A 72089-nucleotide genomic window follows, 5' to 3' on the forward strand; every position below is an offset into this window, starting at 1 on the left:
GCACCTCACCATCCTTCCATCCATCTGGCTGTAGTGTTTAGAGCAAATCCAATGTGCTGGTCTTCAAATACAACTGCACTGCATCCTGCACTGAATTTGCAGTGTAGTCTGTAAATATTTGGATTTGAAATATACTCACTATCCCACAAGTGTTAATTTTCCAGTGGAATTGTTATTCATGAATTTGACAGGGACGATACATATAGGAACTGTTAGATTTAAATAAAATCCAGCCGATGAAGTGTACACAGGACTTCTTGTCGTAGCTTATTTGCAGTGCTTGTCTCTGGTTAGGCTGTCTTAGAACAACAAGACAAAATGTATGCGTGCCGTATAAACCCATGCATCTCAGTGTTCACAGATTTTGCTTTAGAATCAATTAATGTTTTGATCTCTGATGGCGGGCTATTCCAAATATGTGGACCTTTAACTGGAAAAGATGATGGACTGAACGTTGCTCTGCGTTTTGCCTGTTTGCCATTTCCACTGCTCTCAATTAGTGTCTCCTATGGCTACTGCGTGTCATCATAATAATATCAATTACATCTGCTTTAAGTATAAAACTGATGTCAGGAGGTGGTTATCCAGAGACTGAAAGCAAGGAGTAAGACTTTAAAAAAATGTATCCATCAACACTTCTGAAGATCACTGATTAGCATAGTTTTTCTCAGTTGTCCAATCTGTTCACAGGCAGAAATCGACGGACAACATTTAGTGTTTTCAGGAGGAGTTGTGTGCTGCGTAGCTATTTCTTGCCAAACAAATCTTCTGTGCAACATCTTTCTTGGTTGTCTGCAATCTCATAGAGACGACAAGACTCCAGGAAGTTACCATGTCCGGCTGTTGCATGTTTAGAAGTGACTTCAGCAAGTTCCCCTGCCTCCAGTCTTTATGCTAAGCTATGCTAATCGCCTCCCAGCTCTCACTCTGTACTAAAGGTGCAGACGTGAAAGTGGTACTGATTTTATCATTTAATCCTTGGCAAGAAAGCAAATACATGTTGAACTACTTCTTTAAAGGAACTCTGCCATCTCAATCCAGCATCTGAACATGCTCATCTCCTCAGCCTGATCAGAAGACCACGTTTGTCCATTTTCAATTCATTCTTAACCAGTGTGAACACCAGAGAAGAAGAAAAGCCCGGAAAAGACAATAATCCTCAAATGGAATTGTATCAACTTGAGTTAGATTTGCTGTGACATGTCCACAGTGACAAAATGTCTAACCTGGAGGGACAGCCAGTCTCTAACTTTCACATTACTTGTGAGTCCTTGTGACTTTCTCTTTGCAGGCCCTCGGTCATTTGTAACTGAGCAGCTTTTGATGGCGCAAATGTTTCTACACTAGTTTGCAGCCGAGAAAAACAAACTGAAAGTGTGAGTGTACAAAGTGGGCTGGTGTCCAGTGGACCGAGATGAGTCACTGAAAACATTTCAGTACAATAAAATCACGATTTTTCATTGTAGGTGTAACGTTTGTTGTCATCTTTTTATAGCGTTGTGTTTACCTCAGTGACTGCGAGGTTGGTTTGTCAATCTACACGACTGTGTTATGTTCTGATGGATTTTATATTTGTGACCATTTTGGTTGGACTATAAAATCCAGTCAATCAAATGAAGAAGCTGACAGACTGACAGGTGATGTAACCTCAAGGCTATTTTGACAGGAAACTCGATTAGAAGGACGTTACTCCTGAAAGATAAAAGGAAGTTTTTCTTTTCTCCATGCAAATGTGTCTATTCGTAGCAAATTCTTATTTTTGACGCTTGCCAGTCTAAAAATGCCTTGATTCTCTTTCTGCCCAATAAGCAATGCTAAGCTTTTCCTGCGTATGTGTGGGCATACATGCGTGAGTAAAACTAAGGCAGAGAAAGACGAAGAGAGGGCGCAGTTGAACGAACGAAGGATCAAATGGGGGAAATATTTACAGAGAGATGTGAGAGACAAAGGGTGTCACAGAAAGGGAGAAGGGGAACAGAAAAGCAAAATGTGTTGTGGGAACCAATTATACTTGGTGTGCTCCTACCTGCTCCGCCAACCCTTAAATTGGTTGTGCTCGTGTCTTTGAGCAACTTTTGCAAAAAAAAAAAGATCTTCCTCTAATCTCCCTGTTTAAAATGAGCAAGTAAAACACTTGGCGCACATATTTTTAATGACCCAACATCCCTTCTGGCCCTCTAGCCGGAAAGTGACACCATTTTTTTAGCTTTGTAATTTCGTTCTCAGCTAATGACACACCATTGCAACATGCATGTTTTGATTTATTCATCAGCCTAGCACAGCTGTGTTGTGACATATCATTCTGCCTTGTACGCAGGGTTATTCCAGTCATCACAGCGCCGGTGTCAGGAAACACTTGACACAAAAACCAATTTAATATGAATACACCAGAAAAATGAAAGGATGGAAACCTCAGGTGGAATGACAAGGCAGTCTAGCTCCCTCTGACATCTGTTCCTGGGAAAGGAAAGCAGGGACGCCACTAACAGTTTACCCCAGATACCGCGGTCCCCTCTGGCAGCAGCATCTGTCTAATGAGGGTGCACAGGGGCTCCTGTGAAGCCAGACTTAACGCAGCTTTGATATCATGAGGTTTCCAAGTCTTCCAAGAAGCCACTACATGAGTATGATGAAGATGAAAAGCCTCAAAAGCTGAAATGTATGTCAGAAAATGTCGGTGGCAGTTGTAAAGGAAAGCGTAAAGTTGTTTCATAGAGGCGATGTCTGAAAATCTAAAAAATTCTGCCAATCCTCATCCAGATGCTTCAGCTCTTATTGCATCTCGAACATCTTGACTGCATGCCTCTAGTCAATATTTTTTGTCTAGTTTCCTCAGTACAAGCCAAACAGTGAGCATATAATGAACTGGATATAATTAAACTTTAATGTAGTGAGTTTACTTGCTGCCAGTTAGGGGCTCCAGCCTGTCAATAACTCGAGTGAGTGTGACTAACAGCTAAATGATCTCACTCCATTAAAGACAATCAATATTGCAACACCTCTGAATAGGGTACAGCTCATTGAAAACCTTTTCCATCGTTCTAGTGACTATAGCCTTGATATGACCAGGGGCAGGTGGAGGGAGGGGAGGGGGTGGTCGGGGGGGGGGTGATGTGTCAGAAGAGGGCTATATTTGTAAAACTGTAAAAACTATAAATGTGTCAAGACTCAAGTTTAAAGCCCTGGTTCATGGCAATAATAAACTGTGCATCATTAAAATAATATCAATAAATAGCTGCTATTTTTAACTTCAGATCTACAGCCACAGACAGACTATGAAACAACCAGCCCCCGGAAACAGACAGAGGAAAGCTTTTTTGTGTCTTTGTATCTGTTTTGTATGTCTTTGTGGTCATTTTCCATCTCTTTGTGTGTGTTTTCCATCTCTTTGTGTTTGTTTTGCATCTCTTTGTGTTTGTTTTGCTTCTCTTTGTGTTTGTTTTGCATCTCTTTGTGTTTGTTTTGCTTCTCTTTGTGTTTGTTTTGCCTCTTTTTGTGTTTGTTTTGCCTTGTGTTGTGTTTGTTTTGCCTCTCTTTGTGGTCATTTGATGTCTCTTTGTAGTGATTTTGCTTCTCTTCCTAGTCATTAATTGTCTCTTTGATTGACTTTCCAAAGAGATGTTAGAAGGTTTTTTTTTTCACAGCCGCTAACTCACATTTGTCACTCATTATATAATGATCATAAATAAACCTTAAATCACTAACAACCTGTAGCATTATGTACTATTATTGTCTGTGAAGTATCTTTATTTATTCAGTTTAACCCAAGATTCTATGGCAAGAAAAAGAAAAGCACTTCTTCATTTCATTGATTGTGCTACTGTGTAGTACACTGCATGTAACAGAAATGTTTTGGAAATGCTGCAGTGTGCTTCAACAGGCTTTATTTGTTCACCATGTCCGCATAGAGTATTTCAGTGGACATGCACAAAATGAAGCAGTACCAGTTATGCAATACCCCATACAGTTAGACGTAAAGCAATCTTCATTACATAGGACCCTTCACTGCGCTCCACAACTCGTTACTGCTCCTCCCGTCAGGCTGCTGTTATCAAATCCCTGTGGCCAGGACAAATATATTCAAAAAATCACTAACATGATAAACAAGGGAAGCAGGAATCTCACACACGTACTTGCAGTTTACAGCCAAACTGCTCTTAAATTTATGTATAAATGCATATGGAGATATTTTTCTTTTATTGATCTTTTAACACTATATATCCTGTATTTCTGCTGCATGGAAGTTTTCAATCTATGTGTATCTGCAAAGAGCCGCATCAAATTTCCCTGGCTTTGCAATAGCCAATAGAATTTTTGTGATTCTGAAAGAGAAGTTTTGGTCCAAGGTCCATGAGCCTGTTGGTCCATTCAGTAATCCATCCATGACACTAAGGCCACTAAAAAGAAGGCTACTAATAGCCAATGATAAGAAGCCAATATTCCTGAAAAATATGCACAACCCAAACCATTATCTTTTCCTAATCCTAACCTAGAGCAACAAAATACGAAAGTAATGAACCATCAAGCTGCTGCAGCAAATAATCAGTAGAATGATCCAGAAACTAACATGCTAAGTATCTAGCTGGCTAGCTAGGCAGAGCAATAACATGTCACATTTTGAATCTAAAAGATGTTCCTTAGAAAAAGACAAAACTCAGTGAGGAGTGTCTCGAGCTAACAGAAGCTAACTAACACTGGTTTTTCTATTTGATGCTGACTAGTAACTTAATGCCCACAACCCTGCCGAACTAGTTACCCAGCTAGCATGAGCAGTGTTGTTAAGCTACGGCTGAAAAGCCAAAGAAGTTTAGTTGCTGTGTCCGTCTGTTGTCAGCCTGTAGCTGCTTGATTCAGAATTCTTCTGGCGTTGTTGAGCTAAGGGCTAGCAGCTGTTGAGCTTGCTTGCTTGCTTAAGAGGTTTAGGGTTAGGGTTAGAAAAAAAAAAAATGGGATTTTGAAATAAAAATCTCTATAATGAAGTACAAACGATATCCAGGAAAATTCTGTTATAAGTTTAGTTTAGTTTTCATTATTTCTTCACTTGTTTCACAAGTTGTTAAATATTTCTAGAATTGAATCCTGAATGTATTATTATGACTTTTTAATTTATCTAATGTTGAACACCCTGCTGCTCACACTGGAACAGAGAAAAGATCAATGTCCATGATGCTGAATTATTCCAGATAAAGGGTCAAATACATTTCTGGCCTACAAATTATTGCTGTTTTGGAAATGTACAGACATTGTTGCCATATAGCTCTTCATCTTTTCAGATGAAGGCCAATAGACTCCATGATTGACAGCATGAAAGCAGCTCTGTAAAGCCCTCACTCTTATGCAATAAATTGTGGATGAGCGATTTCTGGGGCTTTGCACCAAAATCCATCACTCAGAACCAGGGAAGGTCACCTTGCAACTGATTGAAAACTCATTCTTAAATAGATGAATTGTTTAAACGTAACTATTGTAGTTGTTGAAACGTTGCATAATGCATGGCCATGCTAATATCCCAGCAAGCTGTCGTGTCACTGTGGTCAAATGTTAAATGGCTGGAAAATGGAGACACTCTGCAATGCTTGAGTGGCAATTGAAACACTCTCACTGCCAGAGATTTACTACCACACTTGGGAAAATATTAATGTCTTCATCAGATCTACATAAACAGTAGCTTGTAACTCACTGAATATGAATAATGTATCACACACTTGACCCCTTGATAGCTCAATAGATCACTGGACAAATGCATGAAAGCTTTGGTTTGAGGATGTACCCTTACTCTGGTCTCCTCTGGTGACCCAGCCATAAGTGATGGAACTTGAAGAACACACCCCACATAAATCATGCATAAAACATGCACACAGCCACATAACCCTGGGAGAAATGGTTCGGTGAAAGCAGCGGCAGATGAATGAGGGCTCAGGTGGACGTGGTGAAATTCCCCAAATGGATTCAAATGTGACAGGGAAAGATATGAGGAAGAGATTCATCACAAGGGGGCCCATTGTTGGAGGAAAAGGTTGAGAGCTGCATGGCCTTCAAGTTAGCAGTCTCATCTTCTCACCTGTCCCTTGCCCTCACATGCATAAAAAAAATTACAGGGGGAGGGTCGCCTGTTGGAATTTCAAGGATCTTCAGAAGATAGGTGGCAGGTGGCAGTCCAACCTGCACAGTGTGGAAAAACACTGCATGGACAGCAGAGAATAGGTATTTGATTTGTTAAGCAGCAAGATTTCAATAGTCACATATTCATTAATGAAAGGACTCCATCCATGCTTTATTTTCTCACAACACACAGTGTGTTTGACTATTTTCTCACCTGCACTTTTAGCTTCCTACAGTAAAATTATGTGGTAATTATCTGAAGGCGCTGGTTCTTTGGTCTGTGATCTCTTACAACAAAGCAATCACTGTCTGCTAGCTGTGAACATGTAGCCAAAGAGGTAAGCCCTGTTTCCTGGAAACTGTGTTTATATACAACTAATTAGAGACAGCAAATATGTTCTGAAGTAAATGTAATGCTGACCAAATTACGCTCTCTGTTAACATAATGAGGAAATGTTGTTAATTAAAGTATCAGGCGAGTCAGCAAAATGTTCTGTTTCCTGACAATGTATTTCATTTGTTTTCCACCAAAATAAGAAACTCTGCAATGCACTATCCACTCATCATTGAACTTCGTCATGTTCATGGTTAGGTATGCTGATAGCTCTTGGTTAATGTTAATGTTAATAAGCAAAGTGCTTTTGTTGCCTGACCACAGTACAGTACATAAATATAGTGTTTCTTTCACCCAAAGAAAGGACTCTGAACAAAATCCAGGCTTTTATTGATTATGCAAATTAGTTGTGTATAAATGTCATTTCTAGGAGACAGGGAGTCTTAAGAGACAGTCGGCTAATACCTGTGTTAAATGTGCATATTTCATTGCAGTATTAAATTACAATTTCATTTTTTTTGTTTATTAGAACTCAAAACAGAGACAGATGATACTGGCTGACAGACAGGGAGACATCTAGCAAAAGTGCTGTCCCAAATTCAAACTAAAGATGTCACATTTGCACAGTGTGAGGTGCCAGGTCACACCACTGTGACCTTTAGATTTTGGAGCATCCCCCTGGCAACCTTAAGTGTAAATGAGTGAAAAAATGTATGAATGCAGTTGCTAAAATGTCAGTTCTTCAGATCGTCACACTCCTCAAATTCTGAGATTTTGTAAATTCCATTTTCTTTGAAAACAAGCTTGCACTTGATTTTACTTTTTTCTTATTTTCATTCATTGAACTTGACCTGTGAAATGCCCCCAGAGAATCTCTCTCTCACCTTGATTTACTGTATATGTTGTGTATATGTTGGGTATAAAGGTCCATTCTGCTAATGCTTTCATGATCCCCATGGGGACTCCTCCTTTATGTGCCCCTTTCATGGTAAGGTCGGAGGTCAGGGTCGCCTAGACAGCAGCCTCCCTGGAGGTGGGAGCTAATACAACCATGTGTGGAACGCAATCACTGTCCTGCTCAAGCATGCATCAGCTGAATGGCTGTTTGCCAACAGAGGGGCTTTAACTCTCTCCCGCTTGAATGGCAGTCTCTCTATAACCGTTCTGGCACTCTCTTGCCCTACCATGCAGCGACTGAACTCCGACAGTTATGGCACACATGTGAGCTAAGATCGGATCAGCTGCTGCCTGACTGACCGCCTCTCACTCCCCTTGGGGAGTTTTGGATGGAAGTGTTTCAGGTACACCCACGCAAAATCAAAGAGGTAAGGCCTAGTGAAGGTTGTCGAGTTCCATCCATCAGGGACGAACACCTTGGCACAAACTCCTCCATCCTGACTTGTAACCCCTGAGTCTTCTTTCCTGCATTTTTAGAGCAACCCATTTTCTCTCTGTGAAGCTGATTAGAAAGTATAATAGCTTTAAGTGCTGCTGCCAAGCGTTAAATGTGCACTGACAGGATTATTGTCACTTGATTTCTTCAAAGTACCAAAATAGAGATGGAATGATAACACAGTGCATGTGTTGTGTGTCTATATAGATTCCATTATTCCACTATGATCTCTTTGATTTAAAAGATGTCAATGGCTGACAAATATTCACTAAATGCCACTTGAGGCAAATCTTTGTCTCATGCGAATGAGGGGATAAAAGACAAAAACTCCTTAGCTGTGGCGTAAAATATCGTTTTTTCCCCCCATCATACTGAAATGTATGGGGTAGCGCGCAGCAGACATCATCATGACATATATTTTGGGCATTCATCTTGGGCAGCTTTGGAGAAATCAGCTGCGAGTCCATGGCGTGCGTCATTGCGCAGCAGCGCGTCCAGCCCATAGTGGTTAATGGGAATCCGCTGACGGAGCACAACCAGTTGTTTGTGCGGGCATATGTACTGTATGCGCGGATCAGCAGGTGCTGTCTTTAACTGGATGGAAGTCACGGTTACAATCACACCGATCTGAAGGAAAACTCTTACCGTTACGGACTCTTATTTCCAGGATGCGCTGACATATGACGGCGATCGGCAGTTACAGGTAAAGTTCGGGTTTTAACTTCATTACCCTGGATCGTTTGTGTTCAAAACGATGGTGGCACCTGTTCATCTTTGCTGCGCCTGAAATTTTGGGGACGTTTGTTGTTGTTTTTTTCGTGCGCCTTTTCTCACCAGCGCGCCTTTGAATAAAGCGTCTCATGCCGTCTGGATACGAAAGTCCCCTGACGATTTAAACTTTGAAGTGTGGAGTGATCTGTTTTTTAAGTCTGAAAATATCCAAAAATCTGTAAAAATGCTCATGCGTAGTCACCAACTGCAGGCTTATCTCAGTGTTAACAGCCAAATGCCTGTGTGTATGTGTGTGCCTATACGGGGGCGCTTCAGTGCATGTGCGCGTGTCCCTCTTAAATTGTGCTTCTTTCAGTTAATTCTGCCTGTGCAAGACGCTGGTGCACCCGTGCGTAGATGATGCTCTTTGTTGATGTGAAGGAGGGTTAGGAGGTTAACAAGTTTTTGCTTAACCACACAAGCCACATAATCGTTGAGTGTTTTCCCCAGGGCCATTTTTTTTTTGGAGATTGTGCTCAGTTTATGATAGAAGGAATATTCAAATATTCCAACGCTAGTCAAGCTCATAAAGCAAACTGCAACCTTTAATTGGGCACAGGGGTGATTTAAGGGTGGCAAGTATCAAATTGACTTGAAGGAGGTCAGAGATTCCTTTGATAGAGACCATCAGGGTAATGTACAACTTGCTTTATAGCTGTGTGTTTATAGGAAGTGGGCGTTACTGCAGAATTTATCAGGACAGCTTGTGGACATTTACAAACCAATCTAACCTTGTGTATTAAATGATTCTTATCAGCCGTGATGCCTACTTTGGCCTGTCTTTACCCAGCAGCTTTGCATCAGATAAAAACAGTTAAGCTGTCAAGTCAACAGACAAATGCTCCCAGCAATGCGATGATTCTGCTGCGATAAAAACTAATTAAAATCACCCTAATGCTCCATGAAGCCTTATGGTGAGTTTCCCCGAGTCCTCCTCTAATTTCTCAAACTATATTTACCACAATCATAATGCCCGTAATCAGCAGAGTAAGCACAGATTGTAAGGCACACTTAATTGGTGCAGATTTGTGTTCACTCATTGGGTATGAACTGCCAGCTGCCTTTCAGATATAGCCCTCACAGTGCAGGCCAGCAGTCACAAGAAGGCAGAGGAAGGGAGAGGAATGAGATTTACATAAGTGGAGTTGTGTAGAGATAATGGGAAGGCTCTCTGTTATCATCAAACCCCGGAGCTGGGAGTGAGGTTTCTTTCCCCCCTCAGATGGACAGCATGGGAGAATTAAAAACTGTAGTCTTGAACAACAAATTGAAGTACTGCAGTGACTTCGCCTTATTGGACATGTGACAGCATTGTCTTGGTTTTCATTTTTTCTCTGTATTGATTTTTTCCCTCTTCTGTTTGCTTCTTTTACCTGCGTATTGACTGCTCTCAGTGGCCTCAAGAGCTAAAAGGGAGCACTGCCCCGTGTCCCTGGAATGGGCGGCTGGTGATTCATTTGGATCATCTCCTAAATCAGGTGCGGACTTATGATCCAACTTTTTGGTAGTTTTTGTGTTTTGGTGCTGAATCCAAAGGAACGTTTTGGACTCTGCAGGTTTGTGTGCAGTGCAGGTGCATCGTAGGAACACTTGGGTCACTTTCTGGTTAGTGTCTCTCTATGATCTTGCCTTGGCTCAGTGACATGGTGTCATGTTTCACCGGTAATATTATCTGATGGCGTAACTGCTTCTGGTATTGTCCATACTCAAGCTGTCACAGTGTCCAGATGTGTGTTCAGATCAACTGGTGTCCCTCAGGCTTTTCTTTTCAAGGATTACATGTGATTACATGTGACATGAGGCCAGAGCCCAGAGGTGTGGTCTTGATGGACCAGAAGCTCTCGAGCACTTACATGATGTTTATTCTAGTGGACTGTGAGTGGGTCCTGTGGAGTTGCTGTTATTTCTTGGAGGAATATTTAGATGTTCTGGTAAACATGCTCCTTCATTTTCTTGCAGAGAGTTGGATGAGAGGGTTGATACCACACTCATTTCTGTATGCTAAGCATGAAGCTACAGCCAGCAGCTGGTTAGCTGACGTTAGCACAATGACTGGAAACAGGGGGGAAACTGGTTCTGTTCAAAGGTAACAGAATCCTGGAGTTTTGACATCACCAAAGGCTTATTTGTTGCGCCAAACATCACAGGGGTCGTCAGGTTACCAATGGAGATTTTGTGATGTTACTGAACCAGGCCAAGAACTTGTTCCACATACAACCCTCATTAAACCACAAAGTGCCATTTTCACATTCCAGTTCCTGCACAGAAAAAAATGAGTAGTCTGGTTTTCCCCTTTTCCCATTTGAAATTGTCATTTAAATGACGTCCTCAGTGTAACCTAACACAGAATTCTCCTGATGAATATAACCGCCCTGTAGGTTTATGTCAGAGCTATCAGTTTTAATTATTTCAGCTTTCTCTCTGAGACGTTATGTTTGGTCTGTCAATTCGGCGTGGTGGAAATACTACAATACCCATGAGCCTAAGTCGCTGTTGCTGCCTGTATCTCTACTCCTCATATAACTTCCATTTTCTCCTCTGATTCCTCCTTCTCATCATCCTCACCACTATCATTCCTGCTGTAAATACAAGCCTGCAGATTCCCTCCCCATACAGTGTGTTTGAGTGGTAACCTAACTCATCCAAATAATACTGCGGAGCAACGGACACTATAGACCTGTCAGGGATGATAAGAAGCACCAGTCACTCAGAGTCTGAATGCAAGCATCTGAAGCCACAGATGAAACAGGGGAGGAGAGGCCTCCGCCTCGATGAAGTCCATAGGGTCCCTTACTGTTTCTGAGAGACATTGCCTGTTTGAAAGAGCAAAAGAGACAAAGCAGAGTGAGAGAGTCTCTGATGGAAGGTGAGCTGAGGAGTACATCGAGTCAAGTCCCTTTTATGTTCGAGAAATGTTGGTTAGACGGTGGCAAGAACCTGAAGGACCCTATATTAACAACAACAAGATCCTTTGATAACAGAGATGACACTCTTCTACCACACATTGAAATGCTCCAATCCTCTATTCTATCACCGTCACATCAGTCATTTTCAAGAGCCATTTGTTCTCCAATGAACTGTGGAATCTGTAAACAAGTGTGAGAAAGAATGCATTCATGTTTTGTACAAAGGCTGAAACATCAGACAGATACACATTGCATTTCTATGATGATAATAATAACAATAAACTGTAAAGCACCTTTCATGCTGGAGTTGCAGCTCAACATGCTTTACAAGAAAGAAATCGCATGCACCAGGTGGGTGCTTTACATAAAAAAGACAGAATGGACATAAAAACATCTAAGACATTCTACTTATATTTCTTATATTATGGATGGATTGCGACAGAGCGCCGGGGATGTATCAAGTCTGTTTCTTGCTGGCACAGTTTTTCACCACATCTTATTCACCTTTGTTTCATAGTTTTTCTACCTGACTGGAGAAGACGATTATATGTGGAGAATCATTCATCTGACAACACATCATACAGTCTGGTGAGAAACTCTTGGATGAAAATCAAACTAGAGAAGTGAAAGCTGTTAGGCCAGAGATGGTCTGATGTGGTTAGGGGTCATAAATTAAATCACTGATGCTGGGAGAAGAGGTAATAATGTGCACAAAATCTATCCAAAGCAATCACTTTCCGAAGTATTGTCAGAACTGCCCCTTAGTGAGAACAGACCATAGACTGGTGAAATTTGCATCTTAAAGTGAGCAGTATAATTGGTGATTACTTGTTAAGGTGCCCTAACAGTTGGAAACCGCAAGCAAAGACCACGTTAAACCAAGTCCTTTATCAACTGGTTCAGCTGTATTGTTTAAATGAAAGAGGTTTGTCGTCATCGCTGCAGCCATTGTGTCATGATGGGCTGGTTTTCACAGCTATCTCTGTGTTACCTCAGTGAGGTACACAGATTTCAATGTAGGAAAAAGAGAGCATTGCCATCAGATCGGTTGGCTGATACCCTGAGTTGAGGTATTAAAATCAGTATCGGAAGCGATAAAGTAGGATTTGTGCATCCCTAGATTTGTGAAACCTTAGGCAGTGCCAAAAAGAAAAGGGCAATGGAACACATGTAGCCAGGAACCTGGTCCAACATGATTTCCTAATTAGTGCCGATATTTACTCTCTGCCATGTTATTAGATACCTGAATTCCTCGTGGAAAATGCATACACTATAGTCCATATCATGTTCACTACTTTTTCCAAAAAAGCCCCACTGCAATGTTTTGCTTTGGGATATGTGGAGGCTAAATAGGCCTTTTTCACAGCCAAAAATCTGATTTGTCACAGCAAGAAGTGTACCTAATGATATTAATGGTGTCCCTATAAACTGTGCTAGAGAGCCAGCTTCCACAACAGCAGGGCCCGACTGGAATGGAATGCAGCCACCTTTCATGTACTAAATTACACCTTTGTTTTTTCCAGCTTTAACATGTCAGAATGTCTGCTGGTAAAAAAAAAAAAAAAAAAAAAAAAAAAGGTATGTTCCAGCTATGCAACACTACTACTCAGCTCACTTAAGAGTAAATTACATTATTATGTGGATAATAGTAAATGAGGGAGGTTTGGGTTTTGGCTTTTTAGCATGTTAGCTCGCTAGGGCGCCCATTTAACTGCAGAAACATGCCAGCTAATTGTAGCTTTGTTGTAACATGTGGAATGCTAACATGTCATTACTAGTTTTAGGCTTGTATGTTGGCATCCATGGTTTAAATGTGCTATCGTTAGCAGCACAGTGATTGACTGGTGATTGGTGATAACAATAGCAAACAAAATTTATTTCTATGACACTTTTCTGAACAAACTTACAAAGTGCTTTACATATACAATCTACAATACAAGTTGCAGTGACTTTGGTTCCTGCTGATTACATTGAAGGCAAATATCAAAAATTATCCTTGCAGGAAAAGATTTTTTGCTGTGTATTTCAACGCTGTGGTGAAACCCAAAACAAAATGACAACAAAAATCACTGCCACCATTCATAAGTCATGACAAAGAGAAATGAGAACAACTGGGCGAAAGGGGGAATTTGGGCATGGACTTGGAGGCCACAAAGGTTGACATGCTATTGATGTGACTCACCCAGTATGCCTCGGATAAGTACCTTGAAGAGCAACAAAGGAGAGAAAAGCCAGAGAATTAGATGAAGTGACTCAGTTCTGCCTGACATATATTTTTATATTTGCTGCTGCCCTTTTCAAGTCAGCTTAAAATCAAATTGCCAACAGTTAGAGTCACAGCTGAAAGACAGGCCTCACTTCGGAGGGCTGTTACCCAGCCTCCTACGATGTGGGTTGAGTGTCCTTCATCAGGTTGGTCACTGAGCCCGGCTGGATGCCAGGGCAGACTTAACAGACGACGATGGGCGAGTGGAGATATCTGTGCATTAGATGGAGCTCTGCATAAACTGGGGGCACTGATAAATCATGGCAGCGGCTCCTAAAATAACAAGTAAGCAAATCTTTGGTGTTGAAGATTAGAGTTAAAACGTATTTTTCGTCAGCGCCCAGGTCTCTGTGTGCACGGCTTTGCATCTGCATGTGTTTCTAAGTGTGTTTTGGTGTGAGGTTGTGTGCTGTAAATGTGAAACAAGGCCACAAAGGCTTGTCTGAAAGCTGTGTGTTGGCTGATTTGTTTACTTCTGCCAAAAGATCAAAAAGCTATCCACAGACGGTGACAGATGAATCCAATTACACCTGATAGTGAGAAAGAAAGAAATAAATTATTGTGTACTTTTGTCATTTACTGTCTGACCCATCAGATCCACTCACTGAGCAACGAGGGCACATACAGACAATGACTCTAATGTGTCATCATTGTTTTGATGGTAGTCACAGACTTTGCTTCAAGAGGAGCGTTGACATGAATTTTGTCATTGTTTTCTCTCCCCATTTATATCCGGAGTCCATGACTTTGTTCAGGGTAGAAAATTAGCAGTAATTATTTAAAAGGATTATTCAATAATTCATGAATGTAAGTTTGTATGATTAAAGAGATCGTAAATGCATTATGTGGAAGCACTGACTCGTATACTGTAGTGTTAGCTCGTTACAAGTCTATTTCATGGATTCTGTTAATTTGAGTATTTTCCTGCCTTTTCCATTTCTTGCACTGGAGTACAAGCTAATTTGGATCAATATGTGATGGGTGATTCTGCCATCTAAGCGCTGGAGCATGAAAAGGATCTTTTTGCAGGATGTTTTCCACTCCAGAAACACTGTTGCTGCAGCAGCACAACACTGTACACATCACATCACCTGAAGTCTTGCTTTTTTTAAATCACTTGGTTTATATTTTGAATCTTACACTTATGCAGTCAAGCGTTTATACTGAATGATCAGTTTAAGCCAAACAGGTTTCAAAAGTGTATCCTTGAATAGTTCTCGAGGTTACTGTCACGTACTGACTGAGTGGCTTCACTGTGAGTAGGCATCATTCAGTCCTTTTAATGCATGATCAGGCTGCATGTATAGATAATCACTTATAATTGCATGAACCTGTAGGGGTCCAAGCATGAAGTGCTGGGAAAGATGAACAGAATTTCTAAAAATGAATTTCTATAAAAGTATTTAGAATAGCACCTTGTAATTTGTATTTGCTGGAGTGAGAATTTTAATGTATTTGGTATTAAAATATGTTAGATCTGAGTATTTTTACTCATTTGAAATGCTGAAAATACGTGCTGCCCAAAGCCACCTGTTGTCCCATGCATCAGTCTAAAAGTAACACTATTATTAACACAGTTTTTTTTTTTTTTTTTTTTAACCATTCTTCAGTGAGCTTACATCACTGTCAAGTGGAGCACTTTGGGGTGCAAACGAGATGCAATCAATCATTAGCTCAGTTTTTACTGACAGGTCAGTGTGGAGGTGGGTGCAGAGGGAAATATGACAGTTAACCTTTTTTCTTGCTAATGTACAGTATTGCAAAAACAGCAGCTGCAAATTTAAAAGGAGTTTAAATGATGGTGATATAATGTCCCTTATTACTCATATATCTCACTTTACTGGACTACCACATGCAGCATGTACATGAACTGCTTCCTCATATGAGCAGTATATGGGTTTGTTATGTTAAGCTTTCACAAGGGAAAAATACAGTCAAGTTTAAGTCATGCAGAATTTACGCTAAAGAAATGTAAGGGACTGCTTCATGTACTCATAGCTGAGGACATACCACTGAGAAACACAACTGCTTTTACTTTCTACTTTAATTTGAAACACTGGCTTTCGGAATAATTAGTCTTTGAATCAAAATCTTTCATTTTTTTCTTGGAGGAATATGGAAGCCCCATCAAACTACTTGCTCAGTTTAATTATATTTGATTTTTTTTCCCTAAAAATAGGTACATTGACAGGCCAGTCCAAGAAATGTGGGTAGTTATTATGATTACATTAGAATGGCAATTGAAATCCCAATTTAAAGGGTTTAGATTAGGTCAAGACAGTTGTTTTTTCAGCTCTCTACTATTCCTCATATCTGTACTGTACATGCGTGTAATAAAGGAAAAAATACAAAAAATCACAATGTCACTTGTGATTGTAGGATTTATTATTGCAGGGTTATTGTAATATGTATATACATTTATTTAAATATGTTTTCCCCCTTGTGTCTTTTTCCTCAACCTCTGGGGGTTTGAGGGTTCTGCGCAGTGTCTTAGCTGTTGCTGGACAGAGACCTCAGATATTCTTCCTGGAATCTGCTGAAGCTCTGAACTGCTCTCCCAGTTTGTGGGTCACTGCCCCCAGTGCTCTGATTACCACTGGTACCACTGTTGCCTTTACTCCCTACATCTTCTCTAGCTCCTCTTTCAGCCCTTGGCATTTTTCAAGCTTCTCGTGTTCCTTCTTCTTGATTTTGTTGCCGCTTGGGATCGCTACATCTATCACTATTGCCTTCTTCTGTTCTTTGTCTATCAGCAAGATGTCTGATTGGTTAGCCACTATCATCTTGTCAGTCTGGATCTGGAGATCCCACAGGGTCTTGGCTTGGTCATTTTCCACCACCTTAGGAGATGTCCTCCATTTTGACCTTGGGGCTTCCAGCCCATACTCAATACAGATATTCCTGTACGCTTTTCCTGCCCACATCCTACACCCTGCTACTATGTGTGTTATGATTCCGTAGAATCAGGATTTAGTTGGACCAATGAAGCGGAAGAAGCAGCCGGAAAACAAGGAGCCGAAGTAACAAGCAAATTTAATAATAATACCAAAAACTCGAACACAAAATCAGCCCAATAAAACAAAAGCGTCACTACACCGTGGCGAGCGGGTAGGAGAGCTAAGAACAACGAACAACCAAGAGTAACAACACCAGAACACAGAAACAAACCAAACTAATGCTACTAGGCAATAATCAAATAACGACAAGAACAGGTCTAGGGAAACAGGCTAAGGCACAAAGACAAGGAACAGAATGGCTGGAGAGTCTCGGCGAAAAGCTTTGACAATCTGGCAGCGTGGCAACGCTGCCAAGCTGCTTAAGTGTAGGCACAATCAGTGGAGATCTGCCCCAGGTGTGTTGGAGACCCGCAGCACCACCAGGCCACACCTCCACTGCAGGCGAGGAGAGAGAGAAAGAGAAAGCCATTAGCCAACATGCAACAAAAACACACAAGGAAACAAGTACAAACTATGACAATGTGCTGAAATGTCTCAGGAGCACCTTTGCACAGCCTGCACCTGGGGTCCTGTCTGATGTGGTAGACCCCTGCATCTACTGATCTTGTACTGAGGGCCTGTTCTTGTGCAGCCATGATTAGTGCTTCTGTGCTGTTTTTCCAGTCCAGCCTTTTCCAGCCACAGGTAGGATTACTTGATGTCAGTATCTTCTTCTATCTGTCGCTGGTACGTGCCATGATGGTCGGTGCTCCTCTTCTGCATTATCAGGTTTCTGTTACCTGAGGTATTCGCTTAGCAGCTCATCTTTGGGAACCATCTTTAAGATATATTCCTGGATCTTAGTTGTTTCATCCAGGACAGTGGCTCTGATGCTCACCAGTCCTCTGCCTCCCTCTGTCTCAGGGGTCTGCCAGTCTCAGGGTGCTGGACATGGAATGAAACCCTCCATCTATGTTAGGAGCTTCCTTGTCTTGATATCAGTGGCTTCTATCTCCTCCTCTGGAGATTATGCCAGCGGGGTATCTGATGACTGGCAGTGTGTGTGTGTTGATAGTCTGGACCTTGTTCTTTCCATTCAGCTGACTCTCCAGGACCTGTTTTACTCATTGTAGGTATTTCGCTGTGGCTGACTTCCTTGCAGCCTGCTCATAGTTCCCATTTGCCTGTGGTATCCAGCTGTCCTGAACATCAGCAATGCTGCCCTCTGGTAGTTCAACCCCTCGGTTCTGATCATCTTCCCTCTCTTTGATATGTAGAGGAGGTGGCTGATGGTCACTCTACTTCAGAGCCAGTATACGGAGCCACTCTTCATGATGATCTGGCTGAGGGGGTTCAGGCCTATGCAGAACAGCAGTGGTGATAGTGTATCATCTTGGTATGGTACCGGCTCTCTTTAGGGTTACTTGTCTGGTAGCATTCCAAGAGTTAGATGTTTTCTGCTTTGGTCCATTTAAGTCTAGTTCCAGTAGACCACTTCTCATCAGGGCGCCCTGGTTCCCCAACACCTGACGTGGACCTTGTTGACCTGGTTTGACTCCCGTAGTTGCAGAGAGTCACAGCTTGACACAGGGTCCACACTGGATACCCTGTGCCCTGACTGGGAATCGAACCTGGTCTCCCATACCAAAGTCACTATTGTTAACCAGCTGCAGGCTGTAACATGTGTGTGTGTGTGTGTGTGTGTACACACACACACACACACATATATATAGAAAGAAAATTTAAATGAAAAAATATATGCTGGATTGTGACTGCATGCATTATGCACTGGACATTAACTGAGTTGCTCATGAGTCATAATGCACGGCTGTTGAATGAGCTCATTAACAGTGAGTGAAGCATTCCTGCACTTCTGTCAGGAACTCTCATGTCATTTTTCGCAGTCCGTTTGTGACAGAGTTGGCAGCTAAGACGTAAAGAGAAAGTGGGCTGTAGTGTATCTTTGCTGTGCATTCTTCAGTTGTGACTAAAATAAATCTCCATTGTAGCAGAGTGCAATGTGTTTTAGCTGATGTGTGCTTGGTTGGCTACCAACAGTAGCTCATGCAGAGTTCTAGCACTCAGAATTAATGTCAGGAAGGTCAGGAAATCAGGAAAATCAAAAGCAGCATACTATGAGTACATAAAGACATTATAGGCATGTTGGTAAATCCCATTGTCAGTTGTATTGTTAACCTGAGCAGTGACAATGCCATGTACTACCTGCTACAGCACCACACACACTCACACAGTGTATTATGTAACCAAAGCTGTAGCAAAAGTGGTAACATAACCACCAACAAGTCTTGCTGTATTTCAAGTCTACACCACTGTGAAGCTACTTTTAACACCACAGCCACAGAAGTTCACTTTCAACTTTACATTAAATATTTCCTTAGCCCAGCTTGCCATCCACATTAGTCAGGTCTCTGTGGTTAAGTCATTGTGGTCTCTGAAGGTTTTCTGTCTGCTTTCATCTTAAAAGATGCATGAGGGAGAGAGAGAGAGAGAGAGAGAGCAGGGAGATATAGGAAGCAAGAGGACTCTCTTTGAAGGAAACTGCAATATGCTTTATTACTTTTCACCCAACAGTGCCAGATTTTGAGTCAGTAACAAGAGGTCATTCTGCTGTAGAGAGATTGTCCCTCAGGCATGTCAGTGCTGTAGCCTGTGATTGTGTGATTTAGAAATACGTCTAGAAAAACTGTCCTACATTTCAATGTCTGTGAAAGATTCTGTAGAAGATAACTAAGTGACACAGAGAAACTCACCATTATGTGACAGGTAGCATCTCAGGAATGAAGTAGACTGCAGATTAAAAATAGGACAGGGGGCACAGATCATCCGTGATGTGTGCCAGCTGATTCAGTTTGAAAACTGCTCCTGAAAAAGGAAGATGTAGGAGTCAGTGGATCAGCACAAGTGCTATCTTGTATTCTTACTGATATGCACCAAACAATTTTGGTTTCAAAGGGACCAAAATCCATATTCTCCAAATGTACTATCTCACTTTTATTCTTCTAAATTGTATCTTATTGTCCTCTGTGTGCTTTTATTCCAGATAAACTCCACCTGGTGTCTCCACTCCTTTGGCAGCCATGGCTTTCTCCGTATCTGTTGGGACTGTGTTCACCATGTTCCTCATTAGCAGGTAAGACTGCTTACAGAAGGAGAAATATACCTGCAGCCACAAAGATATCTCAATAGGCAAGAGGCATAATCAAGTCGTGTCAGATTCTAATTGGTAACAATCGGTGCGACCAAGGCTTTGTGTATGGCGAGCTGAGGAGAAGATCAAGAGGTGCTCATTTGTATCATTTTGTTGTGAACCATGAATAGTCAATAACAGCTTGCCATGCGTCAGACAAGAAGCGTTGAAATTTCATTGCTACCTTCATGATGCTGCTGAGCAGGACCGATGAGGCCGGATCCAGCATCACATGTATCAGTCATTGCACACAATTGGTGTTATAATCCCTGCAGAGGTCATACGGAGAGAATGATGGGATGTTTTGGAGTACATTTTGTCTGTTACCGTGAAGAGAAGCCTCTCCCTTTCTCGCAGTTTATTTTCAAAGCAGAGAAAGCTCTTTGCACATTTTAGATAAGGCAAACCCTCTGGGTCTCACTGAATCCTGCCATAAGATATTCTCTGTATACTGCTTCTTTCTGCAATCAGCTCAGGGATTAACATGCTATAGCAGGTTGCCTGCTACAGTAGTGGGCCTATGTTGCCAAATGCATTTGCTTTTAGTGTAAAAGCCATGTGACAGACTTACTTCCAAAACTAATGCCATTCATCAGTCCCTGCTGTATTTGCTAAACTTAGACAGTGGTAAATATTAAACCTGCTAAGAACATGGTAAACAGTATATCTGCTAAACATCAACATGCAAGCGTTGTCAATGTGAGCTTGTCAGCATGCTGATGTCAGCATTTAACACAGACTACTACTGTGCTGCAGCATGGCTGTAGACTCTTGCTGAAAATGAATTCATGGAGGTAGGTTTTGGATAGGTTTTCCTTTATGTCTAAATACTCTCAGTACTTTAAAATACACAGTAATTACAACCTATGTAATAATGTGAATAAGAAATACAGACTAAACTGCAGACTAAACCTTTGTGCAAACCTTTGACTCCCATTTGAAATGAAAAGAAAAAGGTTCAGCCTGTGTCAAATGCTTGCATGTATGTATGACAGACTACTCAAATTACCATTTGTCCATAAATGATACGTAGAAGGAGAGTTTTAGGATAGTGCTTGATAAACTAATAGACACCTAATCCTGTGTAATTTAATGATGGAAAATTCAATGATTGCAAATGGTAACAAACAGCTCAATTGTTATGACCTCCATGACACTGTGTGAAGACCCTAGAAAGTGGATTTACTATTGCGGGCAGCCCATCAGCAAACCCTGTCAGCATGAAGTGCTCAGCTCAGGAGCCATGATAGCTTTAGTGATTAGGAAAAACGACTTGCCATCTTCCAGTGGAATACAAATGCACTACAACCACTTTCACCAACGTATATAGCCACATTATTGACCCGACAGCTTTATGAAGATGAGCTTTGACCTTGACAATGCTGAACTGCAAGGACCCTCACCCCACCTTACAGCTAATGAGTACCTCGTTGCAAGCAACCTAAGCTCATAAAGGGTCATGGAAGGCTCACATTCATCTAGTAGAAAAGGCTCACAGGGACATGAATGGCCTGCTTGAACTCTGTGGAAAGACTGATGTCTGGCTTCACGTTGAGGATACATATCGTCAGTGTAGCTGAATCCCATAATGACACATTGGCAAACGCTCAAGTGTCAATCCAGCCTCGGATAGCTTCCTGCTCTCATGTTCTTCTGGCTCTTTGTGAAAGCCCTGGCAGCATTGGAGCATTGTTTCTCTCCCCGAGTCACAAGAACAAAGCAAGAAATTCAAGAGGAGAAGCTGAGGATTACAGCTGAGCTTGTTATTTTAAAAAAGAAAAAGGCAGTTGCTTTAAAAACAGCCCTGAATTTGTCATCTGAGGCAGCCAGCCATGGCTGTGGCTGACAGAAATAGCATTTACTGATTGTCGACTAAATGGCGAGAGTGCAGACCACACATACACTTTAAAGTCACTTCATTTCTTTATGTAATTTGAATTATGATCAAAGTGTGAGAGAGTGAGAGAGTTACAAGTCAGAGACCACAAAAGGAGATGAAAAGATGCAGCTAGAAAATAAAGCATCACAACATTAGAGTTCCAGAAAGATGAAAAATATGCTATATTCTGAAATAATAAAATAAACTAGATAAAAAAAACTGTTGTAATATCCAACTCTTGCTAGTGAATCATGCACACAGCTGCCATGGCTAGTTTTAGTTGCTCAGCTGTAATTAGACAATCACTCTTTAGTATAATCCACAATACAGCCAGAAATAATCTAAAAGAAATATTCTATTTTGGTCTCTTTTAATTGACAATTATTTGATTAGCTGTGAATTTCTTGCTGAAAGGGTCTATTTCTAATTTAGCCAAATGTAGCTGCAAGCCATTTAGCAACCCACATGTACCAACCCAGGCTGCAGCATCAAAGCATTCAGGCTTGATTACTCATTTAATCTCTCTAAACAGAGGCTAAATAATATAAAGTAACACCATAATAGTGCATATAGGAGCCAGTGGTTTCATGGCACTGGGTACAGAAAGCGGGGATACAATTTCACTGAAGCCTATTACAGGCAGATTAAAGGCTTACACTATGCTTTTCATGTGTTTACTGGAGAGACATGACTTACTCCTGTATAGAAATCCATTACATGTCAGCTTTTTTATTGATTGTCACTGGAGAGATTAGTGTACCCCTATGTTCAGATGATTACATGGCTGAATCGTCTCAAGCCTGACACCACAAAAAGAAACATTTCAGAGGTACATGAGGAGAAATAATTGGCTTCAGAGAAAATTGTACTGTGTGCTTTGTGTGTCACTTATCAAACGGACTTTATCGTGTCTGTGAGCAGTTGTTAAGGTTGTGGATTAAAAGGAAATTTCAGTTTTGGGGAAGCTTATTATTTTTGTTATTAATTTGCAATCAGGGAACGTCTCTGGATACATTCTGAGGTGTGTTGAACCGTGAGCTCCCTGGAGATCAAATAAAATAAGTGAGATTGGACTCTAACAAGTGCTTTGACACGTTGATATTGAAGAGCAATCTTCAATTTTACAGCTTCTGACAAGTTCATGCTTGAGGCTGCTCACTGATGTCACTTGTCAGGTTTTACCAAAATGTAACACGACTGATGTTTCAGAGCCGATGCCACAGTCCAGCTCGGCTGAAGGACTTCCTGTTTACAGCTTACGGATTTTGGAAGTTTTTCAGTTGAACTAAATGGTAGACTGTGTTGTTTCATAGCAGAATTTTCCATTTTTGCAGTGATGATACATTTTGTCAGTCCGTCTCAAGTAAACTCAGTCTTGTGTCTGCAGCAGACAGCTCAAGAGAAAAGTCTTAATAGAGAATACTTTATTTTTTACTGGGAAACTGATGGTGCTCTGTTTCCTCACATTTAAATAATGAGACAAATGAGATCCTTTGAAATTGTCCAAAATCTCCTTTTCTCTGTATTCTAACGCCTGTAAGTAATTGCCTTGCCTCGCCTGATTGAAACCCGTCATTTATCATTTTCAGCAGCAAAGCCAACTGAAAACCAGGTTTTCATGTTCATTAAGTTAAATTGTGGGTCTCCTATCTGGAACAGTGTCCCTCTGTTGGGTTTCTCTGCCATTTCCATTTTCACAGCAGTTAGTCATGGTACTATTGTCACTTATATTTTCCCTCAGCATGAAATTTTCTCACTCTAGATCTGATTATGCTGTAGTGTTAAGCTTTCTGAACCACAGGGCTACTTACTTATTGGCCTCTTTATTTCTGTGAGAGCACTGTGTCTTCAACACTTACTGTCCAACACGATGATTTGTGAAAGGAAATGATGTTGGTGACGTCCCAGGCGGCCTTCTGACAAACTAGAAGCTGAATGTTGTTCCTCTTCTTGACGGGGTTACATACATTCTTCCAAGATGAGTCTTCTTTACCAAACTGATTGATTCAGTCAACATGAGGAGTTGATTTCACTGCCTGCTGCAGACGACCAAGGTGACAGGATTTGTTCGCACATGACTTCAAGTCTAACATTTTACCCATAAAAGTCATTTGATTTTTGTGAATTTAATTTGCAAACTTAGAACATGCATTTGTTCTGCTAATCCTGTTACTGGCATTCCCTCCTGGCCACTGCTGCCCTGTCCAACCCGGTCTCCCCAGGAGTTATGTTCATATTGGACAATTCAGCACCTCACAGGTGCCAGTGCAGAACGTATGAAGTGTGTCCACAGTGTAGCAAAAAGTTTGCACCAGATCATAAATCTGCTCGTGCAGATTTTTTTTTTAAATATCCCTGATTTTTCCTTCCTATGATTTAACCATAACCACACAGATACTGTGGAAAGAGGGAATCTAAAAAACATTGGCAGTGAAATCAGTGAAAAGCATCATTTGGCCACCTGCAGAAACATTGTTTTCTTTTCCTTTGAATAAACTTGATCAGAAAGCCTGTTGAATAAGTCACAATTAACATGTTCCCAAAGAGCAGCTCAGTCGTACATTTCTACACGAGAGCATAACTTCATTCATTTCATTTAACCTTGATTGTTGCTTTGTTACGTCTTCCATCACTTCCTTAATGAACTTCTCCCTCAAGATAACAGAAATATTGTTCAATCTAATTAAACCGAAAATGTGGAACTATGAGTTGACATATCGCTTAGCATTATCCGGCTACACGTACGTGACGGGGGAAAGGGTAAAAACCTCCCAGAAGTTACAACATTTCCCTGGTTGGCTCAGTTGGTTAGAAACCTTCACGTCTGACATATAACCAGGAAAGGTCAGCACTCAATCTCTTGGCCAGCATTAAATGAACAAACTAATGTGTCACTTGCAGCCTGCAACCAACCATTCCAGTGCCTGGATCTGAGTCTCGATACGTGATTTAGTGTCCAATGTGAAATTTAAAGAACAAAGTCTGTACTGTATGTACAGTATTTGTGCACAAGCTGCTCCAAAGCTCCACGGTCCATTTCATATTACAAGACTACAAAGCTGGAGCCAGGGATAAGACTCTTATTAGCATGATAACACTTTGTAGTGTCGTTTTAATTAATACTAGCAGAGATCTTATTTTGGCCTTCCTTTGAGCTTCTAAAATCTCAGAGCTTGTAAAAGAAGATTTAATAAGGAAGGACACGCTTGCCGTAAGAGGAATGTTACTGTGGTTGATAGCTTATCCCATCAGACAGGGACTCTAAACTCCAGATCATAGAGGTTTACTTTGTATCTCCAACGGAATCCCTTTCTCAGGGTTAAAATCCACTTGCAAACTGATTGCCATGCGTTCAGTTGTCTCATACACCACAGCTTTAGAGGCTTCACTTCCTGATGATCCCAGGATTAAGTTCAAGAGTAAGAGTATAATTGAATCATTATCTGAGGGCACAGGAAGTTCAAGCTGAGAAACTTAACAAGATTTTCAGATTTCTTTATATTTGGCAACACCCCTTACTGTCTCTTTACTCAGCAGTGAACAGCCATGTTACTGTTCTTGTTGTTGCTCCATCAGTCTGATAGATGCTGTTTGGCATCAGTGAAAGGCTAATTGCATGGAAACTGTAATCAATTACTCAATACATATTACCCATTAAAAACTGATTACATTCCTTTATGAATCACTCAATAGCAAAAGTGGGGAGTGAAAGACTTTCAGCTCAGTCAAAGCATCTGCAGTATTTAACAGGTGTAGAAATATATCTTGACATTATGGTGCAACAAGCAGCCAGCCAACACTTTAGGGGAATTTACTGATCATTACCAGCTGTACCCTAACATTGGCTACGCAGCACTCCTGAAGTGCTGTCCTCACAGTGAAAACAAAGGGTTCACGCACCCTCCAGATCTGAACAAAACCAGAGTTTAGCCTCACCAATGGTGAATATTAGCAAGCCAAGTAAGAAGGCATAACAGCTAGCTGCCACCCACACACCTCCAGCCCCTGCTCTAAGCTAACAAATAGTACCAGTGTGTCCAGTGATGGCAGAGAGACCAAACGGATATCAACCTTTCATCAAGCATAACTCATGGTGAGACCCACCCAAAGCCACTATCCCAATAATGGAGCCTAAATGGGATGTAGTGTAATTACTGAATTTCAAGGACATTGCTCAAGAGAACTTGATGAGATTTGAGAACATTCGAGCTCCAAAAGCAGGAGATTCGAATAAAAGGAACAGGACAGAAAAGGTTGACAAAATTCAAATATCCTCAACAAGTTTATTCAATCTTTTTCATTTCAGTTTTTAACAACAAAGCATGCTATCCTCTCCACAATGTCCCTCTTGTTGCAGTCATTTTTATCCTGCTATACAGTACCTCCATGAAGCTTTATGACCTTTTAACACGATGGCACCATGAGTTTTAGTCGGCTGTCTTGATTCTAGTGTCTGCAGTCTGCAGGTTTCTGCACTGGCTGATTTCACTGGCTAGTTGTGAACTCTTTGTGAAATGAACTTCAAACTGGAATGGGCCTCCGTGAATAATATCAGTTTTCTAGATTGTATAGTAAGAATAACATCTAGGTGTGTTGGGAAAGATTTTGATGACAGCAGTTGCCCTTTAACAGGAAAACTAAAAAAGTCAGATGAAGTGATGAAAGTGTTTCTAATGATCCACACTTGGCCAAAGTGAAATGCTCCTCCTCGGTGTGCTCTTCAGTGTATTTGGAGTGAAGAAGTGCTCTAGCTTCAAAGTTTGCTCTGCAGAATATAGATGCTTCACAGTTAGCTGAGTGTGTGCTTTGTGCAGGGTGGAGACTTAATGCAGAGGGTAACTGTGATGATCTTATATCGATAATGAACCCATCCAAACTTTAAAAAACCTATATTAAACTAAATTATGCATTCCAGCCTTAGAGATAAACCTGCAGATTGGCAGCTTTTTACAGCACAATTAGACTCTTATTACACTTGCCCTGCAGCTGTTCTCATTTCCCATGCTTACCTTAATGTTGCACCTCATCAGAATCTTTAAGCTCTTTTAGGTCCTGCTTGAATGATGGTGGATTGCCCTGGGGATCTGACTTAATGTTTGTTAACTACTGTCTTTTGGATGTGACAAAACGGCTGCCAACTACCCTCCACTGTTATGTTCTTTGTCAGCAGCAGCTCACTTCTGACAGCCTTTAATTTGAGGGTTGGGGGTGGTGGAGGAGGTGTTTGAGCCTGGACAGCTATGAGGATATTTAAACTTCTTCCATGTGGTTGATCTTCAAACGTCGCTGTCTTGACGATATTAATTTCAGCCCTGTAACACACTCGTGACTGTGGAAATACACCTTTGTTGCACCATGGTTCAGTCACTGCAGTGCAGTGCTGGTGTGTTTTGCATCCAGATTTCGGCACAGCAACCTGTTTTTAATATTTATCCATTTCTAAACACATATCCCGGTGTTGAAATATTCAACATAAGCATTCAAATGTTTAGTTTTTTGTAAGTTTGGGTAAAAATGTCACATGATGCCTCACTATTCCTAGCTCACACACCACTGTCTGCTCAGTAACATTGTTGTGAGCATGATGGCTCTGAATTCAGCATTTATTTGCATGACTCGCCCTTCAGTTATGTGTGGACATATTTGGTAGAGGCATCCATTAACCTGCTTCTTATTCATTCCTCCTGGCACTGAAAGGAAAACACAGTTAATTATCCTGCTGATAAGATTTTTCTGGATGGTTAAATCTTTCTTCATATCTAATGGGTTTTTTCCTCTGTTGTGGTGTAACGCTGTAATGGACAGGAAAAAAAATGCTAGCACTTGTAGATTATCCACAGAGGCATAAAATGTGTCTTTGATGATTTCCCTTAATGAAAATCCAACTTGTTGATTACAGTCTCGGTAGGATGAAGTCTGCACTTTCTGTCAATGTAACATTAAGCTTCGGTGTAATGTTTCGGTCCATTTCACTTGATTTGATTTATATCCTCTCAGCAAATATTTGACAACATTAATTCCACATTCTGCCAATCCGCTGAAAAAGGCTTTTAGTTTTTAATAAACATTTAAACGTCAATTTGATGCATCAGTGTTTTGTGGTTTACGACCCTCCCGGTGATCATGTTGCATTCGTAATTAGTACTCTGCATTCTGCACTTTTTCTCCAAAGCAAGACTGAGCCACATACTTTCATATTGTTTCTTGTTGGCTTAAACAGATATTGTAGGTATTGGATGAAAATAGACAAAACTAAATTGGACTGCCAGAGTTTAGACTAATGAATCAGACTACACGGAGTCAACATAATGATAAACTCGAGGTTGGGTGTTTGGAACACAGCTGAACCCTCAGGTGCTTGTTTTCTTCCATAGTGTGTTATGTCCTCCTGACTACCAGGAAAAAAAATATTGTCCAGTCACAATTTTTTTTAATTCCCCAATGTTTGTAAGGTAATTAGAATACTGAAAACATTACAATAAAAAAAATAAGTTTTTTTTTACAGGCATTTTTTAAACACTTAAATACTATGCTAAAATACAGTTAAAATAATTCAGACAATGTTTTAATGTGTTGTTAAGAGACTTATCTAAAATATGCCAACAACATTTCAAGCCAAAATTTGCTCAATAAAAAGTATTTTGCACTTACTTTTCCTCTTCCCATAAAATGCACTTGAACTGATGGAAAGGTACCAAAGCCCCGCCCCTTCACATTTGGTATCATTGAAAAGCCCTCAGTGGTCTCTGTTGATAGCAAAAGGAGTTAATTCAGTAGTATGTAGTGGGTGGAAGACATTCAGGTTTACAAATATCCTCCACAGAGGACAAATTTGAACTACTGGTAGTCAAGAGGATAATGGAGGGCAACTGATGCAACACTGGGGACACCTCATTACATCCTGACAAACAGGCGGCTGTTGGAAATGTCATTAGTTTTGCAGGTATTTGGCCATATACCAAAGAATTGGCCACATTGAAATTTTGACCTGATGGCAGCAATGGATGAATGGTCAGGGGATCACAGATCACAATAAATTATGACATACATGAAGCATGTGACTGAAACATCTGGTGAAGTTTGATGAAAGCTTCATGACGAGACTGTAAGCTTCCAATTAAGATGTAAAACAGACAAAAAATGCCATCATGTTGAGATGAATGAGATATTTCAATAATGTCAACTCACTGCACTGCTCTTCATCTGCAATCTTTAAATGACACCTGACTGCAGGATTATTACCACCAGCTGTTTATTTGTCATGTTTTTGTTTTTGTTTTTGTTTTTTTTCAAATTAAGAACCCAAAAGGCTGCACACAAGACAAGAGACACAGAGGTTTTGAAGAGCAATGTCTTTTAATCAACACTTTCAACTTTTAAATGTGCAACAGAAGAATTAAGGCGATCCAACAGTTCCCTTGGAAGGAGAGTGGTATGTAATCACATCTGACAAATCACAGAGATTCTCCAGAGCAGGTGGCTGGAGATTAACCTGAGGCAGGCGAGGAAACACACAGGAATTAGGAACGCAAGAAAGCAGCAGAGCAATAAAGAGCATCTCAGACACTGAAGTCAGACTGTTACTACATTGCATAACAGACGATTCAACAAAGTGAAGAACTGGAGTATATATACTGAGGACCTGGTGGATCTTAATTGGCAGATGAGCATCAGGTGTGATGAGGAGGAGGCATGGACGGGTGGAGCCAACCTGCCCGTGTGACCTGCAGGAACACACCCGACAGACAGAGACAGACAAATCCAGTTAAGACCCAATCATTGTCAAGGAGCCATTAATGTCTGTAACACTTTTTGTGACAGTCCACTTAAGTGAAAGCACTGACCTGCTGGTAACATTACAGTAAATGTCAGGGGGTCGCCAAAGTCATTAGGATTCATCCTCCATTTCTTGGCAATCCATCCAATTGTTGAGATATTTCTCTCTGGACCAAAGTGATGGACTGACCAACAGCTAGAATGGCAAGAAGAAAAAATTCTTTGCTGTCTGTTGTCTTGTGGATGCACTGGCAAACAAGCACATATACAGACTTTCCTCGTTTTTCAATGAAAGGAGAATGTGGAACTTTGCTTAAATATTAGGCTACCTGTTAATACCGTTTCAAGTCTCCTCAAAGACAGCCATCCAGTCAAGTTTGTCAACAGGATTCTGTGCCTCTTCTGTGAAAATTGTGGCTCTTGGGCCACCTGAACAGTCTAGAGATACTTCATGTCAGTTAAACCCATTGTCATTCACACTTGCAGTCAGAGGAATTTGTTTTATTTTGCAGCAGTGGGTATAACGTCTTTAGTATTAAGGAGTAAAGCACCTGCATGATTCCAGGCTTCAGCCCACACAGGAGAATGGTTTCAGCTCATTACTTATGGCAGATTCTCAGACCGCTATCTTGCTATAACTGCATTAAGAGAGGTGAGCATGAGCATGGGTCTATAAACATCAGACTGAAATTAGACCATCAGTGCTCCCCCACAGCCCGCTGGATTTGTCTCACAGCAGACTCACAAAAGCAGTGTTTAATCACTCGCTGAAGAATAATAACCTTTTGTTGAATCCCACTTGGCAAATCATGCACCGCATTTTGTTTGGACAGCTGCATGTGTCTTTTGCCATTTTCTATGTGTGCTTTCTCTTTTGCCAAGATGCAGTGTACCTGCACAGTGACATGTTCTTCCTGTTCCCATTAATGATACACTTTCACACGTGAACTTTCACAAGTTTGCAGTAATCCTTTAGCAGCTCCTTGAATAACAAATTGCCCACAGATAGGAGTCTTGTATAAATGCAGCAGCTGATGTCCATTAACAACACAATTAACACACAATAATGCTGTAAAACTCACATGAATAATCCAGTTATTTTACTCTGTGATTCAGGATACTGGTTAATTTCTGGTTGCGCTGGTGCTGTAATTGATTGAACGCTGTGTGTATGTAAGACGGCATGACAGGTTGATGTGCAAAAGTGAGCAATATTTCAGTTTAATTGGCTGGGGGTGATGCGGTAGAGCGCTTCATTGACAAATCTCAGTCTGCCCCTTCAATAATCATCAGGGAAAGTTTCCTGTCCTGCATGTATTACCAATGAAAACGAGATCAGAATAATATAATGGGATGTTTGCGCAAAAGGCTGCACATCTGTACCTGTAATGACTAAGAAATGGTGTTTTAACATTAAAGTAAACCAGCAGAAAAGGCAAACTGACAGCAATGTTTTTTTTTCCTTCCACTGGTTAATTACAGCCAACTTGAAGCCAGGCTTCTTGTTTTTAAGGTTTGAGGCTAGAAATGAGACTAAAGTATCCAAAACCATATAAAATGAACATATAATATCTGCACTTGCTGATTTGCCAGAAATAAAATCACGTTTTTTTTTTTGTTGTTTTTTTTTAATGTCCCATCTCTTTTTTTCTGAGAGTCAGACTTCAGTGGGCTTATGAAGACAGTAAATGTTCAATTCTCCTATGTGGAGGGGCTTAGGGAGCTGCCTGGGGTAGCATGAAAGGGAGAAACAGCTGCTTTTATCCACAAAAGCTTGCGACATGAACTCGGGAGGACTCTTCTCGAGGTGCCTGGTTGCCTGCCTCTGCAGCTCCGAGCATGGAGTGGCTGAGGGGTCTGAGGAAGCCTCGAAAGTCCCTGATGAGCGAGAGAATAATCTCTGTATATGAGAGCAGCAGTGACTTCCCTCAAATCCCATTTCACCACGGCAAGAAATGAATATTCTCTGCAAAAGAAGAAAAGAAGACGTTTAATGCAACTTGACAGGCGAAACATCCAGTGTGGAGCGAACGTTTCAAGCACACCTTGAGGATTGAGCTAACGCGTATGTTTTACCTGTTCTCTCCAGCAGCCTGTCACTACACAACAGATGCGTCGTCTGACTTCCGGCCTACTGTACCGAGGAAGTCACGAGGGTGCTCTGAATTTGAAACCTTGATGCAATGAAGCTGTAATTTCAGCCCTGTATGGAGAGAAAATGAACCAATTTCTGTGGCTCACCATTTGATCTGCGGCTGTGAATTGAGACGCAAAAGTCATTAGCTGTCATTTGAATATGAATAAGCTCGAATCGCTGACTTTGAAGGTCAACCGAGGACCAGCCTGATTTCATATGGTGCGTTGCATAACTAATCTTCACACATCCATGACCTTATTGAAATCAGGATGACATGACCTACATAAGTGGAACCAATCCACAATGAGGAAATCTACCATTTAGCTCATCAAGTTTGATTGAATTCTTTCTATTGTTAATGTGACTGATAGTATAATGAGGGAAACTGGTAATATGACATAGAGTCTGTACTAGATTGAATGTAGTAGCGATTCTTGAAACTCATCTCATCTCATGAAAATATATTGGGAACCTATGCTTGTGCCCGTTTGGGGGATGTAAGAAAAAAAAACACACACACACACAAAAAAAAAGACAGCAGTGGAGCTTATCAAGTCCCACTCTGCTCAGTTGATTTGTACATGCTCCTGAATGGGGAATATTCAATCAAATTGCTCCCTGTGCGTACGCAGAACACATATGTTGCACTCCTTTGCGAGGCTCGAGCATTGTGGCATGCCAGAGGAGACCAGCTGAGGGAACGAGGAATGACATGAATCAATGAGAGAAGAGTGAGAAGCGGCTTGGAGTTGAATGTGCTTCTGAGTGGGAGGAAGAATGGAAGAAGGAGAGGGAGAAGGGGGTCCACAGAGAGTGTTACTCAGCTCTCTGCAGGGGGTTTTTTCAACTGAATTAATCTATTGTGAAAAGTGCTGCCTGGACTGATGCCTTGTGTGAATTGGAGATTGGGAAGAAGAGTAGGGGGATGGGGGGTTCTGTAGGGAGGCTATGTCATGAAACAGGATCTGAAAAGGCAAATTCCCCCACAGGCTTTAAATCTTTCATTCCAAGCCACCCTGTCACCCCTGTATTACTCTGTCTGAACCTATTCCTCCACCCACGCATCCAACATCAAAACACAGGACACATCGGCATAGCCCATAGTCTATAGAATGTGGAACATATAGGCATACAGTAGAGGCCATCCTGTGACAGTGATGGTCCCTTACTACATCAGCTGGCCAGATGTTCCCTATGTACTGTGGTCTGCTCAGTTTTTCTTAAGACTTTCTTTAAGTAGTAACTTCTTAGTAGTACTTGTTGTGTTGTAGTTGACTCCTACATTGTGTAAGAAAGCATTAGACTAAGTGTAGAACCTTTGAGAAAGATGTAATCATGTCTGTGGTACACTGGATTAACACAGATTTTACTGCTGCAGAGGAAGTGATGCATTTTTTGTTGGTGAACAGAGACAATAAAAACAGCACGTGTCATTTGATCCACTGCAATCTGCAACCATCAGGCAGCACAGGCTTGTTATTCTCATCAAAAGTTCAGCTTACTGCACTTGTGAATTCTGAATTCTGTCTCCTGCTCCTGTGCCACTTTATTACATTGAGATTAAGTGAATTACTTAAAGTAAGACCTAAATCAGTTTGTATTTGGCACATAACTGTACCAGCGAATCATTACTGTCCTGTGATTGTATATATTTACTTATTAGAAAAGTTCATATCCATATTAGTATTTACATGAAGCAGTGAAGGATCCCATTAGCTAGCATAATACCTCTACATATCCACTGTTTTGAAGAATATTCAATAATATAATATGTTGTGGTGGGTCCACCTCTCACAGAAGACATGTGCATAGAAGTTAGCTGAAGGAGTTCAACATTTTGGAAATATGCTTCTTTGCCTCCTTTCCAAAAGTGAAATGAGAAAATCAATATCAGTCTAATGTCAGTGCATTAAGCTTGCAGCTGGAGCTGGGTGGTGATTAGCCTGACTTTGCATAAAGACTTGAAACAGCTAACCAAGCTCTCTTCAAAGTTCAAAGCTCACTTATTAATATGCATTTCAATCTAAATGTATCTTGTTTAAAAAAAAAGACATCTCAGAAGGGCCATTTTGGCTTCAGAGTGAGTCACATGCTGGAACCTTTTCTTTTATATCGGATTAAAGACGATGCAACACATTATTTTATCAGCTTTCTATATTATATTGGTAGGCCCACTGAACAGAAAAAGACAGACTAGCTGTTCTGCCTTGCCAGTTGTTATGCTAAGCTAAGCTAATCACATGGCTGCAGCTCCATTCTTATTCTCATTTAAAAAGAGAAATAACAATAAAAGTATTTCCCCCTATGTTTTAATTATTCTTTAGTTTAATTTAGTGTTATTCTGGAATTACGAGCTACCAGTTCATTAACTGGTGTCTTTATTACTCTTCCAATGGTCACTCCTGTTTATTTTGCATAAAGGGTCATCAGTGTTTTTATGCTCATTTCTCACTGTGCATACAGGATAGCCAGGAGTCATATGATGGGTGTAATATTGTGGTTAATTATCTTCATCATGGAGCAGTGAAGCAACTCAGACACTGACTGTTAATACTGTGAGAAAGATATGGGAAGACAGACGAGAGATGAGGAGGGAAATAATTAAAGGACAAGAGTGAGACAGGAGAGAAGGCGTGCAGAATAAGCAAACCAAAAGCTCATTACTGAAAGTTAGCAGCAGATTGTGATCATGACGAAAAGAGACAGACTCATCATTGCTTCCTGCTGGCGCTTCCGTCCCACAAAGTTCAGAGGGCTAAGAAGCAGTCACTTGGGACGGGCCAATTAGCACATTAGAAGGTGTTGTTTAGATCCTCAGTGTCATGTGTCTGTACAGATAGTTTAGCTGCTACCAGTGTCATGACGGATCAAGCCCTCAGAAATCAGCCGCTGTCATGCAACTCTGCTGCTCATGTCGACATCCAGCGGTTGAGTGGTAGCTGAAGTGGTGATCTCCTAGATGCATTTTTAAAATGTATTTTGCATCTCTTTGGTGCCACTGCAAGAGTCCTTTACTCTGGTATTTTGCACAGCACTTCCCAGAGATCACTTGTCAGTCAAACACAGGGGGCGTACCCAGGGGTGGTGGCCTGAAATCTGATGGGCCACCCGAAGTGCCACCCCATTATCCTCAAGTATGTTTGGCTATTTGACCTGTGAGAGGCAGGGCATTAATATAGCCAACAAATGGAGATACAATTTATTTTTTAGGACTTAAAGAATGAAGTATGAAACCTTTATATTATATGTGTGGTGCCACTCTGCTGTGTTGTGATTGGTTGGACTATTTGTCCTTTCAATAAGAAATTTAAACATAGTGCCTGTGAGACACTGTAAGATACTGTGTGTTAGTAATTAAAGTGAGAAAATGATGAATTATGCTAATGAAATGTGTGCGTGCGTGCGTGCGTGCGTGCGTGCGTGCGTGCGTTGTGCACATACTTCATGCCTTCATCCCTACATAAGTCAGTGCACACATAAAAAGAACAAGTGTTCACAGTGTATGCTAAAGCTCTTACAATCATTTATGCTAACTTTATCTTAAACAAACCACCCGCTGCTTCCAAGAAAAAATCACTGAGGTTCGACTGTGTTTTAATACCACACCAAGTGTAGTTTTTATTACCTCGCTTGAGGTTAGAAATAGCAAATAGACCTAATTTATTAATTTAATCATGTAGCTGATTAGCGTGCCACAAATACCAAATGTAACATTAGCATTTTAAAATTATGTGCTCGTCCATTCATTTTACCTATAGCTTGTCCTGCTCAAGGCTGTCAGGGTGCTGGACCACATACCAGTATGCAGTAGGTTAGAGGTAGGCTACACCCTGGACAGCCTGTCAGTCACAAGGCTAACACTCATGGACAGAAAAACACATTCCCACCTGCAGGCAATGCACGTATGACCTGCATGTGTTTAGTTTGTGGGTGGACACCCAGCTGGTGCATTCACTTGATGAATTGTGAGGTGACAGTGCTACCGAGCCTTCGTACCACCTCTACAGCATCCACCAATACAAACTAGTCATATCAAACTTCATTATCACTGATGTTTTACTCTGCGTAAGGTTCTTTACAGCTGGTGTACATTCATATGTTCTACTCAGAAATGTCAGTATGTTACTGGACGTCCATGACAGCTAATGCATTTGAGCTAATATAGAGGCCCACATAAGACAGGAATAAAACAGTAACAGTAATTAAAAACATTTAAATGTATACTTACAGGGGTTTTTTTTGCACTTTTGTTGAAACCAAGCAATAGCTTGTGACTTAGTATGGTAGAGGCCCTCTTCAGATCAGTCGTGGGCATTCAACATGTCATCTTGTTATTCTTGATAGGCAGCCAGGTGGGCAGGTGTGTTGGGTCTGTCAGTGTGCAAAAAAATGTGCACTCTGCAGACTGTGCTTTCATCTGGGGAGAGAGGGACCCTGGAATACATGAATATGTGTGATGTTTGTTTGTGTGCATGCCTGCACAAATGCATATGTGTGTACAGTGTTTATGTGCAGCGGCCACTGTGGCACACAGTATGAATATCCCTTTGTCTTCATGATCATGCTGCTTTGCACATGCTGTAAATAATACAATAATACAAACAAAAATAAGTTGTTAAAATTAGTAGCCTGTGTGGTTCTGGGAGGATTCTGAGGATCTATGTTTTTTTTTTTTTTGTTCACTGTCAGGGCTCAGTGGATAGCAACTGTTTGGCAGGTTGGTGCCTCGTCTGCAGGTGAAGGTTTAGACAGCCAGAAGTTAGAGAGTCTGGGGATTTACAAAGATGGAGAGTGAGAGGAGCTGGGGACTCTTAACACATATCCTGGTCAACGAAGCTGTGTTTCATTGTCAGGCTGCAAAACACTGACAAACATGAAAGATAAATAGCTCTGCTGCTGGAAATGCTGGAAATCCATTCTGTGATATATGGCACATGGAGTTGCATGTTTTCTGTTGAATTCTAGCCTATTTCTTAATCATTTAAAAATCTTTTCTTTGACCTGTAATGTTTTAATTCCCGTGCTTTGCCACATTCCTCCATCTGACACCCTCATCTATGTCGCAGCAGAGACACACACAAACCCACTTCTACGCTCATACGGATGCGAAGCCATTTGTGAATGTAACGAGGGTCACACAGGCGACCTAGATTGATAATGCAGTGTGCTGGAGGCAGAGTGCTGCCGCTGCCGTCACTAACATGGCTTTCCCATCCAGGGCAGTAGCCTGCTGAAACAACAGGCTGGAAGCCATGTGAGTGAGACTTTATGCAGCATAGCAACAGTGTGCTGGGAGTCAGTTACCCCACTGTCTAAGCTGATTTGACACAGTCAGGTGGAACAAGCTCTGAGTTTCGTAGGGAAGACTTTGTCTGTGCTTTTCGTTTTTGCAGGCTCTCATGCTATGCAGTGGATACACCGTAGAGCAGCCTGTCCCAGTGATTCTTTCATAGATGGATTTGGACACTAACTGCAAACTAATTTAATATTAAATGGACCTTCCTTCATTTCTATCTTTCGTAGTCAGTCATGAGCTGTGACTGACAAATTTTGAACACACCAAAATTTGATGATTGGAAAAGAAAATTATCCATGATGTTGAAAACAAAATGGGTCCAGCCAATACTTTGGCTAAAGGTGGATTGAAGTGAAAAATGATCATTATTACCTCTGCTGTATTTGTTATACACTAAAATCCAGCCACTCTAGTATTTTGGGTTTTAGGTATGACAGTGTTGATCGGTCAGTCCAGCACTTGGTCCAGGTTGAAACATCTCCCCAGATATTGGCTGGATTGGAATGAAGGCTGGTGCAGACGTTCATGATCCCAAGAGGATGTACGCCAATGACTGTGGCGGTTTCCTGACGTTTCTTCTAGCATCACCATTTTTGGTTTTGTGTGAAATGTCTCAGCAAATATTAAATTCATTTCCATGAAATTTAGCACAGATAAGCATGCTTCCCAGAGGGTGATTCTTTGGAGTGGTCCCCTGATTTTTCATCTCACGTGACTAGGTTTTTGTTCAGAGTGAATTGTCTCAAAAAGTACTGCTTGCATTTCCATGAAATTTGGTACAAATATTCATGTTCCCCACAGGCCGTCATGAGATTAAAATAATTGCTCCACTGCTTTGGTTTCTGACTAAATACCTCCAATACTAATACCATTGCTATCAGTTTCACCTGTATTTTGTGCTAATTTGCAAATGTTCGCATACTAACATATTAAACTAAGGGAATGAACATGGTAGACATTGCTGTACCTGCTATTTTAGTATGTCATTGTTGTCATTGTGAGTTAGTTGCCATGCTAATATTAGCATTCAGCTCAAAGCACCGCTGTGCCCAAGTACAGCCTCACCGAGCCACGAGCCGCAGACTTTTTTAGTGCGGTGGCTGTTTCCCTAAAGCAGACAAAGCTAGAATGGGTTACATGTAGAATTTTATCATCACTAAATCATTGCATTCATCTTGAGACATTTCTGTAAGTAACACATACAAACAAGGTAATCACCAAGAAGAAACCCTGTCCCACTTGATTGCTTCATGACAAATTGAGGTTGCTTTAGAGCCCAAAAAAGAAAGAGGATGTTGCTTTTCCAGCACCTCATGACACAGTGACACTGGCATGAGATAGAAAGCACCAATTATCTTGACCCAAGCAGATTAACTTGTTGATTGTACAGCAATTACGATATCAAAATTAATCTTCCATAACAGTCTAATGCGTTCGAACACGGAGCATCTTCAGCCTAGCGATGAACGGCCCATGAATGTGTGGATATTTGATGATGCTTTGTGATAAGAAAAGCAGGCCATCACGCTTCTATATTCTTGCTCTTCATGTCACACATTTGACAACAGCATTGTTCAAGTGACAGAGGGGACTCTGCCAGTATGTGGAGATGAATGTTGTCTGCCTCTTCACATGGCCTGATCTGTCTTGCTTCAGCCCCTCTTACATCATGGCACGTGCCCCGGGGCTTTCTCTCCACAGAGCAGGCGTTCTGTATTTAGAGCCTGATTTATACACAAACACACATACCACTGGGGAAGACGCAGTGAGTGTTCTTTCCCCTGCTGCAATTGCCAGCAATATAATCATCTTCCCACACTTCAATGTGCCTTTAAGGATAGCATTCAGAAACAACGGGGGAAAAAAATCTCATGAAAGCAAACAGTAATTTTAAAGGCGTAAGTGAATGGAAAAAAAACGGAGAGCCGGATGGTTTGAAATATTCTGAAACCAGTCAATTCATGCTAATCTAATAACTAAAAGAAGCAGTTTTTGTCCTGTTATTCTTTCTCCTCTGAATTTCCAGATGCATGATGCCATTTTAATCTCCCGTCTTTTCTTCCACCCAGCATGGTTTGTAAGATTTGCCGTGGAATTCAATCGGCACCCTGCAGGTTGTGTGAATAGCGAGGTGGTCGTGAAGGGGAATCCACCTGGTAAAAGCACAACAAGAGGAGACGCAAAAAAAATAATTCTTATTTCTGTTTTTCTCTCCCGCTTTCTTCCTCCGTCTTTGTTCTCAGGTTGTTAGAGAGCTCCTTGCTCAACGCAGAAGTGAAAGAAGGAGAGATTCTGCCTCCTACCATTCAGAGGCTGATGAAAGGATACAACAAGTACCTCAGGCCGTTCTTTGACAGTAAGGAAACTGCCGACACATGCAGCCACGGAAATGACAGAACACTCAGGGGAGCTGTGTGCTTGACAGAGAACGAGATGGGTTCATATTGCAATTTTGTGCTCGCATGTCCCTCCTGAGTAATATATGCTAACATAGAGACATTTAAATTTATTGCATACATGTATGATCATATGAGATGAAGTCAAACTTGTCTTTGAAATTGGTTTGTTCCAAAGCTGCTTTGGGTGTAATGAAATGATAATAAGGAAGTACTTGCAGAGGAACGTAAGACAACGCTGCTGAGGCCAGTAGAAGGGGGTATGAGATACTTTAATACTATGATCTATGTACATGTGCATATATAATGGTGTCAGTAGTTTAACCAAGATCTGAGCTGCGAATACACGTTGTGAGTTAGATTCCAATTTTCAGCAGGTGACTAATTTACTTGCTATAGAGAAAGTGTATCTCAGTGTGCGCTTTCAGAGGAGCGATGTTATGTCACTCCCTACAAATCCCTCATGAGTGTTATTGTTCTGGGCTCCGGGAATCCGTCACAATGGGATTATGGTTTGTTCACTCGCTGTTTGATCTGTAATAACACATCGGACTTTACCGAGGCGAATGCTATTCAGCATAATCGCTAGTCCCCACGCCTAGGAACACAAGTTTGGCACACAGTGATGGTAAAAGCACTGGTAAAAACAGACATTTTCACACACCCACACATGTATTAGCATCACTAGCATTGTGAAAACTTCCATTGATTTCATTCAATCCGTAAGCCTTTAGGGAAAAAACAACCAGAAATTCTGCACAAAATATGTGACACCTGTAATGTTGTCATCATGCACTACTCTCCAATATTGTGCTTTGTGTTTTCATTGCATTTCTGAGCCACAAATACAGTATAAGTTAAGATATTTTCAACATTTTAGTGCTAGGTGCAGGGTTTCACTGCTCGTCAATGTCATCCTCTGGCCAGACAGCCCCAGGCGCAGCCAGTGGGTTTTCTCAGTGCTTGCTCCTGCTCACTCAAAACTTAATCATTATTTCTAATGCTCAAGTAACCCTAAAGGATTAGTTTGACCTTTTGATTAATACACTTATTAGCTTTCTTGTTGAGAGTTAGATGAGAAGATTAATACCAGTCAATATGCTTGGAGACTAATTATAAAGGGCCAGCCAGCAGACAATTAGTATTGCATAAAGAGTGGAAGCAGAGGGAAACAGCTAGCTTGGCTCTTTCCAAAGGTTACAAAATCCAGCTGCCAGCTGTTTTGTTTTTACTCTTCAGTTGTTGTACAGCTTAAACAAATGAGATGTATGTTAATTAGCGAGCTTTAGAGGTGCTAGTAGGCAAATTTTGTTACCTCTGGACAGCTAGGCTAGCTCTTTCCCCCTGTTTCCAGTCTTTATATTAAGCTAACTGACTGCTGCTGGTATCTTCATATTTACAGTGCAGAGGTGAGAGTCATATGGATCTTCTCATCTGACTCTGTGAAACCATCAGCCAAATATCATCATTTTAAAAGTCTTTTGAATTTTTGGAAATGTTTTATGTTAATGCAGGTCTTCGCCCGCAGACCTAAAGTAGGCACACACAAAGTCACATCTGCAGTGTCTGCAGTATGACAACAGGCTCATTAATCCCTCAATGAAATGAAGATTGATAAATCAGAGAAAAGGAGAATGGGAAGAGGAAACATAGGAGAGCAGCAAATGACCCTCTTTGATGGTGAATCAGGGATAGCTAACTCCCTCAAGGAGGTTCAGACTCGACAGACTGCATCTGTTGATGTGGTTTTTAAATATGCTGTCCTTCAATAACCTTTTATTATACAACACTATGCTCTATTATACAATCTTATATCCATATGCCTCCTCAGTATACCCTGTTATGTCATATAATTTAGCCACATGTATGCATTAACACTCACAGACACACAGGACAGCATTGGTATGTTCAAATGATGGGAATTGTACACCGTGTAAACATACAATAGGTGACACATCCAGAGGTTCATGGGTTTCCTCTTTGTCTCTAGATGGTCCTGTAACAGTGGGTATGAGCCTGGACATTGCCAGCATTGACACCATCTCAGAGATCAACATGGTAAGACAATATTATTATGCTGCACTGATCGCTGTTATTCAGCAGCAATCCCCAAACTACGTATTGTAAGTAACTAAGTGTAGCATTTGGTTACATGTTGGCAGCCACAGGTCTGTGATTGTGTGACCATGGCTGCTTAAAAATGAAAATGATGACACATTTGATGGTAATACTTGCAGTCAGTGTTTTCTTTGAAAAATCCATTGACAAATGTATTAAAATTCTGGAGGAGAGAAAGCTCAATGCAGAAACATAATTAAAGTAATCAGTAAGGTTTTTGGTGTAGCTGGCACTTAATATAGCTATATGCAGGCATTACAACAGCATCGCAGTCAATAACACAGGACGAACTTGGTCAAGTGGAACACCAAAGGTCAACTTAAATCTTTTACACAAGTCGAAACCCTTCATAGGGGTCAAGGGTCAATACCTACCTCGCAAATAATTTGCAAAAGGGTCATAATCAATCAGAGCTGAAATGAGTCAGTGAACCAATTTGTGGTTAGATAATCACATATCCAGTTATTTAGATGTGACTGCTGTCTTTGTGCCATACAATTTGGAGATACTTACTTAAGTGAATTCTGAGGAACCGTGACAGGCCTTTTTCAATGTTTTCTGACATTTTACAGACCAAACAACTATTAGATTAGTCAATAAGGAACGTTTGCAGCTGTATAATCATTTAATGGCACAGGTCACAACCAAACTTGATCTCCATAACAGCACGAAAGGAGGGATTACAACAAAGCATGGTAACTCATTTTGCTCATATGTAATCTTACTATTGACATGCTGATTGACAGCAAGATGCACGAGTCAGTTCATTGAACAGTGGGCAGATTGTTGGCATTCCACTGGGACTGATACGGTTCATTTTTGTAGGGATTAAATATGTTAGGCTAGCATATTGCACTCACATCTTGTTGCCACACTACAAAAAAAACTGATTATGTAGCTACACATGATGTAACATCAGGACTTTTAGAATGGATGTCCTGTACAAAATATGTTCAGTGTCCTAAAAATCAGAGCAGATATGCTGACTTAAAGCAATGCTGAGGATTACTGTTGCTTCAGGCACAGATGGGCTTAGGGACCTGAAACCATCAATAACTAACAATGCAAAAAAAAGCCACAAGCTGACTAATGAAATGCAAGCACACAGGAGGAGCTTGGTTTGCAAAACCTCACTTGTTTGTCAGCATATTATTGACATGCTTGTTAAAATAGTCCATTAGCTCTATTGTGACCTTTGAGCCCCAATCCTGCAGGACTACACCGCCACCATATTCCTCCGTCAGCGCTGGACGGATGAGCGCTTGGTGTTTGAGGGCAACAAGAGCCTGAGCCTTGACGGGCGGCTAGTGGAGCTGCTCTGGGTCCCTGACACCTTTATCGTGGACTCCAAGAAGTCTTTCCTCCATGACATCACTGTGGAGAACAGGCTGATCCGCATCTTCCCCAATGGGACCGTCCTTTACGCGCTGAGGTGGGATAACGAACAAGCCTGCTGGATTATTGCTTGTTGTGGGGGTTTTTTGCTCCAAGAGACAATGAAAAGTAGGCCAGGGAATGGAAGAAATTGGTTAGGGGAGGAAGTGGGTTGAATTTAAGATAATGCAATTGCAAAGCAGGGACTTGTGTCAATTCTATTACTTGGGTATTGGATTGTATGAGTACAGGAGCATGTGATCTGTCAATAGAAAGAGCTGTGGGCTATCAAAGCAACACAATTCCCGTTAGCATCTTCTCAGCAGTTATTGCTCTGTGTGCAAGAGCTTAACATCTGACAAGCTCTTGGAAAGCTTCTGAAATGTGCCTTGGCTTTTTGATTAGATACTGGGCCAAGCAGACAGGTTAAAGATAGAAAGGTTATAGATGATCCAGCAAGTGAATTTGTTCAGCTCCCTTAAGCCTGTGATGATGGGATTTACACATCCTACTGTTTTTATGTCACATGCTTTAACCTCAGCCTGTCTATGGATTGTATAAGAGCTGTCCCTGGTCCTGATTTGACTCCACTCACTCAATGCTTTCTAGCCTTGATCTCAGTGGTGCTGAACTTCTTTTTTATGCATACACTTTTGTCGTGACTACACATGTTCTGACTGCACAATGAAATAGAAAAATCGGAGTCCTTCCCACTGTTCTAATGGCAACTTTGGAGCTATGCTGTACGTGGGTGTCATGTTATTGGATTGGGAAGTCAAGCTTAGGGTCAGTCTGGCATCACAGTTAATCGTGTCTCTAGAGATTATATTTATTTATTAGATTTATCATTGTTATGTGCATTTGTTAATTTGTTTTTCTGAATTTGTGTTTGTGTGTGTGTGTGTGTGTGTGTGAGTGTGAGTGTGTGCGTTTGTCATAGTCTTCATGGGCCTTTGCCTCCATACACAGGATTGCACAGTTTCTGGGCTTTACCCTGACAGAGGAAATGTGGAGGAGGGTAGCGCTTCACAGTCAGAGAGCAGGACTAGTGGGAGTCAAACAAGCCAGAAACGATAGTCAGGAGAGAGTTTGCCACTTCAGGGAATTGTGGCTGTGAAGATGGACAGAGTGGAGTAAGAAATGTGAGGTGTTGAAGGAAAAGGACAGCTGTGGTAAATGTTTCAATGCTGTGCCGGGGGGAATACACGAGAAAGCACTGAGGTGATTGGAGCTAAAGCTTGTGCAGTAATGAGGGGACATTCAATTAGAATTACTGCACGCTGCTTTTATGGTTTAGGAGGGCGCAGTGCATATTTGTGATGGAAAATATAAAGACGTAAGAAATCCAAATTTCAGTCCAGTAAAGCCTCGAGTTGCCTATCTGAGGCAGGCTTTGTTCTAACAGTCAAGGTGCATGGCAGGCTGGGCCCAACTCCATTTACCCATTTATAAGTCAGTGTGCAACAGCAGAATCTGGGTCCCTTTCACTATGACTCTACATCAGAGCCGGTGTGTATGAAATGTGTGGTTACAAACAGTCCTTAACTTCCACTGATGAGTCACAAGATTTTTGTAAAAAATAGCATTTTGCGCCCCCCCAAAAAAAAAACTCAAAGTAACTTTGGCAAAATAAGTGAGACTCTCAAGTGCTGAGTGCAGTGACTCCTGAGTGCTGTGAATATGGACAACAGTTATATCAATAGCCAACAGAAGGCCTCCAGAGATGATGTGTCATGGCTGCATCCCATCAATCACCAGACTTCATAAACACCCTGTCATGATTCAGACTGCCTATCATTAGTTGCATTGAGCATTGACTCAAATATTGATGCTTGCAAGAGGAAAGCTAAAAGAAGATTCCCCACAGTTATGTTGAATATATGCAATTTGGGAGTTTATTAAAACACATTCTAAAGATGAGTTTAAGACAGATATACTGCAGTAGCCATTTAAGTAATTCTCATCTGTGGTGTTTAATTGTAATCTTTCTCATTTGTTATATCTGCTTTTTATTCGACTTCAAACTCACCAGAATTCTTTTATTTCACACCACACGTGAGCAACACTAAGGAACATTTATGCATGGGATTTATTCTTAATTCTAAAACCAAAATTGCATCATTCTTAAGCTCCTAAGACCAAATTTATAATGTGAGAGGCTTTCATACATTCTGGCCCAGATTTACAGCATGGCAGCAATTCAAAGCAGAGATGCCATCCTTTACCAGCCATCTCCATGTGCCACAGAGGGCTCAATTCATAAATTTCTTTCACACCAAAAACCAAGCCTGCTGACTCCTTTCATCAGCACAACTTCAAGCAGACAACAGGGGAATGAATCTGCTCTTATTGTTTGTTTGAACAAACATGCAGTATGAGTTGCAACCACTGTGCTAGGATCTGGAAAGTAACGTTTACTGTTATTACCCAACAGTAACAACATTTTTGTTTTTTTTAGGATTACCACCACCGTTGCTTGCAACATGGATCTGACCAAATATCCCATGGACAAGCAGACCTGCACACTACAACTGGAGAGCTGTAAGGACACTTCACACTTAATAAAGAAAACCTGAACTGTGCAGCTTGAAGCTGTGGCAGAGAGTTGGTGGGTGGGCGGGATGTCAAATGAATCTCATCAAACCAAAGGATCAAACAGATCACTTTCTCTCATCTTCTAAACTGCTGGTGTGTGTGTCTGTGCCTGCGTGTGTGTGCACACATGCTTATGTCACACCGCAGACAGAAATTGCAGGGCAATTCCGGTCAGGATGGGCTTTTCTTCTGTGTATGTTGTCTCATAAATGACTGTTATGAAAACAAAGATGACGCTGGAAAGTGATTCTGTTTTTGAAATTTGTGTACAGTTACCTTCTTGTTAGATGAGGAGATCAATACCGCTCTTATGTCTGTTGAGTACGAAGCTAGCGGCAGAAGACCATTAGCTAACACCTTGAATCTCACTCAGTAACATGTTGTATCTTGTGTCTGTTGAGGCAAACCACAGGATGACCACAGGAAGATCAAGAGTCAGATTTCTGTACACATAAAACAAAGAAGATGCAACATGTTAATCAGTGAACTTTAGAGGTGCTGGCACAGGACCAGACTGGCTGTTTCCCCTGCTTCCAGGCTTTTTGCTAAGCTAAGATAATCATTTCCTGGCTCTAGTGCCATAGCTAAAGGTACCCTGTAGGGTAGCAGTATGGAGAATTATTTTTATGAGTTGGCCCCCATTCTGTTTGTCACACATGTGGGTGCACATGCACACGTGCGGCAGCTGGTGGCAGTAACATTCAAAGAATCATAGTAAGGCGCAAACGAAACACAGGGAAAAATAAAAGTGGTAGCAAACAAACGTGGATGTAAACACTGCATGATTTCATATTTGCATAATCCAAAAACTGGCATTGCAAATGTGTTCTGAGGAGGGAAATGCACACAGCATGTTGACTATCAAGAGTACATGTAATGTGTTTTGGTGAGAAACCAAACCTATGGTCACATAACTTTTGTTTGTTTACAACAAAAGTCCACAGAGCACCTTTAATGCACAGACATAAGAGTGATATCAACCTCTGTGTATTTCCAAAATGTCAAACTAGTCCTCTACTGATCCTGATATGCTTTTTAGAGCAGTCATTTTCCCACAAGCCCTTTAGTGTCGGTCCTGTCGCTGATACCAAGCCCACCTAATTTTCCAAATCCTTTAAACTCATATTAATATCCCAAGAATGCAAACCTCTGCCAGTAGGCTTAGAACATTGTTCACTTGTTAAGAGTTGTGAAATTTGTCAGCACTTTCCTGAAATACTAGGTGTGATTTGCCTAATTTCGACACACTTTAAATGGTTCCAAGGGAAATGTGGTGGCAGTATGTTTAGAATTAAAACAAATTGTTATTAAGATTAAATAAAATGACAAGATGGATTTTTTTGGCTTTGCAAAAGATGGAGGGAAGAAACAGTCCCCCCACTCCTCTCTCACCCTCCCTTGCTCATCTGCCTCCTTTGCTTTCCAGCTCGCTTTTGCTCCATGCTATTAAATGACAGTCAGCCAGGCTAAGCTAAGTCTGATCCCTGCCAGAAGCCCACCAGGACCTCAGTGCCAAATAAAACATTTAACGGCAGCTCCAGCCCCACTTAGCAGACAAAAAGACATCTGGAGGTTAAAGTTAGGTAACTGAGAGGATGATGGATCCTTCCTCCACTGCTTCAATAATTCCAGGCTAAATATCTGCATCTTTCTCTGTCTCTTTTCCACCCTCTCATACATCTCTCTCTCATCCTGCTGCTCTATCTCTGCTGTTTTCTCTCTGCCTGTCTCTCCTTTCCTTCTCTCCCTCAATCTCTATCTCCCTTTTGCTCTGTCTCTTTATGAAGATGTATATTCAAGGATTTATTTCTTTTAATGCTGTGCCAAAAGTGGATCCTTTACACAGGAGGAAGGTTTAAAGAGTGCGACGTTGTGGGAGGGTGCGGGGTATTTAGATCGGGATTGCGGTAAAATATTTAGTGCTTTCTGACAGCAGAAAGAGTCTGAAGATAGGCACTGTTTTTTTTGTGAGCTTAGCTTTAATTTCATTTAGTGGTGACCCTTTTAAAAACTCTTTGATTGTGGATGTGGCCACTTGTTTTCAAGGGGTAACTGGGGCACTGGAAGGTTGAATGTTGCTGTTTCCATGATGTTGCCCAGCATGTCACTACCCATTTGTGTCTCTAGCTTGTACAGTAATGTCAGGGCTTTAGGTCAGGAAAATAATGAGTGCTTTTTGAAAGATAATTACAATGACAGAGAAAACAGTGAATTTACAGGACCTGTGAGCATTTACATCACCACTGCCCTTCATTAGGGTACTATGCTCCCAGCATCACCGCTCACACTGGTCAATAACACATAACTCTACATGGGTTTAAACGGGGAGCGGAAAACCAAATTAATGAGCATGTGCAACATACTACAGAGGTGCATCACAGCTTCAGCCATCTGCACTTCCTCTTACTTTTCTTATTCTCTTGCTCCCTCTGCAGATAAATTAGAAAAATACACCAAAGAGGCCTTTTTGTCCTCAGCAAATATGAGTCACGTCATTTTTATTAATTGATGTTATTGTATCGTAACAAGGTGCTATCAGAAGCACTACCACACTTTGCCATGACATCTTTGACCATATTAATTTTGCATGCCCTCTTATTCCAAGTTTTATTTGGGTTATCAAGGCTCTCTAGTGGCCAGTGTGATATGCATGATTAGTCTGTTATGGTACAAGGAAAGAGCTAAGATCTTCATCAGGACTTTCTTGCTACCCCCTATGAAGAAGTGAATGAACACCACAAATGCATTCCCATTAGTAGTTCCTGTTGGATCTCTGTGTCAAACTGTGTTAGAGTGAATAATGGGAGAATATTGTTTCCACTGTGACTGTAATTACACACATGAAACATTAACATTGTCTTTGAAAGTCAGGTTGTTGTAGTTATATCTTATGTCTGATTCATGTGCTGCTTTAATGGCAGCCTTACCTGAGTGTTGGACTGTTTAGACCTTATCCATTTGCATCTCAGGGGTAAGATACCGTCTTAAACTAGCTTTACAAAAGTGTTTTCACATTCCCTTTGGTTCTTGCTAAATGTTTCTCAGGCGCTGATATTTAGCATCAGAGGGAATTTACCACCCACTATGGATTGCAATCCCAAACAACTCAACCATAAGAGGATCAGACTTCAGCATAGCTGGAGCAATTATCATTCCCAGCTGTTCCCTCCATGGCAACTTTGGAGTTCAGTAAAAACTACTAATGTACTGTTTCTGTATCGTCATCACGATCATCATCATCATCATCATCATCATCATTACCACGCCACAATAATTAGGTATTAGCTTTCTAGGCTAATGTCTAATGTACTCATATTTCCACTTGCACAAACACTGAAAGTCTTCCATGAGAAGAAAATGTAATGAGCTATGTGTTTTATCTACTCCATGATAATGACATATCACCACCATATAAAGTTTTATAGTGAACACGTTAGCACTTTCCATTATACAATTACACACTGAACAGACATGTAACAGCATAAGCCTTCACTAACTGTCTACTGCTAGGTGCTGGGTAGTGTACAGTGGGGTTATCAGAGCTTTTCTTTGCTGAGAACCGTTGCCTGCTGCAACTAGAAACAAGGTTAATGAGAGTTAGTCTGAACCAAACAGTAGCAGTAAAGTTGCAGGCCATAAAACCAAAACAATAATTTAGCAAAGACAGTCCAGCATAAACTGGCCGTGCATAAACCTGAGGGGAACTAAAGAATTGGGTGGTAATTCTCTATGAGTGGAACATTACACATACTTAATTCAGCTTTAACTTATTTTCTGTAATCTTCCAAACAAATTAATTTTCATCTCTTTTTTTTCCTACAGGGGGGTACAACATCAATGATGTCATGTTCTACTGGACTAGAGGAAATGAGTCCGTCAGCGGTTTAGACTCTCTACAGCTGGCTCAGTACACAGTAGAGGACCACTACACATCTGTGTCAGAGGCCGTTTATGAAACTGGTGAGGTCTTAGGGGTCAGATTTCTGATCAATACCACGCTTCCTTCTATCAAATACACCGACAGTCTTTTGTTCCTCTTCTCGAAGGCAATTACCCGAAGCTGGTCTTCCACTTTGAGTTGAAGAGGAGCATTCTGTACTTCATCCTGGAGACTTACGTCCCCTCCAGCCTGCTTGTTGTCCTCTCATGGGTTTCGTTCTGGATCTCCCTGTCCTCTGTCCCAGCGCGTATTTGTATAGGTATGAGGCAAAGCAATCTTTTTTAATTCAAATGTGAAAATGTGAGCAAATGTCAGAAATCATATCTTGGTATTGTGTGTCATTTTAGGTGCTGTGTACTGTTGTTATGAGATAGAGATTTTTTTTAATCAGTCAACAGGACTTGTTTACTATTACACAGATATAAGAGACTTTTACTCTACTTCAGTGAGCACAAATGTCACTTTGGCTTTGATTATACAGGGCTGGGGGTTCAAGAGAGCATCTGGGACAGTGGCGTTATCAAGTGGGAACATCAAAACATAGATGTGTTGCATTGAATTAGATCCACCACTACTGCAGGGGGCTCTGAGAATACAAAGTTCTTAAAAGAAACAAAACTGCAAGATTTTCCACGACGTGGCACAACGGAGGTGTCAGTGCAGATCATCTCGATTGCCTTTGCTTGTTTCTTGTGTTGTTATCAAAGTTAAGAAATGCCATCAAAAGACCAAAACCCAGCAATGAATTTGCCCTATTTAACTAATATTGCCTGTATCAAAATTCCTCAATACAGTTTAAGAGTCTGACATATTAATTAGCTGTAGTTGCATTTGGTGATATTTTTCCTAATTTTACCAAATGTGAGCACTGTTGAAACATTTGCCATACAGCAAATATACTGTTCACTGAACAATTTATAGGCTGGTTGTCCACAGGTGTGAAGCCCCTGGAATTTGGTTTCATATCTTTGGGATTAAATACCTCACTGTTTGTGTGGATCTTTGACTTCCTGAGACCCCAGGTAGACCCCAGATGGTAACACTGGGTGGACACACTTCCGCCACTCTTATCCTTAAAACCAGAGCACCCAAGGGCTACATTTTGAGCCTCTTGTTGTACTCACACAACATCAGCAAGCAACTTACTCCTGAACGTCAGTAAGACAAAGGAGCAAGGAAACTACTATACCCCCCTTAATATCAATGGGCCTTTGGTGAAGAGTGTGGACAGCTTCAAGCACCTCTGTGTCCACATCAACAAGGGTCTGACCGGGGCAGAGCATACTGACTCAGTGGTGAGAAAGGCAAGGGAGAGACTCTTTCACCTTAGATAGTTGAGGAAATTCCAGGTATCCCCTCAGATACTGAGGAACGTCACTGCAACAGTAAGGCCTTACAAGGAGCTGAACAAGCTGTTCATGTAGCACTCTGTGACTCATATGAAGCTGAGGATATACCCATTAAGAGTCTTTAATGATTGAATGAATGAATCCAGAGTTCACCCCTGTGTTTCTTGTGCCAGGAGTGACCACAGTACTGACCATGACCACTCTGATGATGGGAGCCCGGACATCACTACCCAATGCCAACTGCTTTATTAAGGCCATTGATGTTTACTTGGGCATCTGCTTCAGCTTTATCTTTGGAGCGCTCATTGAGTACGCTGTTGCCCACTTCTGCACCCTCACTCACGCCGATGCACACATGCTCATGGTGAGACCCTCCTGGATATACTGTGTTGTGGTTAATTGTTGCAGTCAATGCAATTGTTGTGGTCATAGTCTTTGTCTTCATTGATGTGGTCATCGTCATCATCACCGTCATTATCGTCATCATCATGAGCACTTTGGGGTGAGTTGAAAAAGTGCTACATGCTCTCAGGTTTAGATTTGTCATGTTATTGTTTCCATTCAAAATTCTTTCTTTGGATCTCGCTCTCCTGCAGTACGGCCATCACATGTACGACTTCGACGATGAAAGGAATGGCATAATCAACACCATCTCCAGTCACTCCAACAGGGCCAAGAGACGCAAGGAGCCTGCCGTAACTCCTACCCCAGCTTCCCCCTCCCTAGAACTCACTGTCAGCCCGTCCAGCCCCTCAGGCAGTGAGCCTAAACCCGAGGCATCACCCCCGGAGCCCACCAACTGGTGCCTCACTGCTTTGGCCGTCCTCCGCAAAATTTCCAACTCCATATTTTGCTGTCATGTGGAGAACCCCCACCACATAGACAACTACTCCAGAGTCACTTTCCCCCTCTCTTTTGTCATGGTTAACCTGCTCTACTGGATATATTATCTGTACTTTTAGCATTCACCCGAGTACAGCATGTGTCCCAGAGAGTGTGAGACAGACAGTGTACGAAGACAAGAGGTGTATTTTACTGTATGTATGGACAGTAAGTGTTACTTAGGTGTGTTTTGAGATGAGTGTGTAAAATTTATACATCTCAATTCATGAGCGAAGTAGCATACTCATATAGGGTTGTTTTTGGGAAAAGTATTGCTTATGATTACAGCTCCGTTTTTAGATTTTAATGTGTACTTGAGTTGGTTTTTTTAAAAACAATAGGCAGACCTGACATTGAGTGCGTGAGATGTGATCAATTCTGATAGACCTTGAGATGAAACGAACCTTGCATACAAAGAAAAAAGTGGCCAGTCTGCATATTTTTTGCTGTAGCATATTCATTTGAAGTGCATCACCTCGCAGGCTGTTGTTGTCTGATTCATAGAAGATGGAGCTATAATTTCAGGCTTTATGACAGAATTTGCTAGCATTGCAGAGGGACAGCAAATGCCTGTTCTACTTTGATTCTCTGTTGTGATGGATTGATCATTGATACGCTACAATCTCATTTTCCATTTCTGCATGTGGGTACAACATTTAGAGGGAAATAAGAAAATAATGGATGGGAGAAGACAGATGAAAAAGAGAGAGGAGGGAGCTGGAAAGATGAACTGAACAAGGAGATTGTTTTAAAAACTATAAATCAGTCTCTCAAGGATGATCCTTTCCCCTTGCAGCTGAAATCTTTCTCTTCTTTTGTGTCCTTCAATGAGATATTTTTACTTCACAGAGCAGTGCTGTCTGCATTTACTCCTTTCATTGACATTATAAATGTAGTGGCCTTTGATCCCTTCAGTTGTATTCACGAAATCTAGCCACCATGAATAGTATTATGGCACTTGTCATCACACAAATCTGTTCTACAGTTTGACAAGTAAGGCAGCCTATGAAGCTACAAAATGTTAAATAATAAATGAAATGACTGACATGGTGAAATAAATAATCATAAATAAATGTGTGTGAAATATAGAAATACATTTTGAGAGAATTCATCAAATTATCTTCATATATATTATATAATATACAATTTGATTTCATTTTTGTTTTCGGTAAATCTTCTTTTATGGATTTTGTCTTCATTTTAGAAGTCACTTTTCAAATTCTTGTTTTTATTTCACAAGGGCATTATTGTTTCCCCCCAGTTATGCTTTTTTCAAATTTCATGTCACTTTTTCATTTCATAATGCTACACCTTGCTTAGCAGGGCTCAACAACTGCTAACATTGGCAAATTTTGACCGGCTAGCTCCTGTTAGCTTGAGTCGTGACAATGTCAAAGTAATTCTAAATCAACCAACAAGCTGCTGCTGAAAATAAACAGTTCAAAGACACGGGAGCTAACCTGTCCTTTTATTTTGGTTAAACAATGCTATGTCATGCTACCTGCCTAGCCAGCCAAGTAGCTAGGACAGATTGTAAGATCGGGTTATTCACGCGGCATCTAACTGAGCAGTCTGTTTTAGCAGTGTTAGCTAGTTGGCTAGTTTGCTAGAAATATCCCCTTTAAAGCAGTTATTGTAAAAAGATAGCAATGGGATGAGTTAATAATTTATTAAATTGTTTCACAATTTATTGATTTATTCATAAATTTCACTTCACATTTAATATTAAACATTTTGGGTTTCCATTCTAACTGGGCTGTTGTAATGTAATATAATGGTATGAATAAACGACAGCAACACCTAGACGGTAATAATGACATGCAGCACTCTTGGTGGTGTTGCTGGTAATGTTTCTCACTATGATTTTGTAAAACATAAAGCAGTCGTCAGACCTAGATGTGTTAGACATTGTAGAGTGATTTAAACATGAATGCAATTGCCAAAATATTTCAACAGGGTGTTATCTTCTGTGCATTATCCAAATGGAAAAACACCTGGTTATGCTATGCTTGAGGTATCACTTCTCTCCCCGGTTTTCTTGGCTGTCGTCATCTTGTGTGAGTATTTAGTGTTTCAGTTCAGGTGATACAGTATGTTTGCAACCAGTGATGTGAACCAAAGAACCAAAGATTCCAATCTGATTTTACTATTTTTCCCTTTAGTTCCTCAACTAGGAGATTTTAAGTGCATTCTCAAATGTTAATATTATGTTTCTTATTCATAGGGTCATTCTGAAACAGCATGCTGTCAATGAGCAGACGATGATGACACTTCACATTTCAGATAGAAAACTGGGTTTAGTTTAACAACAGAGATGCATGCTTATTTATTGCCGTATTCAATATTGCTGTGACATACTCCCAGTCATTACATTCCATTTTTAAGAACTACCATTCAGTGTGTATTAAACATAATGCAAGCTAACTTGTCTGTATCTGTTTATATTTAATTGCCTTTTAGACTGTTTCTGTTCATATTTTTATTGCATTGCCTCTCATGTTTTAATCTATTTTTGACTATGTCATCAACTACCAGACTTTTTGATTGCTCCCCTTGCCTGATGATAATAGAAAAGTAGGATTTACTTTTGCTTCTGTTCTTCCTGCATGGTTAAGTGTAGTTTTTGTTTCCTCTGCTCTGCTTAATTTTGTTTTGGTTTAATATGATGGAGAAGAAACATCATGAATGCTCAGCTGAGGCCAGAGGATTGCATCTGTATCTGTGATTGTTAAGGATGCAACTTGATTTGAGCACTCATCAGGGGCCAGAAGTGCAGGATGGCCAACCTTCAGCTCTCACTTTAAGTTATTTGAACCTTATTCTTCAAAAGGATGAGCGATAAGTGACAGTGTTCGTTTGCCTCCGACTGAGCTGCGTGCACCCTCACAAGTCGGTGAGCACTGATCCATTGAAATGGTTAATGCGATAAAACACAGACTGTCAGGTTTTATACAAAATAGCACCACGGCCGTAGTTTTGATAGTTATCTTCTCAGTGTATAGTACAAGAAATGAATGCCAATATGGAGCCAAAGAATCACAAGAGCAAACATTCAAGCTTTCCCATCCGTGTGGATGCAAATAGAACGTTTCATCACCCAATGATGAACTTTACCCATACACAAGGCTCAAGAGTATCAGTTGTCCTATGGCTCCATGGCTGCACCAACAGTATCAGTGCTGGGTTGCTGTGAATGGACAGCGTTGTGGATGGGTAGAAATTTCCAAGCAAGGTGGGGATACATTGTGGAAACAAAGGTATGAAACAGAATATTATGGGCAACATTGCCAGGACATATTTGGAGCAACTTTTCAGCAACACTGGGCAACAGAAAAATGGAAAATGGTGACCACTGGACTGCCCTTTTTTCCCTGTCGTGGGACATGTCAAATAATGCCTCAAGGTGATGTTGGCTACCAACCGCACAGTTCCTAGGACATCTTCATGTGAAATGTATTTACAGTATATACTGTAGAACCACGTAAATATAGGCATCAGTTTGCTTAACTGTTGTAAATAAATAGTAACACTATGCATGTTTATTTGGTGTATGAATATGAATGATAGCAATAAAAGAGGTTTAACGTGTGTATTGTTGACACTCTTTATCCATTTGACTTATTACATTACTGAAGCTTTAGTTTGAATTAATGAGTTCAAATTTCCTGCAGCTCCATTAGCTCTGAGTCAGCAGAATACAGAGTGAAAGGAAGATCTGACATCATCACACAGTGCACACACACACACACACACACACACACACACACACACACACACACACAGAATTAAAGATGTACCAGGCCACTATAGCTGCTTGTGCAGAGGTCGGTCTGAATAATCATATACCAGCATATACAGAGTTCATTGCATTCATTAAGCTGTGCTGCATGCGCCAACACAAGAAAGCAGTAAGAAAATGTAAAATAAGAATTTAGTCTTACTTTTCATGCACAACAAATGAATGCAATATGTGTAAACACTACTACCTTGACTTATATAACAAATACATGAATAGGATCTGAGCAGAAACACGTGAGATGAAAGTTCACTTATTCCAGAAAGCACAATGGTAGCATAGAGTAAACAGTGATTACATACGTACATTTAAATATGCAAACACATAGGCCAAACAAAGGTCAGTGTCAGAAGCAATGAAGTGAAATTAGATTTTACTCTCTGGATTTAACAGGAGTCCCAATTATGAGGATCAGTCCAGCTGACAATATAACCGCAAGTCAATATCTTTGTTGCCTCAAAATTGAAAAGGGGAATTAAATAATGGTACCCTCATGTCTGCCCTCTTTATAATCCTCATAGTATAAATCCTGATCTTCAACTGAATCACTCAAAAAAAAAAAAAAAAAATCCCTTTAACCTCCTAAGACCTGACCATATATTATTATTATGTATATATTATTACTATTAGTAGTATAATGTTCTCGTATGTGGACACCAGGCCCTTGTAGAGCAAAATTGTTGTCTAGACCACAATACTAGGTCTAGTCAACTTAAAATGTGATGTCCACATATGTGGACGCCAGGTCCTAGGAGGTTAAAAAGAGATCATCAGTGGGATGTAGTACATACCAAAGGTGCAGGTTTTGACCTTCTCAGACACTAGTTTATGTTCAGCATTCATCATATATGGAGAGTCCGATGGTAAGTCAGGTTTTAAGTGTTTGATTATACCCCTCAGTACCTGTAGGGCTAGTGTTCCTGCAGTTCTCACATCCTCTAATGAATGTAGAGCTGACAAAATTATAACATCTGATAACATCTTCTGCATCTGAATATTACTGACAGTTCTCTGAAATAATAATAATCTGTAAAAAGTCATCATGCATTAATAACTGCCAGGTCATCTTTGCAGTCTCTTCCATAGTAGAGGGTCTCTAACACCTCACCTCCAATGGGGAAATATCAGTCCTGCACCAGATGCTTCAAGAAACCCTCATTAGACATTTGGTTCTACCAGCTAGTCCATTCAGCCAACACTTGTAATATATTACAAAGGCTTTGAGAAATGTGAGATTCGGCGGTTCAGTCTGTGTCTAAGATGTTGACTGGCACAAAATTGGTTCATTTTCACTACTGATGTACACCCACCCAAGGCTGAATATGCAGCTCAAATATCTGCAGTAGTGTGCTGTGCTCCCAGCCAAACCCGGATGAGGCAACATCTGCTGCTAGAAAGGGTTGAGGCATAACCCAGTGTTCAACATTTTTGTGTTTTTAAATTTTTAATGCAGTCATATTATTCTCACATCTTTAAACAACCCAAAAGGGAGTCACAGTTTTTATAAATGAACACAAAAATGACATGCAGAATTGCTATTCGGGTATTCTGGAGGACACAGCGAACCATGTGGTGAGGACATAGTCATTTATGTGTGAAAATCACAAACTCAAATTGTATGATAGTTATATGAGATCACTACCTAATTGGAAAAAATGAGATTGAGATTACAAAGGTTTCGCGTATTTTGTTTGCATGAATCATTTTAATTGTTAAATTGAATGTAATAACGTGAAATCTCATGACTAATTAGACAACCAACCTCATGCACCACACTAATGCATGCAAAATAGCTGGGTTATAATTTCAATGCAGAACTCACACACAGAATGACTTTAATTAATCTTGCATTTTCAAATAAAATAGACTTCATCAAATAGTGCTGTGAAACACTGTAGCAGCTCTAATCAAAACAGGCCATTTCCTCAAAATTAACACAAGTAGAAATGTGAAAAATATGCACAATTTATTAAGCCAGTGTCTGGAAGGATGCAGAGTAAACATTTTCTCATTTCATCATTTTTGTTGAATATGCTGCTGTAAGTATGGATAACTTAATGACATCACAGTAAACCCTACAATCACACAAAGCAAAATCAATGATGTAATTGAACTTATCTACATCCATTCACTGTCTGACCTCATCAACTTCATTGATTTTTTGAAAGATTTTCTTATTCTGAATTTGATGCAGCAACATGTTTTAAACCAGTTGGGACAGGAGCAACCAAACACTGGGAAAGTTGCTCCAAAAACACCTGTTTGGAACATTCCACAGGTAATCAGGTTCATAAACAGGGAACAGGTGATAGTATCATGATTGTGTATGAAAGGGGCATCCTGGAAAGACTCAGTCGTACACATGCAAGGATGGAGCGAGGTTCAGCACATTGTGAACACATGACTGTATAAGGATATTACACATACACATTATTTTTGTGTTTTTGCCTTTATTGATCAGTACAGTTACAGAGAGGAAAGAGAGGGGATGCATGCAGCAAAGGGCCACAGGCTGGAATCAAACCTGGGCTGCTGCCATAAGGACACAGCCTTCGTACATGTCCACTCTACCAGGTGAGCTACCTGGATACCCCTGCATTCTGTTTTTATTCATGATCTCAGGAGTGAGTTTGATTGCAGACACGATACTTTTTAACACTGGTGGCATCCGAGATAGTGTATCTGTATCACGGCTGTATGACACTGTGAAATATCTGCTACATCAGTGTAAGAACTGATAAGATGAGTCATATTGCAGATGCCGTCACTCTCTGTGCAGGACAGAGACGGTGAATATGGTTTGAAGGAGAATGGCACAGAAAGTTATCACAGCATCAAAACAGATCTGGCGGTGGCAGATTCAAGGTTATATCAGCATGAGAGACACTGATACAGCATTTGTCTTGGCAGAAAAGTCCCACATGAAAGTGAAATAATGCGTGTAGTCATTTTCCCTCACAGTCCATGGAATATCAATCCAATCACACACACAGCAGCAGGGGGGAGAGGCCACGCGTAATTACATTGTTGCCGAGCAGATAAATGCCTTAAGTCATTGAGATTACTGACAGAATTGATGAGACCTTTCGAAAGCATGCGACAAATTGATCATAGCATAAGTGTGTGTGTTTGTTAATGATGCATTCTCGAAAGATTACTATATCACCATCCATCATCACGTACAGTTTTGAGGTAATTGTACTTCACTTGAGTATTTCCACATTATGCCACCTTATACTTCCACAACTCCTGTACTTTTTGCTCCTCTACATTTATTTGATATTGTTAGTTACTAGTTGCTCTGCAGATTTAGATAATTAATGCAGAAAACCATCAACTCATAAATGATATGTTATTAACATGTTAATGGTTAAAAAATTCAAATTAGCTAAACCTTTACCATCTGCAGCATTAAAACGTATGTGTACATATGAAGGGATCACAGGCTATGATCCAGTAATATATGATTATATGTATGATTCTGAAATGGACCATTCTGCATCATGAGTACTTTTGCCTTTTGCCTCATTCATTTTGATGCTACATCTTTTATATTTTTATTTGAATAAGATTTTGAATGCAGGACTTTTACTTGCACCAGTATTGTTTCACTGTGGTATCGCTACTTTTACTGAAGTAAAAGATCTGAATACGTCTTCCACCACTGCCTGTCTATCATTTTGTTTGTGTCGACAGCTTTGAAAGCCATAATTAAGATCCACATGGCTGCTTTTAGTGTTAATTAGTAAAAGGTGTGACATGTCCGTAGCCAGCTAATTCTGTAAACAGTCACACTGCAAATTTGAATCAGTGAACTGTTTAACCTTGTCACACCATAACATGTTCTCCTGACACAGCCAGGGCAGCACCAAAATGTGTTGCTTTATGTCACCACAAGATGACAGTATGGAATCATATTTCACCATGACATCCACTGCAGTGCAAAGGAGCTGCAATGTGCAACAAAACATGAGAGCAATGAGAGCCACTCACATATTGATGCAGCGAGGAAGCATCAGCTGTTATCAGAATTTACTGACAACCTCCCCTTTTGTATTAAACAGGCAAGGTGTGTGAAACTTGTGTGTGTGTATGTGTGTGTGTTTGTCTCATGTTTAATTTCAGTGTTTCTCTCCTGAGGGAGCGGCAGGTCGCAGTCACAGGAAGATACACATGAAAAAAAAAAATGATGCTCATTAAAATGAGGTTGAGCTTGGGTGATGGAATTGTTTAAGTAGATTATAAAGCTTCAGTGTTAACAAGCAATTTAATGAGCTGATGAGACTGAAAGACTGATCGACTGATCGGTTGATTAATTGATTTACTCTCTAATACTTATTCGGTATAGAAATATATCTAAATATTTGATGTTGTGCAAAAAGTATCACCATTTGATGCAAAAGAAAGAAATTCTAAACCTGTACCTCTGCTGAGTAAGCAGAAATAGTTGATGATAAATTTACTGTACATTTGTCAACAATATTCCACTGACAGTCTGACGTGACAGTGAACTCACCACAAGTAAAATCTATCTATTATAAGCTATGTAATTGCTGTGAATGCTCTCCTTCTGTGCATTTTTCCCCACCTTTTACATGAAAGCCTTTCATGCAGATAGAGTATACTATTCACACAAGAATAATGATGTGTGTATGTATTTTATGCTGTTTCATAAAATGTTGTTACTATAGTACCAATAAATAAGACATCAGACATCAAATGTTTGATTTCTGTGAAGATTGGTGTCACTTTTCCTCTTATGACTGTTATACATTTCCATAGACGTCCATTGTATTTATAAATTAGCTATTGGATACACGATGCACCCCTTTCTTATTTCTTCTTATTGCACACTGATCAACTGTACATACGCTTGCTGTAGTCCCAAACCTAGGCTTGAGTTATTAGTTTTGTGCTATGTATTAATGTCTATGGATGTCCATTGACTTCCATTGTATTCATAACTCGGCACCTGCGTACAGTGCAAATTCCAGTCAAAATGCTTTGTTGCACGGTGATCTACTGTATATGTGGTTTTTATGATGACATATACAGTTTAGGAGTTACTACAGTATGAGCAATGTAATGCATTACGTCTACAGAGGCCCATTCACTCCCACTCTATTCATAACTAACCGGTATACAAAACAAACTCCATTTAAATGCAAAATGCTCATTATTGCACGGCGATTAGCAGTGAATAAGATCTTCACAATGACATGTACATTATTATGAGTTCCATGGTATTCATAATTCTGTACCAGCTTACAGAACAAACTCCAGTCAGATTTCAGAATGTTAATTATTGCACTCTGATCAACTGTGCATATGCTCATTTGATGACATGCATAGTTTAACATCAGGAGTTATGTAACGCATTCAATCTTGGAAGCCTATTCAGTCCCACTGTATTTATAACTCACCTATGGTACAGTTCTGATCAGCTGTGAAGCTCATTAATGTGAGCAGCTTCAGTCTGTCTGTGTCGACACAGGATGCATTCAGGCACAGTACTGAGTGTGGTTCACTTGTGTTTTGGCAAAGCTCAGAGCAGTCACTGCAGTTATGCACATAAGACAGAATATAGGCTTGAGCTCATGCTTCAGCCTGTAGGTGTGTAGCATGAGTGAAAAGCAGGCCTGTTTCGATGGATGCAGTGATTGAATAGACATTTACTGCTACGTCACACATGCATGAGAAAGATGACTGAAGATTGCGGCTAAAATGCTTTCTGTGTGCCGTAACGCATTCAATACACATCAATACATTGCTGAGTTTAGACATTGTGATTAAGTCAAAAATCATGCCAGTCGGCATCAGTTCTCACAGACGTCACAAGGATCTCTACAGGAAATGCTTTTTATATTTTTACTGTTGCATAATCTTTCATTGCTCTATTTATGCTATATTTGAAAATATGTACAAGAGAGATTAGACAGTACAAGACCAAATTTGAAAAATAAGACGAAAAAGAATGACAGATATAAAGCATATATTTTAGAAACAGGTAGTGAGCAGAGAAAGCTGACATGTGGTATCTAGAGCCAACTGAGTGAAATACACCCTTATATTAAAACAAGAAAGAGTATAACTGCAAAGAAGTCAGGGCTGAAGTGCTCTCAGCTTCAGCACCTCAGCCAGAAATAACGTTACCCACTTCTTACGACCCATTCTGTGTCAATCAGATCTCCTTGTAATTTGCAAATTTGGACCACTGGGACCATTACCCTGCTAATTGAATTTCAATCAAACCTTTTAATCACTGGCCATTTAGCTCACTATGTTTAACACACTCATAACACACTCATTCATAACGGGGTTCTTGCACAAAGCAAGTGTTCTCTAAACTAGGGTCTTGGGACGTCCATACTTGAGGGGCTTTCAAAGGGTCCCAGCAAAGTTAGATATAGAAAGATACATTATGTAACTTGAGTACAGGTTAATGAATGTAAATTCCAGTCCAGATTAAGGTGAGTTCCAGAATGGCCAAAAGGAGAATAATTGTGCATTTATCTGCTATGAGATGGAAGGATCTCAAGCTTTTAATTCAAGTTATTTACTGTGTTTCACATCTTCATCATATATTTGACCATACCTTTACAGTCACCTGTGGTATTGAAATGGCCCTGATAAGAACAAGAAGCTGAGGGCCATATGGTGCTATAGCATAGCGCAGAAGCTGTCAATGCAGACCTTTTTCAAAGCAGATATTTTGACTGTCACAGCAGGAAAAGCACAGGTGTTGCTAATCACATTAACGATGGCTCCGTTCTATTCAAGCGTCCCGGTAAGCCATGACAGTATGACAGTGAGCCAGCATGCACGATACTAGGACCCTGAAACTGAAGAAGCTGAATGTACTGTAAGTCAGCCATCATTAGTTTCATTATTAACAATTGAGAAATATTACACCTGTGCTGTGGAACCACGTGGGATAATGTCAGTGCACAACTTAGCATGTATAATATATAATAAATGCATAAGTCTAGTCGTTGGTTCCATTGCCTGACACCGACATTCTCCCCCAACAACTGGATAAAACTGAACTTGTAATTTAACACAAGAAGGTCCACCTGTGGACCTCTCCTCAGACCCCTCATCTGTGAGCATGTGGGAAAAGACTAGGGTCCCAATGCACAAGATAAATCACTTTCTATTCTGCCTCAAAAGCATAAAAGTAAATAGGCAGCTATTTTTTTTTTTTTTTTTACAGATAATTTAACTCCTTTTCACTCAGAATGAGAGGCTAACAGTTCCTTCTGTGTAACAAATCTGCCGTAAGTGAAAGAAAAATCTAAGAAAGCCACACAAAGCGTGAAATGGTCAGGTATTACTGGGCAAATAAAACTTAAAAATAGAGAGGGGAAAAAATAGAATAGCATCAAACTTAATACTGACATCAAAAGCATAAATTTCACAGCACACACTCTACAAGGAGGAATTTTTCACGAGATTTGACAGAAAACATGATGTCTTAGCAGAGAAATGAGAGCATTTTCAAACCTGGTTAAAGAATAGAAGGAAAACAAAAGACCTCAATCAGAAGTGACACATCTCACTTCTGCAGATCCTCGAGGAAGTGACACAGACCAGGCCTGGGGACACTGCTCTCTTCCTGCTGAGGAGGTCTGCAGATGGACCCTTCTCAAATACATGCCTACAATCAGCCATCTTTGACTCTCTGTGTGATACCTGACCTTTTAACATTTTCAGGAAATGCTTATAATAAATCCAGGTAGCAACAGGACTTTTTTTGTTTGTTTGTTTGTTTTACAGTGGCATTTGACTTTCATTAAGGTGTGCATGAACAAATGACTCAAGCAGAATACAGTCATTATGAATGCCATTAGTAACACTGGTGCTTTTCCTGCATTGATGTCAAAATGTCTGCCTCTACTCAAATGATCCAACTAGCTAAAAAAAATCACATGTAATTTGGAACCATTTTAGTGTATTATTTTGTTCAGAGTCTATCTTTAGCTTAAAGGCCCTGCACAGGTACGCAGGTGTTTCCAGGTATTCTGCCTTATAGACTGCTAGCCAGCACGATGCCAGCATATATTACGTCACCAAAGAGAATGTAACAGTAGGAATGATAAAAGTGGGCTTCAAATAGTGATAGAATGCTGTCAGGACAGTGAGGGGAAATTGCAATGCATACACACCCACACAGTTCTGAGGGGTGGTGAGCCTTTCTCTCTGGTCTACCTTAATGCCTCCAAAACTCAACGGCCAACTCACAAGCCACATCACAAGCATAGATAAAGTTTGCTGTTAGATCGTCAAGGTTCCATGCTTAATGAGCCACTCTGGCTTGCAGCCGGACGGCTCCGCGCTCTGGCCTCCGGTAATGCTTATCTTAGTTTATCTTCCCAACTTCCCTCACCCCCCTTGATCTAACATGCCAGAGGCTGTGCATGCTTGGAGACCTGCTGCAGATATGGCTATGGCCCGGAGCAAGATTTACACCCTCTCACCTGGGTTTTCAAGGGTCAGTTAGAACTGACTGGACCCCGCCAGGACCACAGTGCACCAGCTTTCCACTGGTTTGCCACAGTATGGTGGGGCCTGGACATTTCTTTTTTTTTTTTTTTAAATTTACAGACTACACAAAGTTAAAGTGAGCCAACGACATTAAAAAGAGAGTCTGTTGCAAATGGATGAATATAACCTGAGTAACCAACAGTCAGTCAGCATATGGCCACTAACCAGCTGACTGCATGTAAACTGAGGAAGCCGTTTCATTATCTCTGCCGTGGTTATCGTGCTGCCTTCAGTCATTCAGTTCTGTACAATCATCCACAACAGTCTTATCAGATGGGGCTGTTTAGCACAATATCTTATCAAATGTGATTCCATGCTCATTGTCATGTGCATCCGCAGAACATGAACAAATCCACATCCACTGCCTCTTTCACCTGCACACACCCACACACACACACACACACACACACACACACACACCTCTGTCTGCCCCCCACTTTGCCCATCTGTGAGATCACAGCAGAATGGCAGCATTTAGCCTCTATTGAGAGCCCCCGTGCTGGGTGTGCTGGAGTGATCCCTAATCTGCCCCGAGATCTGTGTTTCTCCCTATGGCCTGTGAGCACCATGTAATTGGGCTCAAATTGGAAGCAGGATCTGAGCTTGTTTACGTAACAAGCATTTTGTGTGATAACGACACTGTGCTGTCTGGTTTGTCCGTCTCTTTTCTCTGCTGACTTGCATCCAAAGCTCCTGTGGGGCTCTGAGGCAGCAGGAGTGGCCATGTTTTCGACGGCGGCCAAATAAATCATTTTAGTAGGGTGGCCAACAAGGGCAAACGCGCTGCGACGGCCCAAAGCTTTTCTATTACATTGACAGCAAACATGTTGCAAATACAGAAACAATACAAAGTCTGAAACACACAAACTCTGACAACAAATGCGGCAGAAAAATGCTGAATATCCAGTCAACACAAAGGAAATTCTCCAGGCCTCTAGGGGGAGTGCTAAGTGGAACAGCTTGGTTTCTGGCCTGAGAAAGAGAGAGACAAGAGGAGAGAGTGGGTTTTTTTTTTTTTTTTTTGACGAAAGGAGGTGACGAGATAAAAAAGGAACACAATCTTTTTTACATTTGGCCTTCAATAAATAAATTTGAGGACTTGACCACCACAACATCCAAATTCATCCGTCACTATAAAAGCAAAGAGAGGTGCCTGCATGTGTTAAGCTTTTCACTTACTGGACTCAATGATGCTGGTGAAATGAGAGTACAAAAAAGGAAAATTTATGAATAAGTCTCTTTTAACAGAAGGTGACCTCTTGATGAGCCAAACAGGGAAAGAAAACAACTGGGGGGAGACAAAGAGCGGGACACTGGACGGGGCTGGCAGGCAACAGAGAAAAGCACTTGACATGTGAAGGATCAGGATGAACTGGCAACCTGGGTTGAAGAAAGCCAGCTTTAAATACTGCTGGTCTGATGAGCCTGACACGCAGCGGGTTTGCAGGTGATTAGGCAAGAGACAGCAGAAAAAGGGGGAGACCACGCCCAGCCTTAGACAGACAAGGGAACAGACAGACAAATAACACGAAGGGAAAGGGGAGAAGGAGAACACTAGGAGCAGACAGGTGAGCAGATCCTAACAGCATGCGTCTTTTTATCTCACTTATCGGTTGCTGAGACACGAGGTAGAAGTTGGACTAATGTTGAGTTTAAACTATGTAAGATTTGGCTTTAAATCAATTATGCATTTTAAGACATATTGTTAATGTAAAAACAATCGGGGAACTGATTCGGTCATATAACCAGTTAAACTAAGCAGGAATGTTACTAGCTAACACAGCTGCATGCTCTTGACTAAATGGTTCCAGGTTTAACATTGGCATGCCATTATTCCCTGTTGTTATGCTTATAATGCATCATGGTCACTGTCATATTAGAAATATTTCAGGGCAGAAGGCTTAACATCGCAATGTGAAATTTTTGTGTCACTTTTGAGCCCCTTTGAGTGACTTTCAGAGCCCTACTGCTCATTATTATTCAATTAAGAGGCTTGCTGCTGATCACCACGAAATGTCAAATATCAGTAAGTTTTATAAGGTGTAAGCAGGCTGCAACAGTGTGCATTAATGTTATAAATAAAATGTTTTTTTAACTGATTTGAATGTGAAAACTCGAGGACGACTTGACTTGTGACTTGCTTGATCTGAGCACTGACTTGAGCTGACATGCTTGACTTACAGCAGAGACCAGACTTGACTTGCTTCATTCTCACCACAGTGATGTGGAACTTGCTTGAAACTTGAAGGCTAACACTTGCCAGTGACTTCCACATGTGTGACTGACTCCCACCTCTCACCTATTTCTCTGTGTCTCTTCCTCCTCGTCTTCATGTTCTGGCTCCCTTTCTTTCCTATTTAGCAGGATATTTTGTCAGAGGTTATTTCAGTGGAATGGCAATGACCTGGTGGTGGATTTCAAGCTCATGTTCATGCGCTTGTTAAGCCTGTTCCTCTTGGTATGTCTCTCTGCCGCTCCGTCTGCCTGTATTCTTTTGTGTCTGACCTCAGAGATCTCACTGAGAGCCCATGATGAGTCATAGCTCAGTCTGGAGCCTCTGCATCACAGTGGGGAGTCGAGAATACAGAGCAGCTCCAGCGTTTTACCAGCACACAGACACACACATTTGCACATGCACAAAGGCAGACAAATAGACAGTGGAGAAGAGAAACTGATAGGACAGACTAACATGACTGTGCGTGCGTGCAAATATACATAGACACATAGGATATATCGTTAGAATGTGTGTGTGTGTGTGTGTGTGTGTGTGGTTGTGTGTGCGCATGAGCTAGAGAGACGCTGCAGCAGAAGGAGTGTTTTCAAATGTGAACGCATTTGACAAGGTGTAAGCTCATGAGCCAAGCCGTACCTTCCAATTAACAAAAAGGAATATTCACGGACACACACACACACACACACACGCGCGCACACACACACACAGACATTGTTATTCATAATAATGCCTCATTCCCGGCAGCAGATTATCTTATTGTCTAACCCTGATCCTGTAATATGCAGCACTGTGACGTTCCTGTGATCTTGTTCACTTTTGCTGGAATCGTCAAGAGCCCTCCACGTCCCTGATTAATTTCGCTCTGCGCTGTGATTGAAATTCACGCTACTACCTAACGCACCGCTACATTAAGACAGTTTCCGCTGTTGTATTCCTGCCATCTCTCGCCTTGCAGTATTTGAGTTTCATCTCTCTGTGACTAAAGAGCGTGTTTTCCATTCTCCCACCCCTGCACCTCCCGAGACTGCAGTGGGATCTCACAAGAACAGCATGCTGTGATGTATATTTCAGCTACTTCCTTCAGCAAACCCTGTCTTAAAACCCTCTTTTTTTCTTCTCCCACTCTTTCTATTCTCTCTCTTTTCTCATGTGCTGCAACAGCGGCCATGTAGTCGTGACATCAACCCTGGAAAATGTTTAGCTGGGGAGCTCCTGCATCTGCAAGACTCTTCTCTCATCTTAAACAAGCGTCTGCCACTCCCCTGATCAAGGCCTTGGTTTTGGCCTATGTGATACCATGCAGCAGAAGTGAGTAAAGGGGTGCAGAATGGAGCGCTGTCTCCAATTGACAGAGGTGAGCCTCACTGGGAGTTTGAATGCATCTGGCCTCCAGTGAGTGAAAGTATAGAGATGAGTCATGGTTCAGACACATTCTGCCTCAAGGAAATAAGCCACATAAGCAACACAATTCAACCCACGAATAATGCCAGGCGCTCTACAAACAGTTGCATTTACCAAACAAATCAGGTGCATTTGGACATGCAGGACCTGGTCTGTTGTGAAACAGACACTGCCTTGTGAACTCCACGCAACGCTGCCTGCAATATGACTATATGTGAGGAAAAACAATAACCTTATACATGCTTCTTGGATATCACACACACACACGCACGCACACACACACACACACACACCTGCAGACAAGCAGAGACAAAAATGGCAGATTTAAAGAGATTCTTGAGTAATTTAGGATTACACTTTCATAAAGTTATGGGCCTACATTTCCCATAATGCAACTCAATTGTTTCATTACCCCGTCCTCGACTGATGACTGAAGTGCCCTCCTCGTCAAACTCCATGCTACCACTTCCTAACATAGGCTGTTAGAAATTTGCTGAGACAACCCTGGTGACATTACCGTGACATCCTTGGGGTTGTTTTCTTGGAACACTCCCTCCGAAGCTGCTCAAGACATCATGCACATGCTGGGAAGACTCCTCATGACTCAGTGACTTCCTGAAGTCTGTGCTGGTTGCCTGGTAACCTCATGGTGACGACATGACTGCAGGTCACTCTGCTCAGCCTTCCATGCAGACTAAACAGAGGAGATACAAAGTGTTGATTAGTGAGCTGTAGAGGTGCTGGTAGGTGGACTTTGTTAACTTTGAACAGAGCCAGGCTAGCTGTCCCAGTTTTCAGTCTTTTTGCTAAGCTAAGCTAACTGGTTACAGCCATTACAGCCGTCAGTCAAACATCTAGCTAAACAGTATTAGGCGATATCATCCATTCTGAGGAAAAGTTGCAATGCAGGCAGAGGTCAAACTCATCTATTAGACTATGATAACGTAGCTAAGCAAGCTTTCATTTCCTGCAGGCATTGCAGATGCAGCACAAGCTCGATGAGTTTAACAGACTTTGAAACAGTTCTTTGCAAATGCATCTCAAATAAAGAAACTGTCAGAAGAGTGAGTGATGAAAGAAAGGAAGTTTAACTGCCGTTTCATCTTTACGAGTTAATGTCAGCTCGTTATAGACTGGAAAAAATAACTGAATTCACTGTGCAGCTCAAAGCCCACTGGCAACTTTTAAGGTGGAATGTTTTCTTGCATGTAACTCAATGCATAAGCTCAGTCAATACAACTTAAATGTGAATATTCCAGTTTCTTTTTATTGGCTGTCTGGGGTGACATGGGCTTTAGTGATGACTGGATCTTCAAGTGATTAATGTATGTAACCTTGCCACCATAGGAACAGTGATTATATAACCTTCACAATGAGCAACAATTCAACCGAGCATATGCACACATGTGCCTGTCATTAGCTTTGTTACTGTTCTTAAACATATATCACTGCACACAGCATTCATAGGCTAGGCTACACTGCTACCTAGTGAAGATCCTGGTACACTACAAAGGAGTCAAATTGACCTATTATACTGCAATGCCAACTTGTAACAAAACAACAAAATGATCATTATTGATCATGGATGATGGGTAATTGGCATTGTGGCAAAAGAACATAATCCCTAATCTACAGAGAGCAACACAAGCTTCATTTTATTCTGCTGTTTGGTACGTTACTGCACTTGAGGTTCTTGCTCTTGGTTTCCATTCACATTTACACACGATGACTTTTGAATGTCAGTGTCGTTATTTGAAAGGGTCCCACCCACGGCAGGTGGCCAACAGAACAGAGCGGAGAGAAAATGAGACCGGCGTCAGACCAGCTCCCGCCCTGCTGGCCAGCTCTCCAGGATCAGGTGCATCCCTCTGGACAGGGACAGGTAGCATTACGTGCCGTGAAAGCATAATATCAACTGAAATATTAAAGGTATTAAAACTAGATTATCTCCAGAAACACATTAGGAGCATTACCACTTTATTTTTTAAATACTGCTTTAATGGTCAATATTACCATAAGTGATTTATAACACAGTAATTGCCTCATAAGCTATTTGTGTACTTTGAGGCCCCTGGGGTCACCCTTGGCTCTGGACAGATCAGCTGCCTCAAAGCACACACCTGCAGCTAAGTGCTGCTTTCAGCCGATTCACTTTGATACTACACACAGTGGCTGTAAACATCTTTTTTCCTTGCAGCAAAAATTGCACCACCAGTTAGGGAGATGTGTGTTTTCAGTGAAATTTTTCATACATCCCTTTCTGTTAGAAGTAGCTCTATATCGGGGCATGGAGGTACAGACTGTTCAAGATGAAGAAGGCATCATTATTTGTCATCATTAAATAAGTACTAGAATAAAGTCAGCTGACTTTAAAAAGGGCATTTTATATCATTTCTATGAAAGTTAAAATAAATTGTAATACAAGATTAGGGCACAAATGCAAATGATTAGTTTTTGTAGTTGGCACACACACATTCCCACCACAGTCACAGATGTGTCCTTCAAATAAAACATACAGTCACTGGCTTCTATTTTCCGCTCCTAAGTGGTGTTTCCATGAATCATAAGAGGCAAACTGAGGGATAAAAACTGTCCACAGAATCGAGCTCCTCCAGCTTTCAGTCTGGGGAGCTCTGTGGTAACTTCCTCTCAGTGTTTACCGTGCAGATCCTCATCTGTTTGATCCCCCGGCATCATCAAACTCTTATAGTTTGATTATGTTTAACTAAGAAAATCCCTTTAAAGACTTGAGGAAAAAGGCACACAGCTTAGAAGATGTTCATAATGGTTTGGTAGTTTTTGATCAGCCTGTTTTTGGGGTTCGTCTTTATAAACCGGGGAACTGTCAAAGATGGCCTTTTCCTGCTTTCAATTCATTTTCTGTAAAAGCTTTTTAAATGGAAACTGTCATAGTGAGATATCATGCCAAGATGAAGATCAAAGGAACACATTTTAATAGAGGAGTGTTTTCATGGCATTTTGAAACCTCTCACTGCTATTTTCATACAATTCAAACACATATTTAAGGTTAGAAAGGGGGAGCGAACGTATCCCTGCCGCCTGTGTAGTTTTTCATACAGAAAACTTAAAAAAAAAAAAATGGCTCCTTCCAGGTGAGACACAGGGAGGTGTGAAATGTCAAAAGAAAAACGCAGAAAGCAATTCCACACCTGTGGAATTCATACGCCATGTTTGTCGCTCCACATACTGTTCAGTTTGTCAGCAAACGCAGCCCACAAGGGGGTAAGGGCAAAGAGCGGCGTCAGGAGAAGAAGGAAACCATCCATGTTCTTGAAACCCCTCGTATCACATTTCACCGGCAGTCTGCTCCATGCGCTGAGCCGAAGATGGAGAAAGTGGGTTTTTATGGCATACCCCTGAAGAGTAATCAGAAGCAGTGGCTAAGCAGAAGTGACAGCAGCGGTTTGGGATTAGGGTCAGTAGCTGCACACAAAAGGGGGAGGAGAGGGTGTGTGCAAGCGGGCAGGGGCCAGCTGGCGGAGGGATGGCCTCGAGGCCTGGGTTAAATCAGAAAGTTTCAGTCCTGTATATCAGAAATAACACATCTGCAGCTAAGGCTGATTAAGCACCCACTCGCCTGGAAAGGGAGGTGGTGTGGTTTTTGACTCGTGCGCAGGGCCGCGCTAATTAGCAGGTGTCAGAGGACTTTTTAGAAAGTGAAGATTATAGCAGGACCCTATTTCACTCTGGACTCTGTGTGACCTTGTGCTCATTAATGGGGTGCTGCAATCAAATGTTAATGCTCCTCTGAGGTTTTGGATAATGTTTGGCCCATAATCAGGGCGCTCGTGTAATGCAGCCATAAATGCTAATATTTGGCTTTTAGTGACACTTGTGATGGGTCTAAATCCTTTTGCAATGTTTATTTTGGGATGGAAAAGGCACAAGTTCAAGCAAATGGATGACAGTAGACCACTCTGAGATTAGAAACAGCATTGGCATGGTTGGTATGAGATGCTTCCTCCTCCACCCTACTTACCCCTCAGTGTCTATTAGTCTTTATTTTTGTTATCTTTTTTTTTTTTTTTATTAAATCAGGTTAATCCCACTGTGGGCAAACTGAGCTACTAAAGAAGAAGAATAAGCCCTTTTCCTTCACTGTTATAGACCAGAGAGGACAAACTGAGTGAGACAAAGAAAGAGACATTCATTATACATACAGGATCAACTGAAACTGGCTCTAAAGAATGAAGATAATGGCAGTCTCCAAAACGCTCAGCTCATATATCCCTAAAAAGTACTTCATGTAATAATGAATGAAAACTCACATACCACACCTCTGATTTTTTTGAGATTGACTACTAGATAACAGCTGTAAGAAGCTTGAAGTCTGCTTCCTTTGTATTGAAAATACAACACGTTTGACTGAATTTAAGAGAACATGGTGCAGGGAAGCCTTATATTTATGTGCTGAATAAAAGAAGCAGTGATCAATA

The 72089-nt window shown here is 41.0% G+C and overlaps 1 protein-coding gene across 2 annotated transcripts; it reads left to right on the forward strand.

Annotated features, from left to right (window-relative positions):
• Positions 1-8258: 8258 nt before the first annotated feature.
• LOC143328056 (gamma-aminobutyric acid receptor subunit pi) lies at positions 8259-55246 on the forward strand. Of its 2 annotated transcripts, XM_076742967.1 has the most exons (11): positions 8259-8532; positions 9995-10078; positions 19770-19859; positions 39248-39360; positions 41391-41458; positions 42733-42950; positions 45351-45433; positions 49310-49447; positions 49534-49686; positions 50950-51140; positions 51373-55246. In XM_076742967.1, exons 3-11 carry the CDS (start codon positions 19807-19809, stop codon positions 51736-51738), a joined length of 1383 nt encoding a protein of 460 aa, XP_076599082.1. In that variant the 5' UTR covers positions 8259-8532; positions 9995-10078; positions 19770-19806; the 3' UTR covers positions 51739-55246. The 2 variants fall into 2 exon arrangements, with proteins under 2 accessions (XP_076599082.1, XP_076599081.1); XM_076742966.1 differs by lacking the exon at positions 9995-10078.
• The last annotated feature ends 16843 nt before the right edge of the window (positions 55247-72089 follow it).

This window comes from Chaetodon auriga, chromosome 11 (genome assembly GCF_051107435.1).
Source record: "Chaetodon auriga isolate fChaAug3 chromosome 11, fChaAug3.hap1, whole genome shotgun sequence".
NCBI lineage: Eukaryota > Metazoa > Chordata > Actinopteri > Chaetodontiformes > Chaetodontidae > Chaetodon > Chaetodon auriga.

Bases quoted from the DNA above. Each gene is read 5' to 3' on its own strand.
- LOC143328056 (XM_076742967.1), top strand. From the start codon at position 19,807: ATGGCTTTCTCCGTATCTGTTGGGACTGTGTTCACCATGTTCCTCATT. The intron at 49,687-50,949 runs GTATGAGGCAAA...TTCTTGTGCCAG, and splicing joins CCCAGCGCGTATTTGTATAG to GAGTGACCACAGTACTGACC. The intron at 51,141-51,372 runs GTGAGACCCTCC...GCTCTCCTGCAG, and splicing joins CCGATGCACACATGCTCATG to TACGGCCATCACATGTACGA.